This window comes from Herpailurus yagouaroundi, unplaced genomic scaffold (genome assembly GCF_014898765.1).
Source record: "Herpailurus yagouaroundi ecotype Mexico unplaced genomic scaffold, PumYag 159, whole genome shotgun sequence".
Taxonomy (NCBI): domain Eukaryota; kingdom Metazoa; phylum Chordata; class Mammalia; order Carnivora; family Felidae; genus Herpailurus; species Herpailurus yagouaroundi.
Genome location: NW_024412400.1, coordinates 60,973,171 through 61,038,363, shown reverse-complemented (window position 1 = coordinate 61,038,363; position 65,193 = coordinate 60,973,171). Strand labels below are relative to the sequence as shown.

The 65,193-nt window shown below is 37.6% G+C and overlaps 1 protein-coding gene and 1 pseudogene across 1 annotated transcript; one reads left to right on the top strand and one right to left on the bottom strand.

Annotated features, from left to right (window-relative positions):
• The first annotated feature begins 4,445 nt into the window (after positions 1-4,445).
• On the top strand, positions 4,446-38,553 carry SERPINI2 (serpin family I member 2). Its single transcript, XM_040480674.1, has 9 exons — positions 4,446-4,536; positions 7,042-7,296; positions 12,535-12,765; positions 14,166-14,360; positions 14,439-14,631; positions 26,485-26,582; positions 30,456-30,542; positions 33,586-33,675; positions 38,290-38,553. The coding sequence occupies exons 2-9, from the start codon at positions 7,050-7,052 to the stop codon at positions 38,364-38,366; spliced, it is 1,218 nt and encodes a 405-aa protein (XP_040336608.1). The 5' UTR covers positions 4,446-4,536; positions 7,042-7,049; the 3' UTR covers positions 38,367-38,553.
• Positions 38,554-61,534: 22,981 nt separating this feature from the next.
• Positions 61,535-62,113, bottom strand: LOC121034213 (60S ribosomal protein L19-like; annotated as a pseudogene).
• Between the last annotated feature and the right edge of the window lie 3,080 nt (positions 62,114-65,193).

Here is a 65,193-nt window from a genome sequence, read left to right as displayed (position 1 = left end):
TTTTTTTTTTTTTAATTTTTTTTTTCAACGTTTATTTATTTTTGGGACAGAGAGAGACAGAGCATGAACGGGGGAGGGGCAGAGAGAGAGGGAGACACAGAATCGGAAACAGGCTCCAGGCTCTGAGCCATCAGCCCAGAGCCCGACGCGGGGCTCGAACTCCCGGACCGCGAGATCGTGACCTGGCTGAAGTCGGACGCTTAACCGACTGCGCCACCCAGGCGCCCCAGAAACATATATTTGAATGTATCAACCAACAAATGTTGGTGAATGTTACCAGAGTGATAAAGACTCTGGAAACCATGTTCCTGAGAAACAGGTAAAGACATGGGGAAGTCTGGCATTAGAAAGAAAATTCATGGGACATATAACCTATTCTCAAATATTTCAAAGCTGCAATGAGGAAAAAGAGTAGAAGTAGAACCAATGGACACAGTTTTAAGGAGGCAGATTCTAGAATTCTTTCCTGATACCTGCTAAAACAGGAAGGGATTTCTCGTCTTCCCTCGCCTTCCCATCTTGCTGGAGAGGAGTTGGCAGCAGGCTGGCTGCATGGCTGTGAAAGGAAGAAGGAGGAGCTGAAAGAAGTCATATGCTCACTGGATCCAAGAGTATGGGACTGGGGAGTGGGAGGAGTGTTTAGGTGGTGGAAAGGCAGAGAGGGTGAGTAGAGGAAATGGCCGGCACAGTTGGGAGGTGGCTTACCCTGAGAAAATAAACACTGACTAAGTAAATGAATAAATTCGTGAATATTTTAAGAATGAGAGGCAGGTGTCTCACTTTTATAGAGGTATTTATAAAATTTCCAAGGGGGGAAGCTAGAAAGAACCCTGAGATCATAGATTGGGTCTGAGATTCCAGTGTGAATTGATGGCTTTAGAGAGAGGGAGGGACGGAGGGAGGGAGGAAGGAAGAAAAGAAGGAAGGAAGGAAAGGAAAAGAAAAAAAGAAAAAGAAGGAAGAAGGAAGGAAGAAATGTTTAAGAGTGATTAAGATGCTATGTTTGCAGCTTGCTCGCAAATGATTCAGAAAATGCTAATTATAATTGTGTCTACACATACATACACCATATATATATAATGCATGTATATATGACTTTATGTATATATATACATACATACATATATATAATATACATACATATATACATACATACATATATATACATACATATATATAATATATAATAGTATATATAGTATATATACTATTATATATTATATATATATATATATAGGAGAGAGAAAGAAGGAGGGAAAGATTAGCTATATAGATTGAGCATACACATGTGGTAGAAGGCTAACAATTGGGAAAACAGAGAGAAGGAGAGAGGGAGATGGTAGTTCTTTTTATTATACCAGCAAATTTTCTGTAAATTTGGAAGTATTTCAAAGATTTTTTTTTTTTAAATGAAAAAGGTTGCCTTGGGAAAAAAAGATTTTTTGAGATGTTCCAGCAGAGGCTGAGTAACTCTCTCACAGGGATATTGCAGAAAATTCTTGCACTGGTCGGGAGGTTTGATTAGATAATCCATCATTTCAAACTTAGAGCGTATGATTTATGAATCATAGATTGATGACAGTACAGTGGAGTGAAATTTGAGCCACATTTCTAGAAATTTAGAGGAATATTAAGATGTTAAAGAGAGGAAATATGGGTACCACGTACTTTGTGAAGGCTCTATTTTCCATTCATGCGCCCACCCATCCATCTGTTCATCCATTCATCCACCTATCCAACCAATTATCTAAGATACATACAAGGGAGTGTTTTAGACACCAGGTATATACCTATAAATAGAATACACTTCTCTTACCATCAGGTTCCTGGAGTGAAAGTACATAAAATGCAGTGATTTATTAAGCAAAGACTGAATGAGCCCACTAGTTTTTCTGGTATAAATTGGAAATTCTTTTGCTAGACATCTTTTTCTTTTTCTTTTTTTTTTTTTTTTTTTTACCCTTGTAGATGACTTTGTTTGAAACGATTAGTGAAATAGTCTGTTTCATATGAACATACCTTCTCTCTGTAGCCTACCACATGTGTAAGGCAATTGTGCTGTGTTAAAACCCTAATCCCATCTTTAATTAACTTCAGGGGCTCTTCCAGGAAAGGAAAAAGACATTTAGTTATTATGTCTCTTCTATCTTACAGCATCTAATTGTGCTAGGCAGGTAGCAGGGTCTCACCTATAAAATGTTAATAGAACTGAAGACTTTATAAGCTATTTCTGAAATTAACACTTAGGTTCAATGATTTAAGATCCATTTTTTCTACAGTGAAAGGAACTTGTCACATTAAAATAGAATGTGCCAGAACTTTCAATAGGCTACTTTGTTTGTAATATGTAGGTTTATACTAAATATAATTTAACCTGTTATCTTTTCAGAACATGTTCCTCTTATCACATGATATATGGAGCAAACTGAGAGAGGAACAAAATGCCTGAAATTAACCCGTGCTCAGATAGAATAATTAGCTTTTAAGTCCTATATTAACGAGAACATTTGCTTGTATGTTTTTAAAGTTGGGAATTAAATACAATTTTACTTTTGAAAAGCTACAAAATGCTAAGAAAGATAATGAGATTGAACCTATAACTTCTTGCTATTGTTTTTATTATACATATCCCCAGATTTATTTTTTACAGTGGAGGAGTGATGGCGCTCAGATTTATACCAAGACACTTTGGCTCTCACTAATGAAATATTATATATAATATATACATATTATATATAATATATATATCATATATATTATATATATATTTATACATATATATACATATACATATAATATATATATATTTCAAATATATATATATATAAATATTTGCTCATGCTCTGGGGGCAAAATAGAGTTGTAGAAAGAACAGATTTATGAAAATATTCAAAAGGCCTGCAGTAATATTTTATGGACAATTGTGGTATCATTATTGTCAATTAAAAGAACTTGAACCAGGGAGGAGAAATTCTTGGCCATTCTTTTTTACTCCTCAAGAGACAGGAAAATGTGCAGTGTGCTTGAACTGCTCTAACATAAGATCCTTACAGAAAGTTTCATTAAGTGATCTTACTAAGACAGAGTGTCTGTCTCTGTCATTGCAAGGAAAGTAATGACCTGTTCCTGGGTAAATCACATTATGATCTGAGTAATATGGAGAAATAATAACTTGGTAGCTCAGGGTACTTGTGATGGATGTTTGCTAGTGTCACTACAGGGGTAGAAACATTGATTGAATGAGAGTCTTTGGACATTCAGACTTATTGTTTATGAATTAGTAAAACAAGAAGGATAGAGCTCTTGGGCTGCCTAACTCTGTTTTTGGAAAATTATCTCTAACAGTGTTAAGCTAAAGCTGGAGAGGAGTTCGCTTATGTTAGAGCAAGTGGTATTAGAATATAACCCAAGACTTAGAAAACATTAAGAGATGCCTAGGTGGACAATTAAGAATTTTAGTGAATTAGGACATTATGGCCTATAGCAATTATCAGGCTTCCCATGGCTTTCTGTAAGCGCTAGCCCTGTCAGGACATTGAAATAAGTTACTTCTCAGGTATTTACATCCATTTTATCTTGTTTTTATAAGATTATCAGAAGTGACATTACATTTAGTTATCAATGGTGACTATTTGTTTAATTGCATCTGGAACAAATTTTCCATTTCTCTTCTCGGAGGCCACAGATGAATCAGTGTGTTTAATATCTGATTGCCATTGAGGTAATTGATTTGAACTAGAAGAATGAGATCACAATCTATTCAATTATGAATCCATTTTTTTTTTATTAATGAACTACTCGTAGAGAAAATTACGTAAAAGTTTAAAGGCATGTAAAAGTAGCACTGATGTGTATTATCAAATTACCTATGTTTAATCGTATTGTCCTCATATGATTTGGTAAATCAATAATCTTAATCTGGTCTTTTGGTTCATCATGGAGAGTATATTTCTTCAATATCCACCCTTTTTCCTAAGGATTAAAATGAGCCTTGTAACCACAGGAAATTCCTGTGACTATTGTATGATTTGATGAATTGTTGAGAACTTTGTAAATGCAGCAGCAATTTGTCTCTGCATTCTGGACTTGATTTAGCTTTATCCTTTTTCTCACAGGCTTTCTGAAATATTTATGATGGTATACAGTGGTAATCTGATGCAGAAGTCCTGTGAGAAACAAAAAGAACTAATTACTAACCAATTTACAAGCCTTGGCACATTCTTCCAAATTCTGTTTCGACTTACTATAAAAGAAGTGGAATAATGGATTAAATAATATAAGATTGATGCTTTGAAAAAATTCTGTTATGGTTTTCTCTCTCACTTCTTGCCTATTGCGTCATTGATCATTAACTGATCATATTAGTCCTTTTATGCAAATGTAGTGAACACCTGCTTTGGGTTTAGAGGAGTTAATCAACAGTGTTCAAGATAAGTAAATTTGGCCTTGACTGATCAGGTGTTTTATGTACTAGTGTTTCCCAGCAGGCACATTTCAGTTATAACATCACAGTGAAAAATCAGAAGCCAATTTGGGGTAAGTACCTTAAAATTAAATAGCTTTTGAATGCAGTACATATGCAATAATATTGATCATGAGTATTTAATAGAGCAGGGGACTGGCATTTCAATTCACTTTGATAGCAGATCTTATTTAAATTTATCAAATTAACACATTACTTTTATTCTCCTTAAATAATGTCATTATAAATTTGAAGTCCTATAAATTCTTATAGGACTAGTCATTATGTTGTTTAGTTCACCAGTACTTCATGCTTTCTAATGAGATCTAATGAGATAGGATCCAAAACACAATGAGGTTAAGTGAACTTTTGAAAACATTTCGTGTGTGTGTGTGTGTGTGTGTGAGATTATAATTTGTTCAATGCCTAGAGATTTTCTGGGAGAATTAGACGCTCAAATAATATAAAGTTTTTTTGATGTTTATTTATTTTTGAAGGAGAGAGGGGGAGACAGAGCATGGGGGAGGGAGGGGCAGAGAGAGAGGGAGACACAGAATCTGAACCTGGATGCAGGCTCTGAGCTGTCAACGCGGGGCTTGAACTCACGAACCGGGAGATCATGACCTGAGCTGAAGTGGGACGCTTAACTGAGCCACCCAAGCACCCCGATGCTCAAATAATATAAATTTTAATTATTAAGATTATTAGTATAATGAGAGGATACCCCTCAGATTCTACCATAAGGAAAAATTTGTATCCTTCATAGTATTGTTTATTATTGTATTACAAACCAAATACATAAAGATGTACCTAAAGAACTACCACTTGATGACTTAAAAGTACTAATAACATTGTGACTACTTATATATCTACAAACTTCTATTTTTAATCAGAAATCTTCTGAGATAGTGAATGTATTCGAAAATGATACATAGGGGCACCTGGGTGGCTCAGTTGGTTAAACAGTCTGACTCTTGATGTCTGTTCAGGTTATAATCTCATGGTTCATGAGTTCAAGCCCCATTTGGGCTCAGCGCTGACAGCTCAGATCCTGCTTAGGATTCTCTCTCTCTCTCTCCCCTCCTCCCTCTTACATGTGCTCTCTCTCTCTCTCTCTCAAAATGAATAGATAAACATTAAAAAGAAAGAAAATGGTAAACAGAAATTTATTTTTGTGTATAAAACTTTTCTTACTCACTGGCTTTTACTTTTGTTGCACTTCCACTCACAACCTTATGTACTAACTTAATCCTCAATAAACCATTTGATAATATATGTTTATATTTGCAATTTACCAACATGCTATTTTTTAACATTTGTTTTAAATTGCATTTTGAAGTCTTTTTCCTTTGCAAATTGTATATCTAAACAAATAGAGTTTAGCTACAAATATTAGAAGGCAATTTGAAGTAGCTACATAATGACTCCACAGATTAGCTTTAGAGAGTATTTGACTATTAGTAATCTTTATATGTAATAGTGACTCTTAACCCACTTATGGGTCATGGTGACCCTTCCAATGGTCTGCAAAAGCACTTTAGAAATATAGTTCTTCATTTTTAAGGGTAACAATACATTGTTCTAGAGGCTTTCATCTTTACCCCCCAATGAACAGTTACTTCCCAGTAACCTATGAAACTAGGAGTTATTAAGAGTTCCTGAAATAGAGTTTTTGCAAGGTAAAATTAGCGTTACTAAAATTTATGAGGTTTTGGGGTCAGTATTCCATGAAGTCTAATATTGCAAAACTCATTCTCAAGACGTAATCAGATGGTTGAATTTCCTGTACTTTTAGTGGAGGGCACTTGAATAAGGTGTCATTAGTGTTGTGACTTGGCTAAAGTTTTCAGCTGCAGCTTTCTTATGTGTTAACTTGTCAAATTATTCTTGGTTTCTTAGAAAGTGCTTTTTTCTTTTGTTATTGTTGTAGTGTTACATTTAATTGCATTTCCTTACAGGTTTTCTGAGTTTCTCCTTCCTTTGAAAAAGTACAATGTGAATTTTAGGGTATTTCACCCTCTAGAAGTAGGAGTCCACAAAGTATGAAAATTCATACCATAAAAACTTTACCAGATTACTCAAACTGATTTAGAATACATTAACTTTGCACTATTATAGGTTCAAAACCACACTGGAGTGTCTTCATATTTTATTCCATTTCTCTTTTCATCTATAAACCATTTTCGAGTAGTGTGGAGAGAGGATTCCCTTGATAAAGAGTTACAGGTATCTCACTTAAAACCATGGGAAAGATAGGAAAAAGTATCATTTAGCTATTTAGAGATCATATTGCTATTGACGTTGTTCCAGAATTATAATTTCTTCTTTGATTTTAGAAGACTGCCTTATTTGTTTTGGACTAGTTCTTGAAGGAATATAAAAGGAATTTAAAAATGCCATTTGCACATGCTTATTTCTCCTAATAGATGAAGCTTATTCTGCAAACTGGCATGAGAATCTCCTTGTAATAATGTTTGACTTAAGACAAAGAATTCTAATAGGAAGAAGGTTGTCAGTTGAGTTCACTATGGTCACCTCTGGTTATTTTGAAAACTAATGAATTTTAAATTAATGCACAGAAGTCAAAATGGATAAGATCTTGTTGTGGAGTCTACTGTTGATTTGTTCTGGAAGTCAAGCCTCAAGACCCTTGGCTCAAAGAAATATCGAATTTGCAGTGGATCTTTATCAAGCTATTTGTTTATCTCATAAGGACAACATTGTATTTTCCCCCCTTGGAACAACGTTGGTTCTTGGGATGGTACAACTGGGAGCAAAAGGAAACGCACAGGAGCAGATAAGACAAACGTTAAAACTTCAGGAAAACTCAACTGGTGAGATTCTTACATATAATTATTAAAAAAAATTTTTAATGTTTATTTATTTTGGAGACAGAGACAGAGCATGAGTGGGGGAGGGGCAGAGAACGAGGGAGACACAGAATCCAAGGCAGGCTCCAGGCTCGGAGGTATCAGTGCAGAGCCCAATGCGGGGCTCAAACTCACAGACCAGGAGATCATGACCTGAGCTGAAGTTGGATGCTTTACCAACTGAGCCACCCAGGTGCCCCATTACATATGATTATTTATGCTGGATAAGATCTGGCCAAATTTATTTTTAAAATTAGAAGTTCAGGGTGACACAACTTAAATCAATGGAAAATGTTATCAAAAGTGTAAAATTATAATAAAATGGAGAATTGTATATAATAATAATTTTAATTGTTTCCCAATGAAAATGTTACCAAAAGAATGTATTATTTTTAATACAGATATAAAGGTGTGAGTGTGACAGTATATTTTCTTCTGGTCTGGTTTAGCCAGATTTAATTAATTGAGATCGTCTTGTGTGCGTAAATGTGTGTATGTGTATGGTTTTCTGTTTGTTTGTTTATATTTCCACCATCATGATGCTATGATCATTTTTCGCATCAGTTTCAGAATATGGTTCTTAATTGTTGCATTTCATGGCCTCTTATGGAACTATCATTACTTACTTACCCCTTCTTCATTAGGTTGTTTCCAGTATTTCTGTTATAAAAATGCTTCAACGAGCATCCTTACCCAGAAATCTTTGTGTGCATCTCTCATTACTTTATTAGCTTTCTAAAGTTAGTTTTCTAAATAAAATTTAACTTTTTCACTTAACTGAGACCAAGAAAAAGTATTAATTTATACATTTAAAAAGCTTGTTTGGTTAATAGTTTTTAAAGAAAATCTGAAAAAAAAATTACATAAACCATCCAAGGCCTTTTGGCGTTTGAGGGGTTGCTGTCTTAGAGTCTCCCAAAGGCCTATCTGAGCTACTGTAGAGCTTTGGTGCTGGTGTCCTGTTTGAAAGGGCAGTTGGCCCTTTCTCGGGCTATCCTGTGTTCTCGATTTCCATAATAATTTTAATTTTAAACTTCTACATCACTGTCAGATAATATGTCCTAAACATCAGACCAAATTTCCAGATTTTTCGATTTGGAAATGTAATCACTGTAACTATAACCAATTTCAGTATGTTTGCCTTAGAACAGAGCACTTATATTTAGGAATTTGCCTTTCTGTTTTTACAAAGTCTCATTTGCTTCATTTTAAATAAAGGCAATTTTATGTAGAAAAGAAGTTGGTGATAGTGAAGTTAATTGCAAGAATTTTCCTTTGTGAATAATGTAAAATGAAGCCACTGTGTTCCAGATTTAGTCTTGACTGTCTAGATTAATTTCAGCAAATCCCATAAGAGAGTCACAGAAGCATTTCATCACTTGATACTGCTTTGAAAAGTAAAAATACATTTATAAAGATATGTAAAGTTGACTCTAAGATAAATTAGCAAAATTAGTGCCTCTGAAATCTAAATTACTCTAAATGGGTATATCTTGTAGAGAAACAGAAATGTTAACAACTCTGGATTGTGAATGTAATGCTAATCATAGCAATAATGATGATGACACTATCAAACATGTATATAGTGTAGCAGACACTTTTTTCTGTGCTTGATATCTGCTCTCCTACTTACTATTTACAGTTACTCTGTGAGGTAGACATAACCCTGCTGTTTAGATGAGGACATGGAAGCAAAGAAAGGTTAAAGTAGCTTGTCCAGAATAAATTCCAAAAATGATTCAGTAAGAGTTCTAGATCAGAAGAGCAATATATTATATTTTCCTTGGGAAAATATAGACGGGCAGTTAAACATTAACATTGTAACACATGTAACAAAATCTATCAAAATTGCTTTTTTTTTTAACTTTTTAAAATCTTTATTTATTTTTGAGAGAGAGACAGAGTGTGAGCAGGGGAGGAGCAGAGAGAGAGGGAGACACAGAACCTGAAGCAGGCTCCAGGCTCCGAGATATCAGCACAGAGCCCGACGCGGGGCTCAAACTCATGAATCGTGAGATCATGACCTGAGCTGAAGTCGGATGCTCAACTGACTGAACCACCCAGGCGCCCCTCAAAATTGCTTTCTATTATGCTTTGTGAAGGAGAGAGACACAGAGACACAGTTGGAAGGTTATTGCAAAAGGAAAAGGAAGATGCGCCAGAGAGAGAAAAAATATGAAAAAATAAACTCTGGAGAAAAAAAGGAGGAGAGAATTAAGGCACAAAGAAAAAGGAGACAGAGTTAAGGAAGGGAACAGAGTGGAAGAGAGCAAGGAAATGGAGAAGAGGCCCAGATGGTCTAAAGAAAGAAGAGCAAAGTGGTGTGAAGGGCGGAACAAGGTGTAAGATCAGAAGGTGGTGCCTGGTAGGGCCACCTTGGAACCCAAGAGGAACAGGAAAATCACTAGTAACGATCCTGTCTTCATTGAGCATTTTTACAAATGTACCTCATGGATTTCTTTGATTAATACGGATTTTTACTGTTACAGTAAAATATTATCTTGATTATTGAGTCTGCTGGCATCTCATTAAATTTCATGCTCAATATAAATGCCTCCTTGACTCATCTTGGTCCTGGCCCTACCTTCCATTCCCAGTGGTTATCAAAAGTTACTACCTGTCATACTAAGCTGTTTTATGTTAACACCTGGCTTATTCTACAGATGGTCATACAATTCCTGGCATCCTATCCCCACAGGGCTCTCAGTGTCCTCAGTTTTCCTTCTTTCCCCCAATTGTCAAAACTTCTGCTCAGAATTTACCTTCTCTAGTCTACCGAGCATCTGATAATGCTCCGTTTTGCTTTGCCTCTAACATGCTGCTTACTAATCAAAGACTAACTGGGGTGCTTGCTATTCTAAGAGTGTTATGGAAAGAGGGTCAGCTTTGCATTCTGATCCCAGTTCCAAAACCAAATAATCTTGTGATTTGGCACCTCTCCAGTGACTGTACGTCTCTGGATTTTAGATTCCTCACTATAAAAAGAAGAGTTTTAATAAATGATTCATATGGACCTTTTGGCTAAAATAATCTATAATCCTATGACTGCCTTTGTTTTCATCTTTAGATCTCTCATATTTCACACACAGTTGGCCTTTGGGCTCTTAATAGCAGGAGAAGTATACATGTACTGAATTTTAGAACATTTTCTGGAGGACTAGTACAATCAAACCAAAAGTTATATTCACCCCATGGCCTATAGGTGTTCTATGACTCTGTTTTAGGAACTGAAATAAATTTATTCTCACTGCTTATTGGGAGCCATGTATACATATTCGTTTTGATCTGTGCTAGAAGAGGGTATTAATCTGAAATTAAATCAAATTTATAAGACAGATAACTTTATATTCTCCTCCAAACTTGTGCTACTTGATGACATTTTTCATTGACTTCTGAGTCCAGTGATTTATCAAAGGGAAACTGACTGTTTGTCATACAGTCTTGGACCTTAAGTACATGACATAAATCTATTTGCTCTGACAAATGAGTTGGAACTATTTTTTCTCCCCTTCCCCTCCCCCCCCATTCCTTTAAAGATGTTCATAAATTACAAACTTCTGAAGATTGGTTTCAAATTCTGCCACTTCATTTCTGACCTTAATTAATTCTTTTGAAAAAACTCACATGCCTTAACTCAGAAAGTCTCTGTAGCCTGCCTTTATTGAGATATTTCCTCAGCTTCAAATAGCAAATGATTGCATCTAAAACCATCGCAGAAAACAGTTAAATAGATTAACTTTCATTCCTTCCTTATGTAAGAATTCTAGGATTGTAAAGATTTAGTGAAATTCTTCTAATCCAACCAAAGGGAAGTAAGTTTTTAGGGCTAAGATTGTTTATATCTGTATCTATATCCCCAGAATGTAGCATCATAGAGTTTGAAACATAATGAAATATACCTCCCAGAGCCTGCGATATGGTTATGTGGGTTGTACCTGCACAAGAGCAGGGGAGGACAAGGAGACAAGTGGGAATGGAAATGCAGGCTCTACTCAGCTAGACGAGATATGAGGCCACTGGGCTGAAACCCTCCTTCTCCCCCACCTGTGAGGGAAGCTGTTCTTATTTATACAAAGATGCCCATTGACTGCTAGCTCTCTGCTAAAGTGCGCAGACGCGCGCATCTCCCCTGGCCGCCATCACATTTCCAGTGGACAACTCAAGACAAGTCCTCAATAAAAATTTTCTCTCTTTATTCAGTGGGTATATTCTAGTGATGAATGATTTATATTTTCTTCAATAAAGATTAATTAGGCATACTCAACTTTTAAGTTATGAAAGTGGTATTTTTAGTATGTAACTCAAAATATAACAATGGCCCTGAAAGAAACTTTGATTTGAAATAGAGTTCCTAGACTTAATGATTGAGTTCCAGGAGTAAGCCAGATAGGAATGAAAAACATTATATTTTTGGTAATGGATAGGAAACCTCTGAACAACGATCAAACCTGAATTCTCTCATAGGCACATGTATCTTCCCAACAGTCCATGGTGGTCAGAATAATCCAACGGTAAATAAATAATAGGCCAACAGTGATTCTTAACTGACTCTACTGGACTCAGTTGACTAGTGGTGATAGTTGGAATGGTTAAGACTGGTACTGTTCATGTAGACGGTCACAGGATATACATTCATGAACCTGAAGAAATAGGCAATTCTGATTCTTGCACATCTCTAGAGATGATTACAGGGATTACCTCATAAATTTCAAAACTTGGACAGGTGCCATTGCTCATCTTTTATGAGAACTTTCTTAAGCTGAAATAAAAGCAATAATGAAAAGGATTGCTCATCACTGTCATACCACCATCAGTATTCATTAGTATTCTCCTTCCATAAGTATCGCATGTTATGCAAAGAATGAGGTTCTAAAGATAAATTTCCAACAAGTAAGAATGAGCTAAATTTGACTATAAAAAGGGAATTTCCTTCAGCCTGTTTAAATGCACATTCTTGTTTTTGACACATTTCAAATTTACATGGACATTCTTTTTTTTTCCTGTATAAGAACTGAGTTCTTTATAAAATGCATATTGTATGAAGATAAATGCTTAAAATATTTATACTAACTTAGAAAGGATCGTTAGTTTTACCTAAGGGTGCAAAAAATGGTGATATGAATCAACACTTAGAAGTAAAGCTGAAAAGCTGTTGTTTTTATGTTGTTCAATATGTCAGTATACATTATAATTATTTTTTAGGAGAAGAATTTTCTGTGCTGGAGTCATTTTTCTCCTCCATCTCAGAGAAAAGGCAAGAATTTACATTTAATCTTGCCAATGCCCTCTACCTTCAAGAAGGATTCACAGTGAAAGAACAGTATCTCCATAGCAACAAGGAGTTTTTTCAGAGTGCCATAAAACTGGTGGATTTTCAAGATGCAAAGGCTTCTGCAGAGACAATAAGTACCTGGGTAGAAAGCAAAACAGATGGTAAAGTTTCCCATTTTCGTAAAATCATTATTTGCCATTGTATTCATGGTTTTTAATATCCTAAAGTAAAGAATGGTTGAATATTTTCCTGTTAAACTGTGGCTCAGAGGAATCAAACCTCCCATTTTGCTTCCCTGTTATTCAAATTAATACTAAATTGTAAAACTGAGAGAAATTGTCAGCTGCGTTGAAAAGCATACAGATTTTTTTCAGCAACGCCTATTTAGAGAATTTTTAATGGAAAACTTTTAATAATAAGTTTTGTTTAAGCATAGGTTTTTAATCTACGGCAGCTGAAGTAATATCTTGGGCCAGGTAAAAATTAGATCTGTCAGCCTCAACTGCCTTCTTTCCCACATATACTGTAAATAATTAACACATCTCAGGTGGGTGGGTTAATGTTTAATAATAAATGTGGATAACCATATCATAAACATGGTAATCTAAACTTTAATCTCAATATAAGCTAGCAAAAATTCCTCAGGGATTTTGGAGTGACATAGTAGAAAGAACACAAGCTTAAAGTCCTTCAGATCTGAGTTCAAATCCTAACCGGTTCTAGGCTATGCCCTATCTAAGATGAGGATACTATTAAAATATTTCAGGATTATTAGCAGGTTTGATAATAATGTATGAGAAATAACAAGCATATATCAGGCCTTGATTTACAGTAGTTTGTTTCTTTGTTCATTCGTTCTGCTTCCAAAAATTATGATGATATAGGATAGGAAGCGTCATTCAGGGAGGCATGGTTCAAAATGTGAGATGGGTGTTCTGAGCAGCGTTCACAGGAAAGTCCCATTGATGGGACACAAAATGAATATCCCTAGACAGCTCCATGGCACTCATTCATGCTTTTATCTCTTAACTGAAATAGTCACTGGACATAGAAATAGCCGACTGGTTGTTTAGAGGAAGAAAATCATACTAACAGCTCCATTCTTGTCCCTTCCCAATGGTCAGTGGCTCTAGCCACAGGAATAGAAGGTTTGAGTGTACCACTGACTTATTCATTCTGATTGACCTGCTGGAGAAACTTGAAATAAAGTTTGAAAATCATCAATAAATACGCAGGAAGGGACATTCCGTTTTCATTCTTTCTGGCTGAAAAACGATTTAGACAAACAAGCTCGCCGAAGAGAGTCCAATAGCAGGTCTGTCCAGGTTTGCCTAAGACAATCTCGTATCTCCGGTTTCCTAGTGAGATCTCATTTGTACCTGTGTCTAAGTGAAATAAGTAACAGTGCTCCTCTTTACTCTCAAAATTGCCAAGGCTAGATGATAAAGCACCCCGTTTATAATGACCTGCAAAAGAAATTTGTGCTTTAATTCTATTTAAGGCATTCCACTGAGTCGCTCTTGCACATCTCTTTCTGCCTCCTCCTGCACCCCCTTCACAGGGAAAATTAAAAACATGTTTTCCGGGGAAGAATTTGGCCCTCTGACTCGGCTCATCCTGGTGAATGCTGTTTATTTCAAGGGCGATTGGAAGCAGAAGTTCACAAAAGAGAACACACAGTTGATGAATTTTACTAAGAAAGATGGTGCAGCAGTCAAAGTTCCAATGATGAAGGCTCTTTTGAGAACAAAATATGGTGAGATGAGAAATCCTGCTTTGAAGCATGATTTGGGGAATTGCCAAGAATATTTAATAGTTTATTTCTCCGTTCCAGGCTATTTTTCTGAATCCTCCGTGAACTACCAGGTTTTGGAATTACCTTATAAAGGTGACGAGTTTAGTTTAATCATCATACTCCCTGCAGAAGATGTGAACATAGAAGAAATGGAAAAGCGCATTACTGCGCATCGAATCCTGAAATGGTTCTCTGAGATGCAAGAAGAGGAAGTGGAAATCAGCCTCCCTAGGTTGGTAACGTTATTTTATTATTCCAGTTCTTAGGTTTTCACTCATGGAGGAATTTGAATAGCTGGCTAAAAGATAACAAATATTTGAAAAGGCTATTGTCGAAAAGAAAAATGCATTTGGAAGTGTAGCTCCACTTTATGGAACCACTGTTCCATAAGCACTGTTTTGCCACGTGGGGGACTGAATTTAAGCACCCAGTATTCTCTGCAATAGATGAAGAGGTGTAAGTGTTCAAGCTAGAACATCAGGATAAAAAGGACTTTTTATTCGTTTTAGTATATAAATGCACCTTTCTCTAATCTCTTAATTGGAATTTTAAATATCTGTCTTCTGTTACATTTAAGGAAGATGAAATCCCCCAACCACTTAAGGTACCACAATTAAAAGACGTGTTACACCAGCTTTGACCACCGGTGCTCCAACAGTCATTGAATTTAAATAGAGCCCTATGGAGAGTTTTAGGTAGTTAATACAAAATGGAAATTGCAAAGGCTTATCTCAGAAAACAAGAATACAAACACTGATTTCTAAATATCATGCTTCTAGCCAACAGGAGAAACTTCAGAGTAAGTTATGCCCAAATAACTCAATTCACATTCTATCTCAACTTTTTAAAAGAGGCAGATATCTTTCCGATTCTGTGTCTCCCTCTCTCTCTGCCCCTCCCCCGTTCATGCTCTGTCTCTCTCTGTCCCAAAAATAAATAAAAAACGTTGAAAAAAAAAAAAAAAGAGGCAGATGTCTAATAGATGATAGTCTGTTCTTTTGTTTCTAAAATTTTCTGCAGACTCATCAAAGCCTGGATGGTCTGCGCACCCCTCTTCCAGGCCTTTTGCCACTTAAATGTCTTGGCTTTTCCTGCATTTTCCACTAAGCCGGGATCCAGTCAGTCATTGTAATCGTATTCGCAGATAATATTTTTTATTGCTTTTTGTTATTTTGTCTTTATTCTGCTCCGATTTCTCCCTAATCATCCTCAACCGCAAATCTACCCCAAAAGCCATTCCTGCTCCCCAACTATTAATTTTGTTAAGCAAAAACCCAGGAAGCAGTCCCTTCTGGCATCATTGAGGCTGGAGCTGGGGACTCCTTATTTCTCTTCAAAGAACTTCCTTTTTTAATACTCACACACACCACACCAAAATTGAACTTCTGTTCCGCAGGCGCTGCTTTATGTTGATTTCTCTTACTCTCAACATATGTCTCAACTTCCTGTTCCTTATTTTTTTCTTCAACGTTTTATTTATTTTGGGGACAGAGAGAGAGAGAGCATGAACGGGGGAGGGGCAGAGAGAGAGGGAGACACAGAATTGGAAACAGGCTCCAGGCTCCGAGCCATCAGCCCAGAGCCTGACGCGGGGCTCGAACTCACGGAGCGCGAGATCGTGACCTGGCTGAAGTCGGACGCTTAACCGACTGCGCCACCCAGGCTCCCCAACTTCCTGTTCCTTAAAGAAAACGTATCATTAGGCAAATCTGCGTCCCTACCCTTCACCTCAAAATTCGTCTACATCTTTGATAATCTTCTCTTCCTCTACCTTCCTTGTCATCCTGGAGAAAGAGGTACCCTGTGCTTTTCTCACCCTTACTCTAGGTTCTTGATCCTAATATTATTTACTATTTCCTTTTTCTTGAAAAATCTTTCTTTCTTTAACCCCTGGAGCACTCCTCACTTCTGTTTATTTTTCTCTCCATTGTAAAATTGTGCTGTTCCCTGACCTACATTTGTTTTTCTTTCTATTCCCAGCTAATATTTACTAGAATTGTTTCTTCAGAAGTTTCTTCTTCTTACTCTCTTTTATTTGTCCCTTTTTCTTCATGTCTCTAATATCTGAATTTCTCCCCCAATCTCTCTTCTAATTCCCTAGCATCCCTGTATATCTCTACCTGGATGTGATTTAGTCTTTCAAAGAGTTTTGGGTGTTTTGTTTTTGTTTGTTTGCTTGTTTTGTTTTGTTTTTGCTCCTATTATGTGTGAAACATTGGAGATGAAGTGATGTGACAGTTTATCTTCTAATAACAGTTTGGGGGATTAACTTATTTATTTTCAAATTTATTTTTCTCTCTCTCTTTTTCCTTTGGAAAGATCACTGTTTGGAGCCAAAAACACTGAGTTTGAAAATTGTTCATGCCTTGTACTACAGTGGTGTCTTAGGAGAGTCATCAGCTGTCCTGAGTTGTGGTTTTATTAGTATGAAATTGGAATAATGACACTTGTAGCCAAGGTGGCCCCAGCATCATCAGCCTAGTTAACAAATGCCCTAGATAATAATGCATACGTTTCAAACTCAGTTGGCAACAGCAAATACAGGCTTTTTTCAGAATTCCCTTCTCCAACATTTTAGGAATCTTCATAAGAATGCTGCCCAGACGACAATTCCACCCAGGCTACTACATTCTGGACAGCAGACTCTTTGGTCTTATTATCAGCTTCTCCAAACTAGCCACACTTCTCATACAACTTCTCTCATAGTGTGACACAGACTTCTCTTTTGATTCCTCCAAGAAAAACGGTTATGGGTTTGAGTTATGTCCTTCCTGATTCATATATTGAAGTCTTAACTTCCACTCCCCCCAAAATGTGTGACCTTGTTTGGTGACAGTCTTCACAGAGGTAATCAAGTTAAAGTGAAGTTATTAGGGTGGACCCTAATCCAGCACGGCTGGAGTCCTTATGAAAAGGAGAAATTTGGATAGAGAGATACACAGAGCAGGAAGGCTACATGAAGAGACAGAGGGAGAAGATGGCCATCTACAGGCTGAGGAGAGAGGCCTAGAACAGACTTCTCCCTCATAGTCCTCAGAAGGAACCAATGCTACCCACACCTTAATTTTAGACCTCTACAATTATGAAACAATAAGTTTCTGTTGTTTAAGCCACCTACTTTGTGGTAATTTGTTGAGGTAGCCCTTGGCAAACTAATACAAGAACAATGTTTAGCCAAATTTTACTGACAGCTTTATGTTACCAAAAGAGGCTTCTAAGGTGGAAAGTAATTTAAAAACCAGGTGTCAGGGAAGAGTGTTCTGGAGTCCAAGCCATGTCTTGTAACCAGGGAGCCTTCTCCTGTCCACTGCTGACCTTAGCCTACCGCTGTCATGGTACCAGAACCCACCCTCACCCAGAGTCTTTTTCATCTCCCTCCAACCCAGCAGTTGGAGTCCTCCAACTTTTCCCAGCAGAAAGAAACACAGATTTTCTCCCATCTCTGAGGCCAGATTCCCAGTCATGATCAGAATCGACGACAGCAGATTCTGACCTTCAGTGGATACCTTTTCATACCATGTAGAATAAATTATACCCTCATCATTTCAAACTTCACTATTTCCATCCCACTGGTTCTATTTGCATAATGGAAATTTCATCATGTTGCTTTTCCCAAACAAACACTTCGTCTTAAATGTGAATGTAGATCTTTGGTGATATGAAAGCAGAAACATTAAATGGCAGTTGTACTCCCTCCCTTTTCTCAAATAAATTCCAGGCACCAAAGATTTTTAAAAATTTTTTTTAAAGTTTCAATTATAGGGGCGCCTGGGTGGCGCAGTCGGTTAAGCGTCCGACTTCAGCCAGGTCACGATCTCGCGGTCCGTGAGTTCGAGCCCCGCGTCAGGCTCTGGGCTGATGGCTCAGAACCTGGAGCCTGTTTCCGATTCTGTGTCTCCCTCTCTCTCTCTGCCCCTCCCCCGTTCATGCTCTGTCTCTCTCTGTCCCAAATAAATAAATAAACGTTGAAAAAAAATTAAAAAAAAAGTTTCGATTATATTACCTCATTACATAATTATATTCATAACACAAAGTCTGGCAAATAGAAGATGTTAAATAAGTGATGCCTATTTTTCTTTCTTTGTTAAGATCACTGCCCAGCCAGTACCAAAGTAGAAAGTCTTCTCTGACTTCTCAGTCTCTCTTACGCCTGTCCCCTCTGTCTGGCAGGCCCTTCTCCATGGTATCTACCCAGGAAATTCTCATTCATCCTTCATCTTCCCCTCACAATTAACTCTTCAGTGTACATTTCCCCAACATGCTCACTTAGACTCAACCATCCCTTATCTTTATTTCTAGAACATTTTATACAAATTTACATTATAACACTTATTACATTACATTTCCATCTCTTGCTCACATTCTTGTGTATCCTATTAAAATGTGAGCTCTGGAACAGGAGATTATGTCTCTGTCATTTTGGTTTCCATAGTCCTTGGAGCATTTCATAGTATATAGTATGTGCTAAATGAATATTATTGAGTTAAATTATATAAATAATTTCAAAGAAACCAATTCTATGTTATTTCCCTTTATCTAATTTTAAATACCTCAAAAACCAGAATTCAACTTTCCAATTACACTTTAATTCATTCCCTGTGAGGATCCTGTTGAAACTTTCCCATATGTGCAGCATAATGAAAGATAGAACATCAACCATTTTCTTGGAAACCTCTCTAGAGAAATAAAATGAGTGTTTTAAACTCACAATATTGAAAATTTTGTTATTAATTATTCAATCACATTAATACAACATTACATTTAAAATACGTTCACTTTTGGGGCGCCGGGGTGCTCAGTCGTTTGAGCGTCCAACTTCAGCTCAGGTCCCAATCTCACAGTTTGTGAGTTCGAGCTCCGCGTCGGGCTCTGTGCTGACAGCTCGGAGCTCGGAGCCTGGAGCCTACTTCTGATTCTGTGTCTCCCTCTCTCTCTGCCCCATCCCCACTCATGCTCTCTCTCTGTCTTAAAGATAAATAAAACATTAAAAAAAAAATCTTAAATGCATTCACTTTTCACAAAAAGATGAGTCTTCTGATTGATTAAAGGAATGATTTGATTATTTGTTAAGTTCACAAACAATTTTAGTCCATGAGGGCACATTTATTGAATTAAATTTCCTGAGCACTAAGATCATGGATTGGAAGTTCTGACATACATTTTCTCCCAAATGAATAATTTCCTCACAACAGAAAAATACGCACTTAAAATCTGTGTTCAGTACAGAGAGGGAAAACCATATAGGCTGAGTAAATACTTTAGGGTGGACTGACAATTTTAGATTTTGTTACTCAGTGCCATGGTTCTTTTGTGTCTGGATGAATCCATTATGCTTTCAAATTGGTAACTAAAGACTTTAGTAAAACTGAATAGTTTAATCAGCTGTATTAGTTTCCTAGGGCTGTTGTAACAAATGACCACAAACTAGGTGGCTTAAACAACAGAAATTCATTCTCTCACAGCTCTGGAGGCTAGATGTCCAAAATCAAGGTGTCAGCAAAGCCACCCTCCCCGAGACTGTGTGGAATCCTTTCTTTTTCTTTCTTTAAAAAAAATTTTTTTTACATTTATTTATTTTTGAGAGACAGAGAACAAGTGGGGGAGGGGCAGAGAGAGAAGGAGACACAGATTCCAAAGCAGGCTCTAGGCTGTGAGCTGTCAGCACAGAGCCTGACGCTGGGCTCGAACTCACAAACTGTGAGATCATGACCTGAGCTGAAGTTGGACTCTTAACTGACTGAGCCACCCAGGCGCCCCTGAGTGGAATCCTTTCTTGCCTCTCTGCCCAGTTTCTGGTGGCGATCCAGAATCTTTGGTGTTCCTCTGCTGATAGATGCACCATTCCAATCTTTGCCTCTATTGTCATATGCCATCTCTCTTCACATGGCATTCTCCTTTCTAATAAGGACACTAATCATATTGGATTAAGGGCCCGCTCTATTCCATTAGGACCTTGACCTAACTAATTGTATCTGCAATGACCCTATTTCTAGGTAAGGTCACACTATGAAGTACTGAGAGATAGGACTTTAACATATGAATGGGGGAAGGCACAGTTCAATCCATTACACCAACTATGCTAAGTTCTGTTAATGTAAAACAAAATAAAAGCCTCTTTGGTGGCAAAATTTAGTAAATGCCAACAAGAGAAAAATTAATCGTAAGAATGCTTGTATATTAGTAACACTAGGAAGGAACATGTGAATGACTATTTAGATTATAGTTACTATTTAAGAAACATTTCTTTTTCTTTAATGTATGACTAGTTTAGAATCAAGGTCAATAAGATATAGACTAAAAATGCTAGAGTGCTTTCTAGTGTTTATTATTTGTAACATACCAGATATCTAGTTTTAGAATTACCCCATGTTGGATAGCAGCTAAAATAATCATGTTGCTTTGTCTAAATGTATACGGGATCCTGAAAACATGATAGCAGTCAAAATTCCTCAGATTGAAGAGTCTGACACACACTTTCTATGTATCAGATCTTCTCTATATAAGAAACATTCTGAGAACATGTTCTTATGATTATGTGTATGGGCAAAAGTGATTATTTATACATGCCAATAAGGTAAATGAAGAAGTAACTTTCATTTATATAGCATTTTAACTTTGTAGGGCATTTAAAGTATTTTTTAAGTTTATCTATTTATTTTGGGAGAGACAGAGACAGTGCAAGCAGGGGAGGGGAAGAGAAAGAGAGAGCGCGAGAGCGAGAGCGAGAGCGAGAGCGAGAGCGAGAGAGAGAATGAATGAGAATTCTTAGCAAATTCCACAAAGCCAGTGCAGAGCCCTATGCGGGGCTCAAACTCAGGAAATTGTGAGATCATGACCTGAGCTGAAACCAAGTGTCGCATGCTCAAACAACTAAGCCACTCAGGTGCCCCTAATTTAAAGTATTTTAACACTAAATGTTGTGGTTCTACAGTCTGACTTGGTTACATCTTGCATTTTACAGAGAAGGAAACTGAGTCACTCAAAAAATAAATTGATCAACATCCAACTAAGTGTTGGGAGACAGAATTAGCTCTTATGACTACTGTCTTACAGCCTTATGGCTTTATTGGTTCGCTACTTCCTGGAAATTTTATGTCCTGTTCAAAAGCAGATTGATTGGGACCCCACTATGGACAAGGAACTGGAAAAGATGCAAAGTGATGGACATGTTCCCCACTGATAAGATGGTTACAACTTAGATGGAGTGGGCAAGATTTGTACAAGAAATTTACTAGCAATATATAGCAGTACACAGTAAATATTAAAAGAAAGGTCCAATCAGTAAGCACTAAGGGATTCATGAAAAAGAGAGAGAGAGAGAGAGAGAGAGAGAGAGAGAGAGAGAGAGGAAGGGAGCACCAGAAACTGGAGTTATAAAAAAGGGCTTTATGGAAAGGGAAGAACTTGAACTGGGCTTTAAAAGAATTGAGGGGCACATGGGTGGCTCAGTCAGCTAAATGTCCGACTCTTGACTTTGGCTCAGGTCATGATGTCACAGTTCATGGGTTCAAGCCCTGCATCAGGCTCTGTGCTGTCAGCACAGATTCTCTCCCTCTCGCTCTGACCCACCCTCACTTGCACGCACACTCTCTCTCTGTCCCCCCACCTCAAAATAAATAAACTTAAAAAAAAAGAAGAAGAATCAAGAGGGTTAAGTCCCATATGGAAAGGGGAATTATTGAAAATTTCCAAGTAGGATAGTGGAATGATGAAGGCAGTGTTTTAGAGAGAAGTATGTGGCAGTCACAATGCCTTTGTTCATGTTGGATAACTTGTCTGAACCCTTTCCCTATTTCCCACTGCCATCCCCATGTTTCTGGATAACTTCTATTGGTCCTTAAACCAAGTTTGGGTTTTTAGAAAGCTTTTCTGATCTTTCCATTCAAGATAACACATCTTCCCATTTCCCTGCTGCGAAAACTTCTCCAAGTATCTCATGTTTATTGCTGCATAGCAGTTATATTAACATTATTATTTCACCTCCCTCACTGGACAATAAACTTCTTGAGGTCAGAGCTATACATATTTCCTTTCTGTGACCTCAGCACAAAGCGTGCATCTGAAAAACAGTAGTTGTTCAATGAACTTTTATTGCTTTAATCTGAAGAGTAGTGACATTCAAGATGTGTTAGAGAGGGAAAGACTGAAGCCCAAAAGATTAGTTAAGAAACCACTGCAATTATACGTGGCACAAAGCAGTGAGTGTTTAAAGGGCGCAGACTCATTGGGAATAGCAAAGAACTGGTGACGTAGAAAGACATTTGGTGGAGTATTGACTAATGAGGTCTGGGTTAAGAAGAAATAGATTGATTTGAGGTTCTAAGTTTGACTTACCAGGAAAATGAGAAGACTGATTTCTTACTGTTTTGTGGCAGTCCTTAGCTGGGCACCTTGGACTTTTAGAGAGTTCTGTGGTAGACTTCTGAGAGTCCTTGAAGCCCTTGACACTATTAGCAAATGTATGCATGGATCGTCATACATCTGTTTTCTTTGGGGGAGGCTTCATAGTTGTCAATGAGTTTCCGGTGTTCTGGGTCTTTAAACTTGTTAAATACTACAGTTCTATTCAAGAGTATAGTAATAGCTGAATAACCTCTTTGTGAGAAGTATCATTCTTCAAAAATATTGACTGATGTGGCATCTCACAGTATTTTTAGCAACTGTTGAGACGAGATCATGACGAATAGAATATAATACTGAAGACCAAGAGCTTTGCCACCTTTTTACTGTGTAACTTTAATGAACTTTCCTAAGATTTTTCTTTAAATGTTAAATGGGACAATGATAATACACGCCTCACAGAGTTATTTTGAAGGTTACATGAAATCCTGTTTATAATGTTTTTAGTATTCAATATTATCTATTATTATTTTTATTATTATTCTCACTCATCTTAATACATATCAAACATCCCTTGGAGTGCCAACACTGTCCTAGATGCTGCCTTGCTTTACCTCATCTCATTTAATCCCCCAAATAAATTTGATAAATATCAATTTTTATATGCACATTACAGATGAGGTACAGACAGGTGAATGCTTGCCCGTGGTTACACAGCTAATCCACGGCGGAGCCAACATTGTGAAAGTCAGAAAACAGGTGTAATGTAGGCAAGCATGAGGGAGAGCACAGAACAGAGCAAGTGTCCGTGACACAATGAGTAGCATGAGCTGTAGAGAGGCAGTGCCCAGGAGATAACACCTTCCACAGAGCATGAAGTATGTTCTTACTGGGCTAGAAATCGGTCCCAGCTTTGGCCAGCTTTGGATCTCCAAACAGGTGAATGTGAACTGTATGGGTGAAAGAAAGTGATCTCAGGGTAAATGAAGCTGAATATGAGAATAGAAATGTCATGACTAACTGCAGTAATGATTACAAAATGTTCACTTACTTTAACCTTTTGGACACTGATACCAATTGGAATCTTGACTTTACATTAAACAGTGTCCACATATGTCTTGTATGTGACAGAAGGCATTTTTAGGTCAGTCCTTGAGATTAACGGAGTATTTCATACATAGACACACACAGACACAGACACATAGATACACACACACACACACACACACACACACACACACACATATACTTCAGGTGATTGGTTAGAAAGTGACCAGAAACTGCCATGTACTTACATAATAATCTAGGCCCACTACTGTCCAAGAGTGGGATTTCAAATGTTGAGGATAGGGACCCCAAGGGAGACCCATCCAAGGCTTTGTGTCAATAACCAAGAGTGCTGGGTGTAAAGGGTGAGGAAGGGACAACACCAATCCACACTAGGGCCTGCAGACCAGGAGTGGATCCATCTTAAAATGGAAATGCTAATTTTTTTCCCTTCATTTTCTGCACCTGTTACCTATGTTAAACCGCTTCAAGCCCAGTGCTCCTGCCTGGCAGTAACTGTTGGCTTTTAAGCAAATAGATAATGTTTACATCTGCTGAAATATTCATTTCATGATTACTTAATTGTTAATTGTCTATCCAGTCTTTTTGCTGCTGCTTCTTTTTTTTCCTTTAGATGCATCTTTTGACAATTTTAGATGAGGGTCAAGAAAAGGGGAAATGAACCGCATCTAAAATAAATACTATGACTCACAAAATTTGGAAGAGGTACATAATGAATGCTGTATCTATATTGATTGAGATTATGACTTCAAATTATGTTTTGATGAGAAGGCAACGTGGGTTAGCACATTAACTTTGATTTGGAATGGACCTGAATTTGAATCCCGGCTCTGTGTCCTATCTTGAACCTGAGCCTGGAAATCCTCCTCCTCTATCCTCCACTTTCTTAATTAATGGGCATACTAACTTTCTCAGGTTTTTGTGAAGATTAAAAACTATAATCTATATTAAGTGTCTACCACAAGGAAGTGCTGCTTCACACATGGCTCTTCGTGGCTCCAGTAATTATGGCTAATTAGAAATTGGCTGTAGATTATACTTTTATTAAATGGTTGAATGAGTTTCTATTGCTGTAGGTTTCATTGGGCTATATTACAGGTAGGACTGTAGCTTAAATGACTCTCCACTGATAATTAGGCATTGTTAAAAGTTGTAATAAGTCTTGCAGTATTCTTGTCATTATCCTAAAACTATTATACTAAAAATAGCCTTTTTTTAGGCGAAGCAGAACATTTAGTTTCCACCTTTTAGATGCCTATCCTCCATTTAGTTGTCAAAAAGAACGTGGTAATAAAAACAGGAAAAAAAATGAAGACTTCAAACCCATCATGTTGCCTATTATCTTTCTTAGCTGGAACCAAAAAGAAAGAAGCTGATTTTAAATCACTATCGGTAGAATTTAATGCCCATGTTGTACCCCATACTCAGGGCTCTGAATAAGTTAATATTTTCCAAAAAGTATATAATATTTTACCAAGATGTAATTCAGGCCCGGTAAATTTCTGACATATCATGTTCGTTGCTTTCAAGAATTATAATTAAAAAGACTGCTGAATATTTGGCAACTGAAACAATGATGTAATCGGACTGACTGCTCAAGCTAATTTCTAGCTCCTGGTATGGGCCTCCCTATTAGTTAAGCAAGGATTCCATCCTTGACCAGCCTTGTCTGTATCCAAACTGGACAGCACAGGGGCAAATGCCCATCAGTTCACAGACTGAACTCCTCAGGCAGGACTTGCTCCGGAATCTCACTGATGTAAGACATATACAGAACTTCCTGTTTTTTTTCTTTCGTGAAGTTTCCAACCTGGTTTTAAAAGGCACATCGATGCTTCTGGCATCTATAAAGTCGGTAAGTACTAGCTTTTCTTTTTGCTTCCTTTTTAGTGAAATGGTAAAGTGAGGCTCAGTGTTCTGTTAGCTTGGAATCACAGATCAGCCTGAGAGACTCTTTGAGAGTCTCTGGTTAAAGTCTTCACATCAGGCAAAGTGAGGTTGGAAGACTTGAGTGGAAGCTAGGGTCCTAACTTAGGGCCCTGCATTGGAAGAAGTGGCCAGCAATTTTTTTCCTCCTATAATTTTTATCTTTAATTTCCTTTCTCTGTTTTACCCCTTTCACAGGACCTGTTGGGAAGACATTAGGTGTGTCCATAAAGTGAAGGAAGTCACATCAGCTGTGACAATAGATGGGAAGAACAATAGATTATTAATGCCTCTCTGTACTTCAGTAGCCAACAGTCTTCTCCAAGGGCTGTTGGTTCCTGCTCCCTTTCCACAGTATTTTGGATGTATGCCAGGAGCCATCTTTGATGGTGTGAAAAACAGTATATGTAGTTGCTGGAGGGAAACTTTACATTTCTAGGGAAGGAGCCAAGTAATTGAAAACTTAGAACTCTCACCCTGTTTCATTAGATAATTACAACTTCAAAAAATATAATATTTTCTTCCCCCTTCTCACCAACCATTTATCTGGGAAGCAAGTTATTAGCAACCTCAGAACTCGGGGAGCTCGGGGAAAATGGTATTATATATGAGGAAATGCAATTGGGATAATGAAAACAAAAGATTTCACATTATATTCTCTTCCAAGTCATCCATTTTATAGAAAACATTTTGGTAGCATAAAGGTGCACGGTTTTTCAAGACTTTTCCTCTTCATTTTTTTTTTTAACAGATTTAAAGTTGAACAAAAATCGGACTTCAAAGAAGCTTTGTATTCTTTGAATATAACTGAGATATTTAGTGGTGGCTGTGACCTTTCTGGAATAACAGGTAGTATGATAAGTATGTCTTATGTTATTATGTTAATATGTTTTCCTAGTAATTCTCTTAACTGACTGATCTGAAAGAGCATTCGGCCTCAGAAAACACATGCATGATAACTAAATGTCATAGTCATGTTGAGCCGTCTGTAAACAAGCACTTTATTTTGCATTTAAGTCATTTTCCTTAATGAAAGTCAGAAAGCATTTTGGAATGTTAGCTCAGCCTTCTAACCATGCTTGTAATAAAACTATGTAGGTAAAGTATTACAGGGGCTTTTATTTCAGCCCTGTTTGGATTTCCTTATCAGAATAATGGAAATTACAACGTTGAGTCTCTCATCTAAGCAGAGCTAATAAAACTCTTATAAACCAATTTGCAAATGTTAATTTGGTAATATTGGAGCCCATGAAATAGGCATCCACAAGCTGCTGGGTGATGAACGTAACCTAGAAATTGTAATGAATCTGAAGCTTGCGGTTTCAGCTTAAAACTAACCACACATCCCCGGAGATGGAGCTTTTGTGCTAACTGACACCTGGGAAACGGCACATGGCTAAGATGCTCACTCACACAACAAAGCCCAAGACACTCTTTTATTTTTTCTTGTCCTGGCAGTACCTGCGAGTTCAAAAATTACCAGCTAAAAAGAAAAAAAAGGGACAAAGAGGGCTGATGTGTCCCCATTTTCTTACCTGCTTTTAAATTCAGTCTTCTGTTTTAGAAAAAGGGGCCTAACCTTACAAGCTTGTCTGTCTGATGGAGTTTTGTATCATCACATGGAAATATTGTGTATTCCTATGTAAATTTCTGGGCTTTGGAGAAGTATTCATTAATCTATTCACTCATCAATTATGTGGGTAAATGAACAGAATGAGTGAGCTTTCCTGGTGGAGGAGGTGGGTGGGGTACTCTGGTGACAGATGTTCATTATTACCTTCACACATGATTTAGCTACTTGTTCTCACACTGACAGATAGATCTGACTTCTCTGACAATTTCATCAGCATCAGGAATGAGGCAGTGAACGTTAAATACTGCACCACGATGCTATCTAAGTGTGCCCTGGAACACAGCCACCTTGCCAACCTAAAATAAACCAAGCCATTTGTCAAGCACCTCTTCCTGTTAAACTTCTTTCTGGCCTTCAGAAGCTCACTTGCTGTACCTCAGACATTTAAAACAGCCACTCACCCTGCAAATCCCCAGCAATTTGTGACTTCTATAAAATTTCCTTTCATAGGCAGATTTATCACAAAAATACCTCCAAATGCTATATAAAAGAATTTGTGCAAGAGGAAAACCTTAAATAGAGAAAAACAAATACCCAACACTTTCTTCTCTTTCTCTCCTGAGTTGCCTACTTGAGTTGCTTTAACTGCTTGGGTTCTGTCTTACTGCCTGAAATAAAATAGCCACTGGCCCTACATCTGGACATTAAGAGAACACTACATTCCCTGCTATCCCTACATATCATTTGTACAATAAACATTCACTAAAAGCTACTGTGAATCAGTCCAACACCAGTGCCTTGGGATATTTACACAAGAGCTACTATCCTATACTCATGTAATTCACAAGCTTTGGATGAAATGTTTTCAGACAGTTACTTTGGAAACCTTGAGATGAATGTTTGACTTCACACTGTTATTACTTCTTGTGTTACCTCTAGTAAAATATTTAACCTTTCTGAGCCTCAGCTTTCTAATTTGTTAAATGAGATCATAAATCCCGGTGGAGGAAAAAAAAAAAAAAGAAAGAATGGATGTAAATCTCCTCGTTCAACATCTGACACAGAGTAGATGCTCAATAAATGTTCAATACAAAAAAAAAAGTGGGGTAATGGTACATTAATATTTATTTGGATGTTTTCTAGCAAAGCTGTAAAAGGGTTCTCATCCTCTTAATTTGACAAAGACATAGTTGGAATTATCATAGAAAAGGAAAAAAAATATTACAAACCTGAGAAATCAGTGAGTTTATAGAGTCCGGATTCCTTATTTGTCCAGATTCCTTATTTGTCTATTATCTGTCAGGTCCCATTCTTTTCCCAAGATCAGGCCTACTTTGGGGTAAGACAGGATACATGAGTCCAGAGGCCCAGTCTAATAGCCATGGAGTCACTTGATCTGGTACCAGTGCTAAAGTGGGTGAAATTCTCCACTCCATCCCAACATGCTTTTTGTTCTTCACTCTTGCCTTGGTATGGCGCCCTAGGTCCTCTACTCTGGGCGCCATATGTGAATCTTACCTTATTTTAGGTAGTCCTTAGGAAAGAACATGCTTATTTGCCTGACCTTTTAATAGACCACTCTCTTGCATTTCAAGATATGCATGCCCCCCCTTTTCCATCTTATGTGTCTCTGTCACTGGACATGTTCATATCCTTTGATTTATTTGTTTGATAAGTATTTATTGTCTACCAATGACGTGCCAGGCAGTTTTCTAGGGATGCATGAAATGGACAGAGTTCCTCTTCTAGTGAAGTCTACATCTACTGATGAATAATTAACAAGTAATTAGTTAATTAAATAGTGAGGTGATGGATGCTGTGAATTAACTAAAATACCATCATGGAATAAAAGGGGATTAGGTCAGATAAAAGCAGACTTAGGGTGGGAAGGGAATACTGGATTGGGAAGTAACACTTGGGGGGACCTGAAGATCAAGGGAGCCAGTCAAGGAAAATTCTGGAGAAGGGGGTATTAGGCAGGAGAGTTAGGGCTAACGCCTTGATACCTGACGTTGAGCTGGAGCTACTGGCTGAGGAGAGGAGGGTAGCAGAGGTAATCAGGGCCCCAGATGAAACATGGCAAGCGATTTGGAGTTTATTTTTAGGAAGCCATTTTTTATGCAAATATCCCTTTGATGACTTCTATATCTTACCTGAGGGGCTCTGCCTTTCCGTAAGCTGTCAGAGCTGGTTACCGTTAGTAAGGTATTTCTTCCTGAATCCTTCTAAATCTGGTGGTTTGGGTGGAGTCTGCGTGATCACATCAGCTTTCTCTCCCAAGAGAGATAAAGCTCTCTTTTCTCCTTTCTCTTCAAGATTCCAGGCCCATGGTCCTTCCTTTACCTTCTGGCCACAACTGAACCCATGACCATGTTTCCGTTGTCTCTCTGGGGGACACTGTCGATCTAAGTGGTCCTGACACAGCAGGAATGGCTGATGGCTTCTGAACTCGTGGCTTCACTTCCCCATTCTCAAGGAGACTATCCCCGCAGGTCACAAGATCAGAAACGCTTCACACACACATCAGTTCCACCAAGGGGAGATGAGGGGCATGTTCTCTCAGCTTGTATCCACACCGGAACAGAATGTTGTAAGACACTATCTTACACTGAGAAATTTGACAGGTTTTAAAGCATAGCTCTGAAGTGATTTTGTAACAGATGACACAAAAGCTCTTTAGACTTTCATAGCCTCACCAGTCTTGAAAGAAAGTAAATTTTGTTTTAAAGTCAGATCAAAACTGAATACAGAATTTGAAAGGCAAGTTGGCTTTGAGGTTGAATACATAGGGTGGGATTAATTTAAATCTGAAAAGCCTTTTTCATCTTGTCTGTAGACCATAGCTAAGGGGGCAAAACCTTCTGTCCATACAAATATTTCACTTAGTGGGATACCTGATTTGAGGCTTATCCTCTTCTGTCTTTTCTTTTGTATCTGGGCTAAATTTGATCTCTCTCTATGGGTCTCCGTATCATTTTTGCAAGAGCCAAACCTAAGCCACCGTCATCTCTAGCAAATTAAGTAACTTGGAGTAAGTTTTTTTTTTTTTTCCTATTCTTTGTTCATTTGAAAACGTAATTAACATGGGACCCAATAAGTAATGGCTCTGACATTTTAATCCTTAAATACATTTTTCTATTTTCCAACAGATTCAGCCGAGGTATTTGTTTCCCAAGTCATGCAACACGTTTTTTTTGAGATAAATGAAGATGGGAGCGAAGCTGCGGCATCAACCGGTAGGACAAATGGTTTTGTCCCGAGAAAAGACTCAGGGGAGAATTCGCGACATTAGAGCACTGGCGTTTCTGCATACCCAGATCTTCTGTTTCTCTCCTGCTGTCTAGTATATTATAGGAAGAAAAGAGAAATTGGCTATTTTTGCATCTCTGCAGCCGCAGCTTAATAAAAAAGGGAAGGGAAGGGATTTGGTTAGGAGATGAGGCCCATCTACTGATATTTGCTTATTTGTAAATGGGATTTTACCTGCCAATTAGGAGATAGGACCTGTGGAGGAAACTGTAGGCTGGCTCAAACAAGAAATTCTTATTGTCCAGGAATGCTTACTTTTAAGGGACTGAATTAATTTCATCCTTCTATTACACCAGGCAAGTCCCTACTTTTCTAATATGGTGTTTGTCATTATCTCTATTCCAGTGGCTCTCAAACTTAGCTGCACGTTAGAATCACCTGGAAAGCTTTTTAAAATCCTATGCCCAGTCTACCTCCCAAAATAATTAAAGTAGCATCTCTGGAGATGCAGTCCAGACTCTGACATTTTCTTATGTTTCCCTAAGTGGTTTAAATGTGCATCCAAGGTTGAGAACCATTGCTTAACAGTGGCTTCCAGCCACCTGTTACTCCAAGTGTAGTGCATGGACCAGCAACATCAGCATCACTTGGAACTTGTTAGAGATGCAGACCCTGAGGCCCAACCCGAGACCTACTTAATCAAAATCTTTGTTTTCCAAGGTCCCTAGGTGATGTGTGTACACATAACAATTTGAGAACCACTCCTTTTGATGGATTTCCTTGAAATAATGGTATTTTGAATAATATCTAGGCTGCACACAAGTAATACTCAAAAATCATTGGAGGAAATTTCATTAGAAATGCAAAAGCCACTTTCATGAATGTCTCATAATTCCTGTTTTAATTCCTTAGACTACTCTGATTGTAGTCAATATGTCAAAGACATGCACCCTTTACACCGTCTTATTGATAAATTTCTGTAAATTTACATCCATGTCGTTAATTTCTTGGTTAATTTGTAATGCTAGGTAGTGCCAATGGATTTTGATATCTGGGTGGGTCACACCAGACTCCCACTACCATTCTGTCATCTCCTGAAGGACTTTGCATTACTGTGCTCAAGGAACGTAGATTGGAAGAGATGGGTTATTTCAATATAGGAGAAAGAAATAAGTTGCATTGGATGAAGTTGTTGGCCTATGTAGACAAATTTTGCAGCTGTTTTGACGTAAGAGTCTTTACAGATCATCGCCTGATCCTCTCACTGTACTGGTGAAGAAACAGGCCCACAACGTGACCTGGTTTGCCAATGGTCATACTATTAATTGACAGCAGAGTATGAACTCTAATCAGGTTCCCTGACTTCAAGTTCAGCGCTCTTTCTACTATCACCCATAGCTTCTAATGTTTAGAGTTCTCTAAGAGGCCATAACGATCACTCAGGGATCAGCAGGCCCCCTGATGTATTACACATCAGAATAGGTTTAAGTGTGAGCATTTTGACTTTCAGGTATCTGCTCAGTGGATGCTCAAGAACAAAAAAAGCTCAAGCACTCATCCAAATGAGAACGAGAGTGACACTGACTATGCTTTTTTTGTATTCTATCATCAATTCAGACATAATTTGCCTGAATACTTAATTACCTGTATTTGCTGGTAATTTGGGCATCATAGCCCTGATATTTCAGGTAGGAGAGTGCCTTGCATTTTGTATTTTGCACTTAATTCTGAAGGGCATCAGAATCAGCCACTTTGTCAGAAGAGTTGTTTTGAGCTGAAGAAAATTGAGAAACAGCACATAAAAAAGAGCTCTCTACTCTCCCCAGATCTGCCTAAAAGCAGGATGTGCGTTTCCTTGTGAAGGTGTCTCTCTTCTCTCCCATGTCGGGAGAAGGAGAACAACCTTTACCACAGGACATGAAAACTGGCACTGAAATCAGTCTGCATAACAAACCTTACTGAATAACCCTCTCATACCGTTGATTTCCCCTATGTATTTACCTTCCCACAAGTTATTGCCCCAGAAGCATGCCCCCCTCCTTTTTTTTTTTTTTTTTTTTTTGGTCTAGTCACTTCTCCACAGTTTGTTAAACAGGTAGATTAGCTCTCAAACCTAACATTTTTGGGAATATTTACTTCTTTTCCGTGAAGCTTCTCTGGGGATATGAAATGAACCATTTTTTCTGTTAATGTCTTTTGTCAGTTTAATTTGCATACCCCAGTCACAGTGTAGAGGATACATTTTTTTCCTTCTCTACCATTATTTTCCAATTCTGATCACTCATGTGGTATTTTTTTAATGACTTTTTCATGACTCAGAAAATTGTGCGAAATCATTGCGGTATTGGTAAAGAACACAACTGAATTGAGTGTAGACACAGGAAAAAAAATCCAACCATTTAAATTTATCCACTCTAAATGTTGGCAAATGCTATAATGGAGGCGCCTGCTATACATTATTATAGTAAATAATAATTAAAGGCAGCAAATCTCTGTTTCTAATCATATAATAAAAATCCCATACTCATTCACAGTACAAAGCCTAAGAGCTCTGAGCCCACAGAATGATTTTGGAAAAGTTAAAAAAAGAATAAATTTGAATGCAGATGTAATTACCACAAGCCTGAACAACAAAAATAAAGTGCAGACATATCTGGATAGGAATTAAGAGTTAAAACATTATAAGAATAAATCATATAATGTAAATAAAAAGTGAGTGGAAAATTACTGTTTAAAAGAAGAAACTTTTCAGCTGCTTTCACTAAATTGAATCAAGAATCTGGCTTTCTTCTTCATTGAACATAAATGTGAAGTGAGAATAATTCCATGAATAATCCAATATTTGTTCTTCTGCTCTTTGATTTTTAAATTTATTCTAAATTTCCCTGTATTTTGAAAATGGTTATTTTTCTACACATTAACTCCTGAAACAAAATGACTTTTCCTGTTTACAAAAAAGTATTATGGATATATTTTCTTTACTCATCTTTTAATGTGAACATCTAAATAACTGTTGTCTCTGTTTCATAGGCATGAACATCCCTGTGATCATGAGTCTGGCTCAAAACCAATTTACAGCAAATCGTCCATTTCTGTTTATTGTGAAGAATAGCCCAACAGGTATCTTTTTTGAGAATTCTCTGGGGCAACTGCTTATGTTAAACAGACCCAGTTCTAGCTGCTATTTAGTTTTTATTTTAAGTTTATTTCTTTATTTTGAGAGAGAGAAAGAGAGAATGTGCCCGAGACAGGGAAAGGCAGAGAGAGAGGGAGAGAGACAATCAGCACAGAGCCTGATATGGGGCTGGATCTCATGAACTGTGAGATCATGCATGACTTGGGCCAAAATTAAGAGTCGAGTAGAGTGCTTAACTGACTGAGCCACCCAGGCGCCCCTAGCTGTTATTTGTAATCTATATATCTGAAATCATTTATTCCTTCAATTTATTAAGTTTATTGCAATTTTTAAATTTATTCCTTCAGTGGCTATTTGTGGAGTGCCTCTTTTATACCAGGTATTGTATTTTAAAGGTGACAGGGGCCTAAAAGTGGTAGTAATAGCTGCCAACACAGCTATTAAATATGGTAGCCATTTTAAATCCCCATCTCTAAAGCTAACACCATTCCAGTAGCTTAGATATTTGACAAATAACACAGAAGCTCAGAGAGAGGTTATATAATTTGTCTAAGGTCATATAGTTGAAACACAGCAGAGGGAAAATAGCACCTGTTTGTCTCAGAAGGTAACTCTCTGTGATGTTACAATAGGAGTAGAAATTGGGAGTTTCACAGTTGCGAAGGTTTCAGAGGTAGATTCCTAAAGAAGTGACTAGCTATGGGCTCTGAGTGGGAGGGAGAGGTCACATATATGCAAATATATGCAAATACATACAAATCTCCAATGTGGGCTGTTGGTGAAAGATGATGCAGTTATAGTTACAAAAGGTAGAGGTAGTAGTGGATTGGATTGCATTTGACACAATGGCAACAGGTGGAGTATTTGGCCAAGGGCTCTGCACACAATGTCAGTATCCCTAGAGACTGACAGTGTGAACTTGGGTGTCAGAGTGGGCTCAAGTCCCAGCTCTGTTAATTAATAGTTGTAAGACAAGTCAATTAAACCTCCTAAGCCATATTTTCTTCACCTCCAATTTAAACAGAATATTAGTACTCATCTCCTAGAGTTAAGTAAAAGAATATATGAAGCCTGTAACACTATGCCTGACACATAGTGTTCATTATGAATAAATCAATAAATATAAGTGAGTGAATGACTGAATACATGAAAGAAGGAAGGAAAATGGAAAAGTTGCTTTTTATAAATTGTTATATGGAAAAGAGACATAGTTAATTTCAGATCTGAATCTGTTAGATTAGCTCATGATGGTGCTCATACTATCGACCCCCTAAAGGATATACTAGTGTCTTTTTTTAGGCTCCATGAAACCAATGCTGAGTGACCCTTTTGAAAGTTATATCTTGGAAACAGTGAGGCAGTTTTAGATTTGCTGAGATTGCATTAACACAACTTCAATTCCAGTGGATGGGTCAGTGTTAAAAGATATTCTGAGAATGTCATTTGATCTATACATCTTTAACCTTTGGATAACTCTAATTTCTTACAATTAGTATGTAATTGTTAAGTATGGAGGACAGAAAGAAATGGAGCGGCATTGGACATCAGTGCATAAGGAAATAATTTAGAATAATGATGTTTGACTCTCAGTTTTCTAAGTTGAAGAACAAAGGCCATGTAATTGCTATCTGTTAAGCAGCAATGAAAATTCAAAACCCCAAATAATCCATTTATTTATTTATTTGTGATAATGCTTAACCATCAGACCTTAATGACAATTTCTACTGTTTCCTGCTCTTTATTGTAATGAGACTTTCTAAACTAGGGTTACTCCCTTAAAGTATTGTTTGAAATGAATAGCGACTCATTCATCGGAGGCTGCAAATTGTTGCCATATAAAATGTAGATTGGGCTATTATGTTAAGACAATATACATTCAGTGATTTATTTATTTTCCTCTCACAAATGAACTGAGGAAATCATTGAGGTTGTTGAAAATGGTGCCTTAGCATAGCATAGTAAACTACTAAGTGGCTTAACACTTTATATAAAATATATTCATTTGATGATTTCTGAAGTATGAGGGATGGATGATTTTAGATTTAGTGCAAATCAATTTTTATCTAGATTCAATATTTTCTTTCACTCAAACAGTCCTCTTGTGCAAAATACAAACATTATTTGTATTTTTCTATCATGTTCGTCTTATATTTCAGTATATTCACCCGAAGCTCCTATTAAGCCAAACTTGCAGGGAAACGAAGAACACTTTTTCTCCTTTTAGGCTGAGGGTGTAGGCCAGTGTTAGAGACTTTCAGAAGAAAATTGTGAAAGATGCTACACGAATGTGCCATTTCTTAGAGAGTGAATGATGATTCTGACACTGACAGTACTCCACACACAATAAAAAAATATATATATATACATATATATATAATATATATATAGTGCGTTTAAAATTCTTTCAGGTTTTGTGTTTGAAGAAGCAGACTGAAGGATATCTATTAAGAAATCCTTCTTCTGGCTTTGGTTATGCTATTGTACTTAGTATTAGGTGGTAAAAGTTGTTTCTATCTGATGGAGACGAATGAATATATTGCTTAAATATGGGGGACACCTCTTTGAGAAGGGGGACTGTAGAGAAAAATGGAGACAATAATTTCTGTTTCAGTCTACCTCTAGATCCATTCCTGTTATGTCCGGGAAGAGTTTGCTAATCCATCCAGTTTAGTGGAGAGTAGATAGGTGACTGCATATGGACTCCATTCAACCTGTGGTTCTCCGTGGTCAAAGAAACAGATCGAAAAGGCTAGGACAAATGGCTTTTATGTAGTGTCTTCTGCTTCTGAGCATTTAAAATTTTAAACAATTGTCTTCAATTATGAGGTTAGTTTCCATAAAAGTGACTTTAAAAATATCTAAACAATTCCAATAAGCATTTTAATGCTGTAGAGTTATAAAGATACAACCATCATTGCTGATTCCTATTGTCACAAAATCCTGGGAAAGTTATTTATGTGTCTCCATCTATTTGAAAAACAGGAGTATTTGTTTTCTTTTTATTGGAGTTATTTTGAGATTTCTGAGGCAAAGTATTATTGATTATAATCAGAAAAAGAAAAAATCTGCTGGAGATTATGTCTATTTCCATGTTACTGGCTCTACTAAGAGTGACTGTCTTTGGACTGAACACTAGGGTTAATGAAAACTCTCTGTTATTTCAAATACATTTCAGTATAATTTTCATTAGCTTTAAACTTATGCAAAATTTATTTTATCACTTTTGAAATTCACATTTATTTGTTTTCTTTTCTCTCTCTCTCTCTCTCTCTCTCTCTCTCTCTGTAATTTATTTTCAAGTTAGCTGACATACAGTATATATAGAGTGTGCTCTCGGTTTTGGTGGTAGAGTCTCGTGATTCATCACTTACATATAACACCCAGTGCTCATCCCAACAAGTGCCCTCCTCAATGCCCATCACCCATTCCCCCCCCCTCCTCCCCCCATCAACCCTCAGTTTGTTCTCAGTATCCAAGAGTCTCTTATGATTTGCCTCCCTCTCTGTTTGAAACTATTTTTCCCCTTCCCTTTACCCATGGTCTTCTTTCAAATTTCTCAAGTTCCACATATGAGTGAAAACATGATCTTTGTCTTTCTCTGACTTATTTCACTTAGCATAATACCCTCCAGTTCCATCCACGTTCTTGCAAATGGCAGGATTTCATTTTTCTCATTGCCAAGTAGTATTCCATTGTATATATAAACCACATCTTCTTTATCCATTCATCAGTTGATGGGCATTTGGGCTCTTTCCATAATTTGGCTATTGTTGAAAGTACTGCTATAAACATTGGGGTACATGTGCCCCTGTGCATCAGCGCACCTGTTTGGATAAATTCCTAGTAGTGCTACTGCTGGATCATAGGGTAGTTCTATTACATATGTCTGTAAGGAATGTAAAAGTCAAGGCAACGCTTGGCACTGATCCATTCAAGCCACTTATCTTACCCTAGTTTAAAAGAAAGGTGAATGGGTTTTTGATACATCTTGTATTTCTACTTTGTCCTCTAGTTCTTAGTTCCCTTTCACCTGCAAACACAGAACAGCTGGACTCAGGTGTTTACGTGTGTGCTGTGTACAATATCACCCCAGTGAGGATTTGAAAGCACCAGACAATAGAAAATATTGTCTTTTGCAGTAAGTTTTGATTCTGAGCTGAAGGAAGACATCTGAGAAGCTGCACTCTTAACCTTAAAGACTTATGTTACATGTATAAAAATATGACTGCAAATGCCTTAAATTAAAAACTCCACCATGCTCGTCACCATTTCATTATATTATGTTTGCCTGAGTCTCTATATTTAGAAGAATACCTCTCCGTCACTTTATTTTTGCCTTCCTGTATGAAAAACAGGACTAATGCATTTTCCATGACAAGCTGTTGTCAGTGTTAATTTACTTCATAAATTACCAGAAAATGATTAATACTTACATAATTACATATTTTAGACAAAGGAGAGGGTTTCGCTGTTCGACATGGCCTATTTATCTTATAGATAAATAAAATATTAAATGATTTGTTAAAATATTCAGAAAGACTAATTATTATCAACTTTTTTCTCCAGTAGTTCCTAGGGTTTTTTTTTTCTTTTCCTAGACTCAATTTTATTTATGGGAAAGGTGACAAATCCTGACACCCAAAAGATGAAGGCAAGAGATTTGGATTCACTGTGAATGAAAAACACAGCCTCAGAATATAAGATGATTCCTGAAAAATAGTTGATCAGCAAAATAGCATCATCTTGCAAATACTTCCTACACATCTTTTTTCTGTTTTAACTGTATCTGTATTAATCTGTACTAATACAGACATGTACTAATGAATAAGGGAAATTATTAATAAATGAAATTGTGCATTTAATGTTTCTGGTCTTTCTGTATGTTTTATAAAGTCTATATGAATCAAAAGCGGAGAACTTACATAAAATGTTAGTGTGTTAGAACAATCTCATCAAATTTCTATCTTAGATATCAAAGTCTCTGTATTCCTCAAAAACTGACCATATGACCTCCAGGCACAGCAGCGTTATCCAGACCATGTAGAAGTAAGGTCAAGAGAGAGAGTGGGCCTGGTGTGTGTCTCTCCAGGTGCCATTTAAGGTACAGAGATCTAGTATCTATGACTGTAGATGCACTTTAAGTATTTTGCTAATCTTAATCTTGGTTTTTTTTTCAGTTTTTATTTTAATTCCAGTTAGTTAACATACAGAGTTGTATTAGTTTCAGGTATTCAAATAGTGATTCAACAATTCCATACATCACCCAGTGCTGGTCATGACAAATCCACCCCTTAATTCCCATTACCTATTTTACTCATCACCTCACTCACCTCCCTTCTGGTCACTATCGGCTTGTTCTCTATAGTTGAGTCTATTTCTTGGTTTGTCTCTCTCTCTATCTGTCTCTTTCTTCCTCTCTTTTAATGAATGGATAAAGATGTGAGATATATCTATACATAAGATAGGTAGATAGATACATAGATAGATAGATAGATATAGATATAGATATAGATATAGATAGTGGAGGAATATTATTCAGCCATACAAAAAATGAAATCTTGCCATTTGCAATGACATGGATGGATCTAGAGAGTATAATGCCAGGTGAAATGCATCAGAGAAAGACAAATACCATATGATTTCACTCACATGTGGAATTTAAGAAACAAATGAGCAAAGAGAAAAATCTTAATTGTAAGTCCATGTATTACATTTACTATTTGCCATTGTTTCAATACCTTTTGGGGTATATCAATTTTTTTTTCTTCTGATTTATGCTTTAAACATGTATAAGAAAGCAAAATAATGAGAACTTTTATAAAATTTTCCTATGCATGAAAGTGGCAGCTAAATTAGTGTGATTTAGGGAAGCTGACCTTCCAAGATTTTGTAACACTGAATGACAGATGTATTAGGGCCAAGATTGTAATCTATAAAGATTAAATGCAGAACCCTTTCTCTGCCTACTCTCAAATGTCAGATCCAAATATTCAAAACAATGCTACATTCCAATGATTTACTAGAACACATTTCATTGTTTTTCCATTTTGATGTTAATACTGTAAAGTGTCCTTTTGTTTGTTTGTCTAGGCAGCTCTTGGTAGAGAATTTAATGATAGTGGCAACCCATTGTTGAGCCTAATCACCTGTTAGGCACCGAAATAGGTATTTTATCTACATTATGTTAAACATACTAAAAACCCTGTGGAATAATGTTACCCATCTTCCAGATGAGAAAACTTAGTCACAGAAATAAAGCAAATAAATATGGTGGCCTTTAAAGTATTTCCAAGTTTGAAGACAAGAATATCTGAACTAGAAGCTTGTGACCATAATCACTGAGTCATATTCCCTTCTACCTAAGTCCTTCCAAGTGGTACAGATCTTCCCCCTAAAACATTGTGCTGACTAGTCTCCAAAGTCTAGGTTTCTATCTACAGAAGAATCTAGAACAATACTCAAGACATTATGAAGACAACTTTATAATTAATTATGATTGCATAAAACTATAACATAATTGCAAGCAATGTTCCTTTTTCTAGACTGTCAACTTGAGCTTACTTAACCTATAGCACAGTAAATGCTAATCTATATGTTAATGATATGCCACAAATTTGTTGCTCATCACGGAGCTGGTTTAAAAATACGCTTCCTCGATTAAGGAAGAAGAGAGTAATAAGCTGTTAGAGGACAGTGGTTGTCTTCAGGTCTGTCCACATTCCTGTTTCCTTTGGATTGTGTGAGCCTTAGGATCCTCTTCCATGTGTAACATGCATGTCAGGTTGCTCTGGAGATTGATCTGTTCTTTCCAGAACTATTAACTGAGCTTCCACCCTGTTCCAGGCACTGCTCTGGGTACCAGGGATATACCAGTGAACAAATCTAACGGGGTCTCTGCCTTCATGGAGCTGACATTTTACTGATGGCAGAAAACAATAACCAGTGAACAAATAAAACAGGGTAAGGAAATAAGAAGGGTTTTATAAATGAGACTATGTAATAAGTTGACTGCCCAAGTTTTAAGTTAAGTAGATATTTTCATAATATGTTTCTAATGTATTTGCTTTTCTTGAATAAGATCTGCCAAATATCTGCCTCAGGTTCCCTCCTATAGAGCCTGATTTTGCACTGTCAAATGTTTTTCTTCCCTGATTTCATGCTCTGCATCTGGTAGGTGTTACTTGGGTTTCAAAAGGAGAGCATTTAAGCTCCTTATAGAAGAAGGAGTAGCTTTCTGGTGTGGGTTCAAGCTGAAAATCCCCTCTTTCCCCACTTCCAGGTTCAAGAAACATAGTTGCCATAGCACTTTCAAGATTAAAACCTGTAATCTTTACCTTCAGGGAAATTAACTCAGTAGTTATTATAGGTCCATATCACGAAGGTTAGAAATTTCTGGAACATATTTATAAAATATAAATATATATATATTAAATAACATAAGTATGAAATCATTTTCTTTGCCAAGCTATATACAATCTTTAAGATTCACAACAGTCCATAGTCTATGTAGGATAAAAATATTGTCAAATAAATACCCCTTGAAAAAGTCTAATGCATCACATACATATCACATATACATTTTTTTTTCCTCCTTGAGGCAAAATGGCCATAGTAGTATTTGGGGGGAACTTTGGAATTGGGTTTCTTGACTTCACATAGTTATAATTCATGGTATATTTTAGGGTGAAGAGTATACTATATCGGGGAGTGGGACCTTGGGGTCAAAGACCTGAGATTTCTGTTTTGGGGTGAGATTTATAGAATTTCATAAATTGCGTAATAATGATCTGGAAAACTTGAAATACACAGAGAAAAATTAGGCAGATTTCATTAGAAGTCAGTGATTTGGACTTCTGGAAATAAGGTATTTTCTCACTGGATAGCCTCAGACCATTGAGATACACCCAGTGTGCGGCTGACCCCTGAGCTGGGGATCCTGAGACTGACTCCATGCATAGGATGGAAAAGTGGGCCTACTATAATCTGTTTGTTTGTAAAGCAGGTTTTTTGTTGTTGTTGTTTCTGTTGTTGTTGTTGTTGTTGTTGTTTTCCCCCCTGCATTTCTCTTTTCCTGGCTTCACGTGTGATCAACTCTAAATAAAGTCTGAAATTCTAGGGTCAAAACCCGTTTTATTTTCTTTCTCTTTTTGATGCTGATGGTATAATATAAAGGAAATGAAAGATGAGACATTTTTCACTTTCTAAAATTGTATTGTTAGCTTGTCACCTACCTCAATTCTCTGGGGCTTCGATGTCCTCACCAGTACAGTGAAGGGTTGGACAAATCTTATTTTAAGTCTTTATTCCAAAGTCCTATGTTTGTAAATCTTAGACTTCTCAGTGAAAACACATTTCTGGAATAATGCCTTTTGATCATCATTGTCCACAAGCGGTTAGAGTTTTCATAAAACAAAAATTCCAGGATGTGCCTCTCACTAGGATCTTGCTCTGTTACCTTGTCCTTAATGTATTTACAGTTGTCTATTTATAGGTTTGAGATTCAATTTTTTTTTCTTAATGTTTTTATTTATTTTTGAGACAGAGAGAGACAGAGCATGAGCAGGGAAGGGGCAGAGAGAGAGGGAGACACAGAATCGGAAGCAGGCTCCAGGCTCTGAGCCATCAGCACAGAGCTCGATGCAGGGATTGAACTCACAGACTGTGAGATCATGACCTGAGCTGAAGTCGGATGCTCAACCGACTGAGCCACCCAGGCGCCCCGAGGTTCAATTTTTAAAAACAGAATACATATAAAACATTTCACTCTTGTGGCAGAGACCTGTATCTGGTGATTTTTTAAAGCTTATTTATTTAGTTTTGTGGGGGAGAGGAGGGGCGGGGAGAGTGAGAGAGAGAGAAAGAGAGAATCCCAAGCAGGCTCCCCATTGTCAGTTTGAAGCCCAGTGCAGACTTTGAACTCACGAAACATGAGATCATGACCTGGGCCAAAATCAAGAGTCGAACATTTAGCCAACTGAGGTGCCCTAGTGAAGATTTTTGACCATGACTTCCTCAGTGTAGAGCTACTGCTGGACAGTGGTGGATGAGCTGGGAACCATATTTCATCCATCATTGTATTTATCTGAGTGGGCCCTTGCCATTGGTTCCCACCCATGGAATTTGAGTGGAGGTGAGTGTTTCACTTGTGAGCCCAAATGATTAAGAAACAAGTACCCCTCTTTCACTGCTCTCTTTTGTACCATCTAGACCTCAATGCTGAAGATGTCAAGCGCTGACCCTGGGGGCTTTACTTAGGTGACAGAGCCTTTGTTAGCCTGGGTGCCTCTGTTACTGTGTGTTGTAGATCCTCTCTGCTGCCCAAGCAACCAGGAACACCCACTGGTATTGCAATGTGACATGAACAAGAGTTACAGTCTCACTGACATTGAAGGGGTTGTTAGTGACAATAGTAAGTTAATTTGGTATTTTTAATGGGGTGTTTCCATAACAAGACCCAAAGTATGTGGAACAATTTGAAGTTGATAGCAGCAGCAGCAGCAGCAACACAAACACAGCAGGCTGGAAGGCAGGAAAGTTTGTTAACCTGTGGAAATATTTAGTACAATGGTTGCCTGTAATAACTTCAAAAGTAGACCATGTGTATACTGACCCAACAGCCAGCCAGAGACTACATTCACATCTCTCTTAAACTTGGTAGACTGCTTGGTCTATTCTCAGCGTATAGAATATGGGCAGAAATGCCATGTGTTACTTCTGGTTGCGGTAGTTACAAAGCAAGTTTCTCTCCTTTTCTTTCTCTTCCATCCACTCTGCTGGCTGTATATCAACACTGTATATGACCATGAAAGTCTTATAAGACATCTGGAAGATGGCAGAGGCTCCATCAGCCTGGGTTTCTGAATGATTGCATGGATCACATCTGTCTTATCCTCTGCTGCCAGCACTGACCATGGATTGCCACACTGGACTCTACTGGGAGCAAGAGATACACCATATAGTGTTAAGCCATAGGAACTAGGTAACTAGGTATTTCACTCCGTGAAATAATACAACTTTGTTCTTAACACATGTTTTCCATGGATTAGCCCGTGGTGTATGTTTTCTCATCCTGGTGCCTGACACCTGGTAAAGTTCTGGAATGCTATTTCAATTTTCTTAGTTCTGTGAAAGAACTTTAGGATTGATGTTCCAGTGAATTTTGCCATGCAAATTGCTCAGTGTCATAGTAAAAATATATCTTCATCAAAAGAGAGGAAAGGATGTAAAATTCAGAATGGGGTGCTTTGCTGACTGCTACACAGCTGTCTTGAATGAGACCCTTTCCATAATAAAAAAGCAAAAAAGCAGCCTTTAACTTCTAGTTACTGTGTGTGTGTGTGTGTGTGTGTGTGTGTGTGTGTGTGTGTGTGTGTGGCAGAGATGGGGAGCTAAAGGTTGAGGGTATCTTCTTTAAAGCTTTGTCCTAAACAGACTTCTGACTGATATAAAAATTATACCTACTTGTAAGGGATGAGGGTATAGGCTTACTAATGATCTTTAAAAGCATGTTTTCAATGCTTCACAGAAAATGACAGAAGAAAAGCTGCTCTGAGGAATTCTCCATAGACATTTGTGGAGACCAAAACAGATTTTTCTTTTGGATTATATATGCATATTAAATTTGAAGTATTTGTGTACCATTATTCATATCCTTATGTCCATGAAAGTATACAAAGAAAAATTGGGGCCAGTTAAGTTCCTATTTAGTAATTAACTACAGCTTACATTTGTAGAGATCTTACTGTCACTGAGTAGTGCATATACGGTATTTTATGTAATCCTCCTATCTCTGTCCCACCCTTTATAAAATGAGACATTTGGAATCAAAAGGTGAAAAAACTTTGCTCTAGGATACTCATGGAGTATAAATGGTAGAATTAGTACCTGAACTCTGATTCTCTGACTCCAAATCCCACCTCTTAGTCGCCAAGCCAGCAATTCTCAAACTTTAACGTGCATCAGATTCACCTGGAGGGCTTGTTAAAGGTGACTGGGCTCCACCTCCAAAGTTTCTGATTTGGTAGGTCTTGGTTGGGTCCTAAGGATTTGCATTTCTAACAAGTTTCCAGGTGATTCTGATGCTTCCAGTCAGGAAAGCTACCCTGCGAACCCCTGAAATAAGGTAGACTGCTTCTCTTCTGTGAAGGTTTCTTTGCTAATGTTCAGAATAATCTGATATTCAATAAAATAGTATAGAAGCTACAAAAATACAAGATTCAATGAAGAAAGAGGCAAATGAGAAAAGACTATGTTAAAAATTCAAATAAAAAAGGTAAGTGAGGGGTGCCTGGGTGGCTCAGTTGGTTAAGCAGACAACTCTTGATTTCAACTCAGGTCGTGGTCTCACGATTCGTGAGTTCAAGCCCCCCATCAGGCTCTGTATTGACATCGTGGAGCCTGCTTGGGATTCTGTCTCCTTTTCTCTCTGCCCCTCCCTTGCTTGCTCTCTATCTCTCGATCTCTCACTCTCAAATTAAAAAAAAAAAAAAACTTCAAAAAAGTAAGTGAATTATAAAGATGATGTCTCCTTATTGCATTAAGAATAAAAGCAAGACTTTGCAGCCAATATTCAAGGTCTTCCATAATTTAATCCCACATTTCTAGACTAATCTTTACTCACCTGGTGCTTGGTTATGCAGCACATCTCCAATCTCTCACTTTGGGTGGGTGACTGTTAAATCTGCTTCCTCTACCTGGAAATGTTTTCTATCCCCTCCTGCAAAATGTCTGTCAAAGGTCCAATTTTGCTTCAAGACCTAGTTCAAATATTTCCTTTTCTAAAAATGTCATCCAAGTTTCTCTCAATTGCTACTTCTTTCCACTAACTCTCCCCTTATATCATAATAGTCCACCATCATGGAACAGCGGGCCCAGGAAGACTTGCATAGTTTTAATTGTACCATAATGGAGTCTTATTCATCTTTATGTTTCCCATAGGACCTAGGACTCTGTTGTATTCTGGCAGTTGCTCAATGAGGAGACCTCGAACTGAAATAAATAAAGAACTTTGTTAGAGCCAACAATTCAGGTACGTTTGCCTTATCAGTCTATATGAGGTCCCCAAAGTTGTAGATAATTGTATACAGTAAGATGTGTTTTAACTGTAATAGTGACAAGAAAAAGTGGCCTAAGATGACAAACGTTTATTTTTCTGTCAAGTAAAAGAAGTTTGGAGGTTGCCAATTCATGGTTGAGATAGGGGTTCCATGGCTTTATCTCTATGGTATTGTGTCTTAGCTCAGGCTGCTACAACAAAATGTCATACACTGGGCAGGGTGGTGGTTAAACACATTTAATTCTGACAGTTCTGGAGGCTGAGAAATCCACCATCAAGGTGTCTTCTTTGGTAATGTGATTCTGTTCTCTACCAGCTTTTAAGCAATTTTATTAGAACATGCTGTGGTTGTATTTTCGCTGTGTTTATCCCGCTTGGGGTTGTTGTCCTTATTGGACCCATCAGCTAAGAGTTAGTATCAGATTTGAACATTTTTGGCCATTATTCTTCAAAAACTATTTTCTTTCCTCTCTCCACTTCTGTACTGGAATTACAGGCATGGTAGACTGTATCACAACCCTCCACAGGACACTGCAATGTTGTTCACGTTTTTCTGCATGCACTGGTTTGCATAGTTTCCACTGTAATGTCTTCGAGTTCATTAATCTGTTCTTCCATAGAGTCTAATCTTCACTGAGTTCCATCCAGTAAGATTTTTCATTTTACATATATTTTTTAACTCTAGAAGTTTCATTTAAAAAATATCTTCCATTTTCCTCCTAATTTTATTTAGGTTTAATACTTACTATATTTATTTAAAATCTTGAATGTATTTTCATAGCTGTTTTAAGTCCTTGTCATCTAAATCTATAATCACTGTTGTTTGGGGGTCTGTTTTTTTATTGATTGATTTTCCTTTTACTTATAGATCACATTTTCTGCTTTTTTTTTTTTTTTTTTTTTGCATTTGTAGCACTGTGATTGGATGCTGGGCACTGTAATTGTTGTTAGTATGTTGCTGTGATTCTGGATTTTGTTGTCTGACTTTAAAGAGAATTGAATTTTAATAGTCATAAAATTACTTGTAGGTCAGATTGATCTTTTTGAGATCAAAGACAGAAAATTCAACTATATACAGATGATAATAACATGAAAGTGGAGAATATGATTTGTATAAAGAAGGGTTCAGTCTTGAAAGAACTTCTGGAAACTGCTGACCAATTGCTTTTTCTGCTGGTTGTTAAAGTCATTATAAATATTTACATATTTAATTCTATATCCTCATTTTCTTTCCTTGTCTCTACCATGCCATCACTTCTTGGAAGAAAGAAGCAAAAATATGGAACTTGGTAGTGAAACTATAGATACATATTCTTTCCCATTGCCTTGTGCAATGATTTGTTGCAGTTGAGGCAGCCTCATCCTTAACTTGATTTCCTTACTTTCATATCACCTTGAAGGGTTATACATGTGCATCCTGGAGAACAAGGAGATAACTTTAGATATCTTTGTAAATATTGAATTTAGCATGGAGATAATCATTTAAGAATAGATGGAATATGATTAAGTGAGTTCTGCTCTGGTGCCTTTTCAAAAGATTATAAGAAGAACCTTTTATTTGATCAAATTATCTAGAGATTATGGAAGAAAGAATTTAAAAGTTGACGTGTTTGAGCTTTCTCAGATATACCAAATCACAGCATATATTCTCAGCATACATTCTCCTCCTTTTAGAGATTTGTAGAATTCTGTGATTTGAATTTGACTAGTATATTTACTTACATACTTATTATACCAGTAGGTTAGGATAAAAATATATCAAAAGTAAAAAAATGCTGGAAACATCCATTTCTATATGTAGGTGTTCAAAGGAAAAAGTAATGTTAGTCATCTAAGGCATTTAAGTAAGTCACTTACTAATTTATTCATTCTACCTACGTGATGATGAAAAGTTAACAGAGCAGGTTACCATAGGAATTTAAGCTTTTTCAGATTCAATTTAAATTTCCCCAAAGTATTTTATGTGTCAGCAAAATTAAAATAAGAATGAGATTTTCCCTTCAGAAGTTATTGGTATAGGATGCCTCAAATATGTGAATTTGGTTGGTTCAGCTAAAAGCCACAACAAAAAGGTATTTTTTGTTAAAATATTTAGTTGTTTACTTCTTGATTGTTAGGTTAATGTTGCAATTGTGTAATTCGTAGCAATACTTCTCCAAGTGGCTGAGACTCTATGAAGTCAAACTATTTTCGTAATAATATCATGAAGCTATTTGCCCATTTCACTCTAAGTCTCTTATGAGTATACAGCAAAGCTTCCATGGGCTATAATATGTATGCCATTGCAACAGATTGAACAAAGAGGCAGGTATAAGGCTACTGATGTCATCAATTAATAAAGGCATAAAAGAAATATGAAAAATATAAAGACATACTACTCTTCTCTGAAACTCTATTTCAAATTGGAAAACGCAGTTTTTAAAATAAAAATATATTATTTATGTAAATGTGTAATAATTTCATTACTGCCATTTTTAAATGAATTTATTTTTAAGTGCTCAGTTTTATTTCCTAAGATGACAAATATCTAGCTCTTTGGTACGCTAAGCGATTAAATATGGAAAGATTTCTTCAGACCAAAAAGTTTGAGAACCCCTAGTATACATTTATATAGGCCATAATGGCATAAGACAGTTAAACATTAAACAACAACAAAAAAAATCTAGGTGACTAATGGGAGGGAGATGGGGAAGCATGAGTCTGGGAAAACAGGAGTATATGACACTGTGAAAAAGACACATCACAGTCAGAGATATGGTCACAATGTGGATAACTATTTCAAGTATTACAGTCCCTCCCCAATATTTTTCTCACATCAGAAAAGGAAACAGAATAGCTCTAAAGTCTTTTACATGACAGAACAGATGTACTATAGAGCAGAATATAGCCGTAGGGAGGGCTATGGAGAATCAACGTAAATTAAAAAAACAAAAAACAAAAAACATCCATATGTGTGTGGATATGTATGTGTGTGTGTGTGTGTGTGTGTGTGTGTGTGTGTAGATTGATCTACTATCTATCTATCTATCTCCCCCTCCTGAGAAATTAGAAAATAGAAAATGTTTTTTAACAGAACATGCATTAAGAGAAAAGCAAAACTCATTTCTATTTTCCCAGTGTTTGCAGAGATCTTTGCAAGGTAAATGAGAAATTCATGAAATTCAAGTAATGTTTAGTCAAGGCTCTTTGGCTATAGAAATCTACCATGCTGAAACAGCAAAGGGGATTTATTTGAGAATACAGGGATATTTTGGTTACCCAGGGAGAAACTGCACCCAAGTTTCTGGAGGGACCAGAACACAGAAGTGACCAACATCAAATCTTCAGGACGTTATTAAATTATTCTCCTTCCTTTTAAAACATTATGGTTCCACATCTTTGCTTCTCTCTGGGATCCTAATAAATTCATGTGTCTGTAGATTGGTGTTTGTGCTGTCTCATGCATGTGGTTAAATAGGTCTCACATAAATTCTCATGTTTACAAGCCAAGCCATCATCATTTTAGTCCAATTCCAAATGCTTAGAATAATCTGGTTGGCCCAGTTTAGGTCATATGCTGAGCTCTGCTCAGGATAGTTATTGTCTAGAGCTAGTTATGAGCTGCTGCTCATTAAAGAATATGTTAGCTCTCAGAAAAGTGCCTTATAAACTGGACAAACACTGCCTTTCAGCGGAAATGAGATATGTAAATATATCTAGCAGATTTCTACTTATCTCTAGGAAACTTAGTTACCCTACTCAGTATTTCAGCCAATCACTCAGGCAATCACAGTGCCTCATGATTTCAGTACATGATCACCACAATTTTAGTAATTGGTGTAAAGACTCTTTTCACAAATAACATTGTAAGTTGACTGTTTTGATAGAAATCTCCTGGACAGTTTTCCTTATGAAGCTTGAAGCTCTCTAAGCAATTGCTACATTGTAATGAAATTTATTTCCTTGGGCCCCAGACTCTAACCTAAGTTAATCAATATATATATATATATATAAATGGGTGCAACCTGAGAAAATAACCGTGGATATCCGTAGGTCTGCACTGGAAGCATAGAGTTGGCTTTTAGCCCCAGGATCAATTGCTAAAGTAGTATTCTGTCCAGAATGCTCTCTGTCGGATCATCCCATCACTGTTGGTGATGTTAGAACTACATTCAATCACACTCATAAAATGGAAAGCCTCAAGGCCACCCTTTCCTTGCAGACTGAGTCAGTGGGACATGGACCATCTGGTCTGACATGCAATGATGGACCTCTCCTAGAACAGTGAAAACATGGATCTGTTTTCTTAGTAATACGACCCACTCCCCATGAGTCCTACCTAGAGGGTGCTGAAAAAATGTGATACCCAGCTCTTCTTTGGCCACGTACTCTGTCTTTTATTCCTCTAGCTAATGGGAGAAATTAGAACTAGAATTCAAGGTTGACTGTGTCTGATGAGTACTGTCTCACGTGTGTCTCTATGTAAGTTCCCACTTAATTAAAGGGGAAAAAGTAATTTCTGTCGGTCCACTCTTGGGATTAGAAAGTTAGATCTTAATTAGACTAATTTAGTAAGTAGGGCAATATGATGTGTGCTACAGTTATAGTTCTTTTTATAAACAATTCATTTGAAATCTCCACTCTCAATGCTTATCATGGCTATACCCAGAAATGATTTCTTCTAGTCTTTAACAGATCCTGAGGTCCTAATTTGATGTTCTCAAATTCCCTGCCATCATCTAACATAGCCAACAACTGATGTACTCAAAAGAATACTTACCCAAATGTTGAAATTGGGTGGTGGTATTAGGAAACAGGACCCAACTCCCGGACCTTCTCCTGGCTGGTTGCCTATTGCTGCCCTAGATTCAATATCACCCTTAGAACCAGGCAAGAAAGTTTGGGTCCCCTGTTATAAACCTCTTCTGTCTATGCTATCTCTCCAAGGAGTCAAAGTCTGCAAAACCAAGGGTTATGCCCATCCAAAGCTTGGGACTCTATCTTCTAAGCCAAGTTCTGGATACCTGAAAGCCCACAATTCACTTTCTAAACAGCCCAAGCCTACTTCCAACATATATGTAGGGCATTCCTAGAGTCTGTTTTCTCTGGGAAATAATGCGCAGCTATAGGGCCCACTCCAAAACCCAAGGAAGGGCCAAAGGACTGTTTTTTTGCAGGAACATAGATGGAGCTTAGATTTATAGATTGAGATAAGCATGTAACCAGATCCTTCCTAGGGTGCGGTAGAGGCAGGAATAGAGGAAAAAAGGAATGCGTTACCTCCTTTAGGGCACAAGGGACTGGCTCTCCTTATGCTGTCATCTATTGTTACAGAAACCCAGTGAATTCAAGTATTGTAAACTCAAACCTGACCTTTCAGGTTATTATGAAGGTTTATTTATTGCAGTGGGAGAATAGACATATTTTCTTTAAATTATTGGCTTGATTTACAGCTTTATTACTTGGGCATATGGTATGTGGGCCTCCATTTATATTCTTTCCAGGGACTAACAAATGTTAGGGGTCAGCATGCCTAGATTCTTAGGAGTTTCCAGAAAAAATGCAAATGCTTTTTTAAGATATGACTTTTTGCCCTAACTCTAAAGTATTTGTTTGAGAGGCTAAGCTGGACAGGAAGAGACAAAAACGAATTCCTCTGACAACTTAAACTGGAATCAGATTAGGCAGCACAGCCTGTTTATGTCTCTTCCAAGCCCAGAGCTACATTTCTTCTCTTTATAGTCAATCTTCAAACACAAGGGAAGGTGAATCTAAGGAAATTCCTAAAGAAGCAGAGTGGAAGATAAAGGGTTCACTTTAAGACTCAGAGAACATCAGACTAAAACCATCTCTAGGATTCTTGTATCTGAGACTGACCGTGGGCCCTGAAAGGCATTTTCTCTATCTACACCTGGCTATGGTTTCTTAGTGAAGAGACACGGAAAATTACCATCGAGATATTATTTGTATTTCTTGGGCATTATATTAGGTGAAAAAACTATAGGTTGAATATTTTCTTCCATGACTCATATTGCTGTTATAATTAAGTCCAGAACAAAAATCACTTTCAAGAGTTGTCATAGACTGGCACCTAAAATTGGAAGACCCGAGGCTAAGATTATTGCGCACGAGTAGATTGAGAAATGTTCTCGAGCAGTGCCCTTTAGAGAACCATGCTTCGGTGAGATCAGCGTGTGCCCAGGTGTGCCCTAACTTATAAACACAGCCTTCAGTGATGCATCAGCCAGAGTCAGGATTGCTGTTTCCCAACATTCAAGTAGCAGCATGAATGCTAAAAATTCAAATTTCTTACTGTCCTTCAACTGGTAAATTAATCCTGCAGTATGTCTTTATTATTATTATTAGGCATCTAGGTATCTCACCATTCATGGAATTTTATGGAACCTAATATGAGAGTACAGTTCAGATGTTAATAAAGTTTGTAATGGCAATATTATTCACCACTGATCTTCTGATCAACTCCTATGTTTTCTGGCAAGTCAAAATGTGGGAACATTAGCCATATGGTCTGTTTTCAAGCTTGACCTTATATCCAGCTATGTGGCAATGTAAGTCCTCATAACGCCTGGCCTTTACAGGACTCACCCTGTGTGTAAGCAGGTGAGGTGGCTGCCTTGGACACATGATTTTGGAGGCTGCAAACCCTCCCTATTTCCAATATTTTTAAACATCTACTCTGCACCCACTATTGTACTAAAACGTTTGCTGAATGCTAGAGCTAGGAAGACATAGACTTTGCTTTCCAACTCATTAGTGCTGTGAAAGTAGCAGACGTGGTTGACTTGCCAAGGTTGCGGAACTCTTGTAGGAAAGGTGCTCTTTGTCATTAAGTAACTAGGTCTCTATGCTGCCTGTGTTAAAAATGCAAACATGGAAGATAAAACTCACTGGTCTATTAATATCTATATTAGTTAGGTAAAGGCTAAGCTGCTATTAAAAATGTAGGTCCCAAACATAGTGGCTTTACAAGATCCGTCAGTTCTTAGGACATGTCATTATCTGTATGAGCAAAACTAAATGGCAGAGAAGTCCATGTTCTGGCTCGAGGCAAGGGAAAAGAACACGTGTTGGGGACAAGCAATTTTTTTTTTAACCAATGAAGTAGACATTGCACTTACCACTTCCACTCATATTCTCTTGGTGACAACTAAGTCACATCCCAGAGTCAGTTGCAAAGGAGGCTGGAAAATGTAGTCTTAGCTGTGTAGCCACATACCCAGTTTGAACTCGATTACTATAGAAGAATATGAGTATGGATTTTGATAGACAACTAGCAGTCTCTACCACAGAAGCATTCAAAGATGTCAGCATTTTCTGCATAGTCCCTTCAATGCAGTAGCTATTGCGTTAGTAAAATCTTGAAGTTATGGGATATAGAGCAGGAATATTTTTAACAGGGAGAGGGTGAATAAGCACTCTGCAGACTACTTGAGACTGATTGTGAGTTGAGCGTGCAGACAAGACTACAGTTGCCTAAGATAAACTTGGAGACACTATGAGGGATCCCGTGGAACAAAGCAGAGCAGGTAGTAGGACAAGGTCAATATTTTCCCAGAGCTGTCTGCCAGCACATCAGTAATGATAATATGCACACATTCACTTTTTGCAAACCATGTTATACCTATACTTGCCTTTCCGATTGGAAAAGTAATATAGGTACGGACGTTACTTTTGGGTGTTTCTTTATGTAAAATTGTTTTAGTGTTATCAGAAAAATCATTTTAAATTAATGTATTTACACTTGAGAGATTTCATACTTTTTTCCCCCCTTTTTGATATCCTTATTTGGATTTTTTTAAGAAAAATTTAAACTACACAATGAAGATTATAGGCGTATATTTATACTTACTCATTAAAGGTTTTTGAAATGCTTGTTGTTTCTGGGATTCGGTAGTTATGTGATGATCTGGCGCCACCCAGCAGACCAAGCAAACATTGACTTTGTTCCCTCTTACAACACAAGGCTGAGAGCAGAGCTAGCAGACAGGAAAGCGTTCCTGGTGGTGAACTGAAGCAGCTTCCACCAAAACAGCCTGTCTTGCCTGTTCCACTAGGCAGTCAGGCCGTTCAGAAACTACTAGGAGAAAACTGATCTTTTGAATTAGATTATTATTATTATTTCTTTTTTACTATTTTTTTTAAGTGTATTTATTTTTAAGAGAGAGACACTGAGTCGGCAGGGGCAGAGAGAGAGAGGGGGACATTGGATCTGAAGCAGGCTCTGTGCCGACAGCAGAGAGCCTGATGTGGGGCTCAAACCCACGAACCGTGAGATCGTGACCTGAGCCGAAGGCAGATGCTTAACTGACTGAGCCACCCAGGTGCCCCAGATTCTTATTTTTTAAATGCCAAATTCTACACCCCAAATTAGAATTTTCCCACCTTTTACAATTTCCATTTCCCCCCTTCTTTTCAAGAATAAAGTTGGGATTTGGCTCTTTATTGCCACAATTTAAAGTCCTTCTTTAAGTCCTCCTTAAAGTCGTAAGGAGAAACATCTTATTTATGGCACTGTAGTTTAGATTTCCCTAATATTTGCCTCTTTTCCACACACCCTTTCAATCTCCTGAGTTCCCTGGAGGGTACCTCCATTGTATAAATTATAAAGAAAAGTGTATTAAAACTTTCTACTCTTTGTTGTGAAAAATAATAAGTAGGCTTTTGCCCAAATTGCCTTTAAGTATCATTGCATTCTTCTTTATAAATGTATCGCTTTTCTAGACCCTTCACACAGTGCTGTTGATCACAACATAGTATCAAGTGCTAATTATCTCTGAAGATGTCACTTAGGCCAAAAATCAACATAATACAAAGGAAACTATGATAATCACTCCAGTTGGGAAGAGTTTATTGGCCACTTAAATTGAACAAAGGGCCTGCTCATCTTTCTTATAGCTTGTAGTAGACTTTTTAATTATTGGTGACACCAGTTATTGATTTCAAGTCAGAAGTTCCTATTCAGCGTAAAAGTCAAGGTCCCCGAAAGGTTAACTTCTATTGACTTTTTCTTCACCTGCACTTCTCATTCAGTCTTCAATTTTTTTAAAATTTTTTTTCAACGTTTTTTATTTATTTTTGGGACAGAGAGAGACAGAGCATGAACGGGGGAGGGGCAGAGAGAGAGGGAGACACAGAATCGGAAAAAGGCTCCAAGCCATCAGCCCAGAGCCTGACGCGGGGCTCGAACTCACGGACCGCGAGATCGTGACCTGGCTGAAGTCGGACGCTTAACCAACTGCGCCACCCAGGCGCCCCTCCATCCCTTTTCTTCATGAAAGTCATTCTGTTAAAGAGTGGGGAGAAATGTTCCATTCTCTAAATACAAGGAATGTGCTTCAGTCTCCACTGTCTTGTAACATTTAGCTCCCCTGAGTACTATCCTCTTTTTGAATTCATGTCTCTCCTTGGTTTTCTTGACATACTTTTTTCTGATTATTATCCCGTCCTTTCCTTCTTTGTCTCCATCACAGTTTCCTCTTCCTCTACCTACTGTTTCTGACACAGAGTTCAAGGGTCTGTATTTGGCCTTATACTTGTGTCTTGGTATCTTTCAACCATTCCATTGACATCAGTCACTGTGACTATCTCTGACTTTATTCAGTTGCCTATGGACATTTCCCACAATGTCTCACAGATAGCAAAAGTATCCAAAATGAATTCATTACCTTTCTTGTCAGTTGTGATTCTCTTCCTTACACTATTTTGATGAAAAGCATCCATCCAGTCTCCCAGCAAGAGTCCTTGAAGATTCTAGGAGTCTTCCTATCGCCACTTCCTACCTGTACCAACCATCCAAGAACTAACTAGTTTCTATGAATGTTAGAAACTAAATACATCTCCAGTTTATTATCTTTTCTCTACCCCACTTCTTTCTTCATGAATTCAGCCCATTATCACCTCTTACTAGGTAACTGTAATAATTACTAATGAACAGTCAATCTCTCTCTCTCTCTCTCTCTCTCTCTCTCTCTCTCTCTGCCTCCTTCAAAACTTCTTTGACAATTCCATCAGAGCGGAAACTGCAAATCTGATCTTATTATTTCCTTATTATAAAGTTGTTCTATTAATTATTGGCCAAAGGATGTTGAGAAATATCCTACTAAAATTATAAATTCATCCATTTCTTTTTGCAAAAATGTTATAGCCTCCTGAGAATTTGTGTATATTTCTGTAAAGTTGTGCTTCACTTACTTTTAGGCTCCATTGTTGGGAGCATGCACATTTAGACAAATTAGATCTCTTTGATTAGTTGACTTAGTTATCATTATGAAAATCTCTATCTTTGGTAATACTCTTTGTTTTGGAGCCTACATTATCAGATATTCATATAACCATAATAACTCTGCTCTGATTGGGGTTTACATGGTATGTCTTTTTCTGTCCTTTTACTTTCAAACGATCCATGTTGCATTTAAAATGCAATTCTTGTAGAGAGACCATTATTAGTATTAGTAATTGCTTTCTTAACTATTACTAATTACTATTAGTAATCATTTTTAATCCCTCTGACATTACCACTTTTTATTTGGCAGGTGTATTCCATTTACATTTAATGAAACTATTGGCATGGTTTTTATTTTTTAACACATTTCTTTACTTTTTAAATGTTTATTTTTAAGAGAGAGAGCACGGGTGGAGGAGGGGCAGAAAGAGAGAGAGACAGAGGATCTGAAACATGCTCTGTGCTGACAACAGCAAGTCCAATGTGGGGCTCCAACTCACTAATCTAAGTCATGAACCCTGAGATCATGACCTGAGCCGAAGTCAGATGCTCAATGGACTGAACCTCCCAGGTGCCCCACTATTGGTATGGTTGCTTAAAGTTTAACATCTTACTTTTATTTTCTATTTGTTTTTCCTATTTTTCCTTTGATCTTACTTTCCTGCTAAATTAATCTAGCATATTTTAGTATTCTATTTTATCTAACCTGTTGGATTTTTATTTTATCTTGTATTTTTTTAAGTAGTTGCTCTCGGTATACATCTTTAACATATCATATTCTATCTTAAATTAATGTTATTTGGAAGCTCACCAAATTATAATTCCAGTATCCCCATTTGATCATTTTTATAATTCTTATGTATATTACTATTACCTCTTACACCCCACAATATGAATGTTGTTTTGCTTTAAGTAGGCAGATGTCTTTCAAAGAAATCAGAGGAGGAAAAATAATTAGAGTCATATTTATCTCCTTACTTATCATTTTTAGCATGCTTCAAGTCTTCCTGCAGATCTGAATTTCCAAATGGTATCATTTTTTTCAATCCGAAGAACAACTTTTAGCATGTCTTGTAGTGCATGTTTTATGGCAACAAATTCTCTCAGCTTTCATTTATTATTTATTTATTTGTCTAAAAATATATGCAATTTACCTTCATTTTTAAAGGCTATTTCTGCTAGACATAGGAGTCTAGGCTGACACTATATTTTGGTTGTTTTCTTTTAGTACCTTAAAGATATCAATCCATTGTGTCTGCCTTGCAGTCCTTCTAATGAGATTGTTATTTCTCCGTGTGTGTTATACATTTTACTCTGGCTCCTTTTAGAATTTTTCTCTTTACATTTGGCTTTCAGTAGTGTGACAGTGATATGCCTAGGTGAACTTTCTGTGAATTTTTTCTGCTTGCGATTCACTGAACTTCATGGGTTTCTAGTTTATGTGCTTTTAATCATAAGAAAAGACATTTCAGTCATTATTTTGTAAGTTTTTTTTTTCCTGCCCCATTAATTCTTTCCTATCCTTCTGGGACTCCAATTACACATATATTTGACTGCTTGATATTGTTCCGTAGGTCAACTAATGCTTCTGTTTGGTGTATTTTTTTTGCTTTGCTTTTCTTTTTATGCTTTACTTCTCAGAAAAGTGAGAATTGAAAAATAATACTTTTTTTTTGAAAAATAATACTGTTTTTTGTTTGTTTGTTTGTTTGTTTGTTTTGGATCCAGAAACTTTCATTTCTTCTCTCAACCGTTGGCTATAGTGAGGAGATTATTCACATGTCAGCAAGGATTCATTTGACTGGGACTGAGTTGCAGCTCACTTCTGGTCAGCCCAAGCCCCAACATTCAGCTTCCTAAGGAAGGGCTAGTATCTTCGTTCTTACCAGGATTTGATGTGGGATTTCAGGTAACTTCTTTGGTTTCCTCCATTTCAGGCCTAGGGAGAATGTGGGAGATGGGACAGATTGGTATGTTTTCTTTCTGTTTTTCAGTCCTGCCTTACACTTGCATCTTTCTTAGTAAATGTGGGAGGGGGTACAGATAACTTGCTGTGTTGAGCAAATCATTATACTTGATAGTTTTTCAGACTCCCAAACTTCCCACCATTGCCAGTAGCTCAGCTGGCTTTGTGTCCACCCAGTTAAGTTCTGGATCTCAAGCAGCTGTATTCTCTCCCTTCATCCAGACTACCCAGGACACACTATTCTCTTATGAAGGAATCTTTCTCTGGAAATCAGTTCATCAAGACTTTCATGTTTCCATTGTTCTTTGATAGTCCCACAGAAGTATGGTTTTTGAATTATCCATATATATATATATATATATTATGTTTCCATGGGAGCTAAGGTTTTCTATGTCATACTTGGAAGCAGAAAGTACCTAGAGAAGTTTTAGGTATTTTTTTGAAACTCTACTCAAGTGTTACCTCTTAGAGGTCTTTACTGAACTTCTCTTTTGAAACCAATTTTTCTGTTGTGGCTCCTGTATATCATCCTATATTGTCAGCTGTGATTCTTTAGAATACCTAGTTGTTTATAGGATCTATCCTTCTATACGATAGTAAAATATTTGAGTCCAAGGCCTCATTTTGTTTATCCATTTAATGCCAATAAATAGTGTAGATTCTGCCTCACAATAGACACATAATGCATGTTTGTTGATTATACCATATTTTCATATATATATATATATATATAACTTATTATCAAATTTGGTTTCCATACAACACCCAATGCTCATCCCAACAGGTGTCCTCCTCAATGCCTATCACCCACTTTCCCCTCTCCCCCACCCCTCATCAACCCTCATTTTGTTCTCAGTCTTTAAGAGTCTCTTATCGGGGCGCCTGGGTGGCGCAGTCGGTTAAGCCTCCGACTTCAGCCAGGTCACGATCTCGCGGTCTGTGAGTTCGAGCCCCGCGTCAGGCTCTGGGCTGATGGCTCAGAGCCTGGAGCCTGTTTCCGATTCTGTGTCTCCCTCTCTCTCTGCCCCTCCTCCGTTCATGCTCTGTCTCTCTCTGTCCCCAAAAAAATAAATAAATGTTGAAAAAAAAATTAAAAAAAAAAAAAGAGTCTCTTATGGTTTTCCTCCTTCCCTCTCTGTAACTTTTTTTTTATTTTTCCCCTTCCCCTCCCCCCCTGGTCTTCTATTAAGTTTCTCAGGATCCACATAAGAGTGAAAACATATGATATCTGTCTTTCTCTGCCTAACATTTCACTTAGCATAATACTCTCCATTCCATTCACATTGCTACAGATGGCCAGATTTCATTCTTTCTCATTGCCACATACTATTCCATTGTGTATATAAACCACAATTTCTTTATCCATTCATCAGTTGATGGACATTTAGGCTCTTTCCATAATTTGGCTATTGTTGAAAGTGCTGCTATAAACATTGGGGTACAAGTGCCCCTATGCATCAGCACTCCTGTATCCCTTGGGTAAATTCCTAGCAGTGCCATTGCTGGGTCATAGGGTAGATCTATTTTTAATTTTTTGAGGAACCTCCACAGTGTTTTCCAGAGTGGCTGCACAAGTTTGCATTCCCACCGACAGTGCAAGAGGGTTCCCGTTTCTCCACATCCTCTCCAGCATCTATAGTCTCCTGATTTGTCCATTTTAGCCACTCTGACTGGTGTGAGGTGGTATCTCAGTGTGGGTTTGATTTGTATTTCCCTGATGAGGAGTGACGTTGAGCATCTTTTCATGTGCCTGTTGGCCATCTGGATGTCTTCTTTAGAAAAGTGTCTATTCATGTCTTCTGCCCATTTCTTCACCGGATTATTTGTTTTTCGGGTGTGGAGTTTGGTGAGACTATACCATATTTTCGATAGCTTCCCTGATCGTGAATATGCTGGAGTTTTCTTGTAGGTGTTCTTGTTGTTGTTTGTTTTGTTGTTATTTTTCCCATCATAGGAAATTCTCCTCCTTTCCTTTACCTAGGAAACTCCAGTTTATGCTTCAACATCCAGCTCAGTCAATCTCATTTTAGTCAGACTTTCCTGATCTTTAAGAGCACTTAACACATGGTATGGGAATTTTAATTATGTCCCCATCTCCAGCCCTAGTGTGTAAGCTATAGAAGGTACTAAAAGGAAGTAACTTAGTATGGTTGAAAGAACATTGGCTTCAGTTTCAGGTGGACTGGGGTTAATATGGACCAGGTTTGTCCTTAAAATTTTTGAAATCTTTACCTAATTTCTTAAGTTTTCTGCAACTGCCTGTGTACTATGCCTGACACATAATGGCACTCTATAAATGGCAGTTATTATCACTGTGTGATATTAACAAGATATTTGTTGTTACAAAGTATTCACAAAATATTTATTGAGTGACTGAGTGAATAATAGCTGTAGTGATTTAATTAAACTTTCAGCAGCTTTTGCTTTTACTTGGATTATCTCTGTAAACTACTTTTTCTTATGTCTGAGATTTGCTCATTTTCGTCAGTTTATTTTTTAAAAAAAATTTTTTTTTCAACGTTTATTTATTTTTGGGACAGAGAGAGACAGAGCACGAACGGGGGAGGGGCAGAGAGAGAGGGAGACACAGAATCGGAAACAGGCTCCAGGCTCTGAGCCATCAGCCCAGAGCCCGACGCGGGGCTCGAACTCCCGGACCGCGAGATCGTGACCTGGCTGAAGTCGGACGCTTAACCGACTGCGCCACCCAGGCGCCCCATTTTCGTCAGTTTAACAATGGCTCTCAATTAACTGTTTCTTTATAGGTTTTGAATGAAGTCAAGTTGGCCTGTAATAATTCCCCTGCCTATTTAAGAAAAATTTATTTATGATGTCTCACATTCTCAAATTTTGCTAAAAGTTTGCAATTATCAGATATCTAAAATTAAACCTTCTTTCACGTGCTATCATAGTTCCTTAGACCAAAAAAGAAGGGTTTGTAGTAAATACCAGCCAGTCGTGATAATAAATGCTCATTAAATCTTTATACAATTGATATGTACATATTTCATAATAAATTCACTAAGTGTAGAAAATATTTTCTAGTTAATACAACATATATATTACAATTTATGACTTATAATTTTGCTTTCTTTCTGTTTTTTCCCCTCTGTTTTAAGTTTTTATTTAAATTCTAGTTAGTTAATGGGGTGCCTGGGTGGCTCAGTCGGTTGAGCGCCCGACTTCAGCTCAGGTCATGATCCCGCAGTTCCTGAGTTTGAGCCCCACGTCGGGCTCTGTGCTGACAGCTCAGAGCCTGGAGGCTGCCTCGGATTCTGTGTCTCCCTCTCTCTCTGCCCCTTCTCCACTCATGCTCTGTCTCTCTCTGTCTCTCTGAAATAAATGTTTTAAAAAATAAATAATATAAATCCTAGTTAGTTAACATATAAGGTAATATTGGTTTCAGCAGTAGAATTTAGTGATTCATCACTTACATACAACACCCAGGACTCATTACAACAAATGCTCTCCTTAATACCCATCCCCCATCTAGCCCAATTCCCCCAACCTCCCTCTATCAACCCTCAGTTTATTCTTCATAGTTCAGACTTTCTTATGGTTTGCTTCCCTCTCTCCTGTTTTTCCCCCTTCTCCTATGTTTTCCTCTTCCTCCTTAGACAGAGTATTGATGATTTCCTCCTTCTTGGCCTGGAGCCACTCTTCACAGCCCTCGTGTGCTTTCATGGTCTTAGATCTGTGGGCCTCAGCCTGGTCATCCAGAAGCTTCTTGCAAGCCTTGTCTGCCTTCAGCTTGTGGATGTGTTCCATGAGAATCTGCTTGTTTTTGAACATGTTACCCTTCACTTTCAGGTATGGACTCTGATACATGTGGCAGTCAACCTTAGATTCATGGTATCTTCTGAGCAGGCTGGCCCAGATTCTCATCTTCTTCATCAGGTTACCTTCTGAGGCTTCTGAGCATTGGCAGTGCCTTTTCTTTTAGAAATGCCCATATGCCTGCCCTTCCAGCAGGCGGAACTGTTTTTCCAGCACTGAGCCCAGGAATGGACGGCTGCAGGCTTCTGGATGACCAGCCCATCTTTGATCAGTTTCTGGATCTGACGATGGGACTTGGCATTGACAATTGCATTGGTATCATTGGGGTCCAACCAGTCCTGCTTTTTGCCCACAGTGGAGGACACTGGAGGCAAGCCTCTTCTGAAGCCTGAGCGTACTCATGGGTGCAGCTGCAGTGGCAAAAGGAAAGCTAAACCACATCTTCTTTATCCATTCATCAATTGATGGACATTTGGGCTCTTTCCAGAATTTGGCTATTGTTGATAATGCTGCTACAAACATCGGGGTGCATGTGCCCCTTCAAATCGTATTTTTGCATCCTAGTAGTGCAATTGCTGGGTCATAGGGTATTCTATTTTTAACTTTTTGAGGAACCTCCAAACTGTTTTCCAGAGTTGCTGCACCGGTTTGCATTCCCACCAGTAGTGTAAGAGGAGTGCCTTTCTATGCATCCTTGTTATGGCCTATAATTTTAAAGTTCATAAAAATCCAGACTGAATATTTTTCTGAAGGATTGGGGACTTTTTATTTCCCACAGTAAAAACATCTTATTGACTATGTTATCCCCTTCAGAGAATCTTATTTTTTTATGTTTGTTGTAGACTGACAATAGTATATTTTACATGGCAAGATAAAATTAATTTGCATTTCTCAGTTATAGTCAAGTCACTTCTTCTCGCTGTGATAAAATATTGAAAGGGAAAAAAAAACCCACTAGGACATCCTGACACATGCATACATTTCTGAAACATAAACAAAATGAAGAATTTGAGAATCCACAAATCAATTTTTCAGTGTAGATATTCGTTATCTGCTCTCTTGCTTGACTGAACAGCTCTACAACTGAACGAGAATTAGAGCTCATTCAGTTTTTTGCCACTTCTTCTAGCACATTCATGAAGCAAAGTGCCAGCATGAAATGGGCACACGACCAACTTTGTGGATTTGTTTCTCCTCTACATCAGGATGCTACCAGCCCAAATGTGCTTTGTTTCTTTTCCCTGCAACCCTTGTGCTTGATTTTCCTCATCCTCAATTTGCAATTTCCTGAGCCTAAAGTCATTCTCATCTTACGTGCAACACAGCCTTTTTTCTTTCTTTGCCAGGGCGTTTGAGTTCACTGTTTTGAAAACCACATAAGATCCAACCCCCCTCCCCACCCCAATACACCCACCACCAAACTCTGCTGACTCAGCAGGGCATTTCTCCTCTTGAAAGGCAAAGCCATTTCTAGGGAAAGTTCTCCTAAAGATGATTTGTTTTTTCTTAGCCTTATAAGTTTTGTCATCGTCCGCATTTCTCTCCACATAAAAGGCTCCCTCCTGCCTTTCCCTTTTATTTATTGGCTGCTGTACTAACAATAGTTTTCCTGGAAGCAGGGGCATTTCTTTCCTTCTGACTTCTTGCTGGTCAACACAACTCTTCACTTTGACATGTTACATTTGGGAATGAAATATTAATATATGAGACTAGGCAGTGTTTCAAGAAAGATAAAATAAGGAAATAACATATATTTGATAATTTTTTGACATGGAAAATGTGTTGAGTGCGTGCTCACGTGGATCTTGTCATGGGATAGGGAGTAATTTGTTTATTTTTAAAACAGCATTATGGGGGTGCCTGGGTGGCTCAGTGGGTTGAGCCTCCGACTCTTGATTTTGGCTCATATCATGATCTCAGGGTCATGGCACCAGGCCCTGTGCCAGACTCTGCTCTGAGCATGGAGCCTACTTAGAATATTCTCTCTCTCGCTCTCCCTCTCCCTCTCTCTCTCTCCCCTCTGTCCTTTTCCCCTGCTTGTGCTCTCTCTCTTTCTCCCTAAAATTAAAAAAAAAAAAAAACCAAACAAAGAGCATTATGGACCATCCATATAGTTTTTATGACATGACTTTGTATCTTTGCAAACCTAAGGTAATTCTCTTGCTTATCCAAATGGAATTTAGCAATTCAGTTGGTAGCTGGAAAAACAAAAAAAACCCTGGAAAATGCAAAGGAACTGGAACCAGGGAACACAAGTGAGAAGTAGAAGGCGGTGATGGAAAGGAGCCAAATTTCTACCACTGAGAATCTTTGTGCTTAACTAATATCTCATCAGTTCTGCAAGCAAGTCGCTGAATTTTTCATGTTTATAAATGAGATACTCAAGGATTTAATGATTAGGAAAGGGGAAAAAAACGGTAAACAGTGTTGTGCTTACCATGTGAGACTGGGGGACAGTGCCTTTCTCCCTGGTCTTTCTTCTACAATAACAACAACCAGATCTGACATTATTGTGATATTTTATTTAAGTCCTGCGAAAAGCAGAGACAAGTGATGCTGGCTTAAATTTCCTGGAGATATTTGTGATATCTGTTTTTCATCATCCTTTGCTCTTATCAACAAAGGGCAAGAAAAATTGTTCATGTAATTTTTTCCGATTAAAATGTTCATCGACAAAGATTTGAACACTTTAGTGTATCAGCATCATTGTGTTTATTTTGAAAGAACTTTGTCATTTGCACACTCTTATTCATAAAGCATAAATATCTATAACATGCCCAGACATTCATGACTAGTTTCAACAAAGCAGAGCAGAATAAAATGAGCTGTTACTTCTTAATAATAAGTCAAATTGGAGTATAAAAAATAACAAAAATCTCTAGGGTCGTGATCCCAATTTTACCCACTTATTTGAAACTGTATAAGAGTCCATTTGGGGGCGCCTGGGTGGCTCAGTCGGTTAATCATCTGACTTTGGCTTGTGGTCTGTCAAGATCTCGGAGTCTTTGAGTTGGAGGCCGCGTCAGGCTTTGTGCTGACAGCTCAGAGCCTGGAGCCTGCTTCGGATTCTGTGTCTCCCTCTCTCTCTGCCCCTCTACAGCTCACACTCTATCTCTGTCTCTCTCTCAAAAATAAATAAACGTTAGAAAAATAACAGTTCATTTGGATATAATTTTAATATAAAAATAAATACAGGGGTGCCATCTGGGTGGCCCAGTCAGTTACACGTCCGACTTCAGCTCAGGTCACGTTCTCATGGTTCGGAGAGTTCGAGCCCCGCATTGGCTCTGTGCTGACAGCTTGGAGCCTGAAGCCTGCTTAGGATTCTGTATCCTTTTCTGTTTGCCCCTCTCCTGCTCAAGCTCTGTCTCTCTCTCTCTCAAAAATAAATACATATTAACAAATAAAAACATAAAATATATGAATAAACATGTATAAGTAATATTCCTTTGTTGTACACATAAACTATGCTTGAAATGTGA

Excerpts from the sequence above, each read along its gene's own strand:
- SERPINI2 (XM_040480674.1), top strand. The coding sequence starts at position 7,050 with ATGGATAAGATCTTGTTGTGGAGTCTACTGTTGATTTGTTCTGGAAGT. Across the intron at positions 14,361-14,438 it reads TCTTTTGAGAACAAAATATG|GCTATTTTTCTGAATCCTCC; the intron begins GTGAGATGAGAA and ends TCTCCGTTCCAG. Across the intron at positions 14,632-26,484 it reads GTGGAAATCAGCCTCCCTAG|ATTTAAAGTTGAACAAAAAT; the intron begins GTTGGTAACGTT and ends TTTTTTTAACAG.